Here is a 68,798-nt window from a genome sequence, read left to right on the forward strand (position 1 = left end):
TATATTTTTATCAATTATATTATTATTTTTAATTTATTATTATATCCATCACATCAGTCACTAATTTTCATAAACTTTCTTCATACTTATTTTCAAATCTTGTAATATTTTTCTTAATCCAAACTAAACTTTCACCTCTCTTTCCTTTCAAATCTACTTAAATTCATTCTCTCAAATTCACTTTTATAAACAAATAATATACTCAAAATTTATATATTTAATATTATTGTGACTAATTCAACACACACACACACATAAAGAAATGTCCATCGTTTTTCATATTTTTGAACTCATGGTAATTGAATCATAATTAGATATTTCAGTTAACTTTTTTCGATACAAATAACCATATTATTTGCAAAATATTCATCTTCCATTTTATTAATGTAAATTTGATTCAAAAAGTCTTCACAAGCTTTAATTTCATTGTTATGTGATGAGTAATCATATTATCATGTTTTCATCTTCACTGATAGTTTTCTCTATCAATTTTAAAAAATAAATTTATTATTTTATTTTTCATCAATATACCTATTTAAAAAAGAAGTTTAAGACTAAAAAATAATTTATCATAATCTAATCAAAAGTTAAGAGACATAATTACTAAAAAAATTATAATAATCAAGTTACAATTAAAAATCGATTATGAAAAATTACATAGTACATTGCTTCTTCTTCTATTTTAAAAAAGAAGTTTAAGACTAAAAAATATTTTATCATAATCTAATCAAAAGTTAAGAGAAGTAATTACTAGAAATAATTATGATAATCAAGTTAAATTAAAAATCCACTATGAAAAATTACATACTACATTGTTTCTTCTTTTATATTAATAAAAACTGAATATAAAAAAAGTCATGAGATAAAAAATAGTTCTAAATTTTAAACAAATATTTAACTATTAAGTCAGACAAGAAAAAATTACATTTTTTATTTATTTAAAAATGAAAGAGAAGACATGAAAAATGATGATATAAATGATGAGTTTCTGTCTAACTTTTTTTGAGTAACAAAAAAAAAGTAAACATGAAAAATACATATAAGAAACTTAAAAAACAGTGAGAGAGAAAATAAAAAATATTTTAATAATTTCATTTCTTTATATATTTAATTTTATGTTTTATTATTTATTATTGTACTCTATAAAATAAAAAAATAATTAATTTAGTTTTCATTAATTTTTAATATAATATTACTTAATTTAAAAAAAATAAAAAATTTATCTATAATTATATATAAATCTATAACAATATAGGGAATTCATCTTTTTGTGTCCACATTTCATAATACCCGTTTTACCCTTAATTATTTTAAAAATTAATCCACATTTCATAATACTCGTTTTACCCTTAGTTATTTTAAAAATTAATTATTTTATAAATAATTTACTTTTAATCATTTTTCTACAAATCTCTTTTGAAATCTCTTTTGTCTTAAATCATTATTTAATTTTTCTTTTTACATATCATTTTTTTTAATTTTATATTTAACAACTATTTTAAAAATTATATATTTATTATTGATCTTAAATTTCTTGAAAATTAAAAAATGCGAATTCACATGGGCGACAACGCCTGTGTGTTCGCTAGTTATATATAAAGAGGATTCCTTCTTTTTTATCTACATTTCATAATTCTAACTTTATCCTTTACAATGTAATTATTTGTTAAATTTTTAAAAACTAACTCTTACTTTTACAAGTTTTTATAAAACTATTTACTTATTTTCTTCTTCTTTTTTCTCCTATTCATCAACAATTATTTTCTCATATTTTCTTCATACATTTCACTTTATTTTTGATAAATATAATTTTATTTTGTTTATTACCTTAATAATATTACAATATCATCAACTACTAATATTATATCATACATATTCAAAAAATGCATACACACAGACACAATAATACCTATGTTTAAGCCAGTATAATTTAAAAAAAAAAATTAAATGATGTAAAAAAAATCAATAAAAATTTGAGGAGGGGAGCCGTGATCCCACCTGCCCCTATTAACCTTGGTCATCGCAAACAACTGTATTATAGTAATAGTAAGGTGTTAATTTTATCTTACTTTTTACGATATATTGAATTTTATTAATTATTTTATAAATTATGTCAGCAATAATGCGTTATTAGATAATCGTTTTTTTTGTCTGACATATTTATATTAAAATTAAGCTCAGTATTTAAATAGTTTTGAAAACAATTTTTTTTAATATATATAATCCTAAAGTTTTTTAATTAATTGAAAATTTAATAAATTCATTTATAATAAATAAGAACTAGTTGTTATATGACTCTTTGGTTCGTCAACTTTTTTATTTTTCTGATGTAAAAAAAAACTTTTAGATTTTTATGAAAATTAATTTAAGGGTTCATAAAATATAAACATTGAAAATATTAAATTTGATTAAAAATCTTTATTCCATAAGGATTTTATTTCTGTAAAATAAAATAAGAAAACGAGTCCTAAACATGCAGTATTTAATTTGCAATTAGAAATTATATAACTGGGAATAACTTAAAGATTTAAATGTTACGAACTATATTAAAAATAGCTTCTGCATATATATATATATATATATATATATATATATATATATATATATATATATATATATATAATTTCTAACTATCTATTTTTAATGTATTAAATAATATAACTATTCTTTAAAGTCCTTAAATAGGAGAAAGATTACTTTTAAAATTTTCTACGAGGAGACAAATTTGATGAGATTAAAAATATAAAATAAACAAGAAAAGTTATCATACAAATAAAAATTATTTTAAAATATATATTTTTAGGAATTTTTCCTCATTTTCAAAATCATGTCCATTACACCACGGTGAGTGTAAAACATTTATGAGAGAAGGTGCAAATTATGCGGAATTTCTTCCTCGCAACGACAGTTTGAAGAATGTCTTGTAGTGATGATAGCTGCCGATTAAAATTGGAAATATGGATTTTCCAACGAGAATGATATTTTAATCTATTTTTTAATTTATTTTTAATTCATTACTTCAATTATCATTAGATTATCATATTATTAAAAAGAATAAAAAAAAAAATCTAATAATGATTGAAGCAATAAAGTTAGAAGTAAATAGAAAAAGTGAGTTAAAATATTATTTTTTTTAAAAAAAATAGATTTTTAATAGATCAAATCAGATTAAAATTAGAACAATTTGATGGAATCAGATTTTTTCCCAGCCCTACAATTTGGTAATTTGTTGTTGATGCTAACCACAGATTTCCCAGACAAAAGGTCCTACTCGATGGGATTGCATCAGAGGGATTCGTGCATTCACGTATAAACATTACAATAATTAAATAACCTAATTAAAATTTGACTTGGTTGACCATTGTTACGACATCCTTCAATCGGTTAGATTATAAACGAAACAGTTGATTTAATTTTAGTGGTAGGTAAGTGGAAACTCTGAATCCATATATAGATATTATATTTTGCTAAAATTGCAACATTTGAGAGTAACATTCGTGGCTACGATATATATATTGTTTAGTTTGGACAAAAATATCAAGTTGCAATGCTATTATTGTAGTAATGTGTAGGTCGATTTCCGTATCGCAGGTGTGGAGGCAGATTTTACGAAATTAATCTCCATTTCCGTATCCCATCTGCATCAGTTTTTTCTCTGCTGCAGCAATTGTATTGGGTTTGCCTCATCAAATACTGATAGATAATGGAGAATCCAGAACTAGGCAATAAAACATTCATCAGTTATTGGGATTCGCAAGGGCAGGGGCATGTTTGTGTCCGAAACGATAGAAACGTAGGGTCTTATGGCGTTTTCATTGGGGATTATCCATTCGGGTTTGTGCTTCCAGTGACGTTGTGCCAACTCTTCACCTTCAACATAATCTCTAGAACGCTCTTCTTTCTTCTCAGGCCTCTACGAACACCAAAATTCAGCTGCAACCTTCTGGTAAGCTTCAACGATTTTCCTTCGAAATGAGTATAGTAATGTTTGCATAACTATGATTTTGTTGTGTGATTATGAAATGTGCAGGGTGGGATTATTTTGGGCCCAACATTTCTGGGGCGCAACAAGGCGTATATGAGTGCTCTATTCCCAGAAAGACAAGCATCGGTGCTAATGTTTGCTTGCATATTAGGAGTCACATATTCCCTGTTCTTATTGTCACTGAAAATGGACGTACTCATGACTGTGAGAGCCGCAAAAAGCAATTGGCTACTCGGAGTAATACCCTTCTTCGTTTCATTTTTAGTCCTGGACGCACTCTTAAGCGTCTTCTATGCCCCTAATATATCTCCTTCCTACATAGACAATTCACGCAACGCAATAAGTTTTTCAATGGCCATGAGCAACTTCCCCGTCATCTCCGATGCGTTGATCGAACTCAATCTCATAGCCACAGAGCTCGGCCAGATCGCTCTCTCTTCCTCCATGATCAACGACAACATACAATGCCTATTGCTCCTCCTCCACAGCTTCACCGAACAATCTGATGACCTCAAACATTCAATCAACTTGTTGGGAAGCTGGTCCCTATTCTTGTCTTTCGTCTATTTCGTCCTGCGACCCACCATGAAGCTCATTGTCCGGATAACCCCCGTGGGAAAACCGGTCAAGGAGTCCTACATCGTCTTCATTCTTCTCACGGTTCTGCTCGTCTCCGTTTTGGGAGACGCCCTGGGAGTAACCAGTCTCATAGGGCCGTTGCTTTTTGGCTTGGTCATACCCAGTGGACCACCCTTGGGCACAACACTTGTGGAGAAGTGTGAGGTTCTCATCGCCCAGTTTCTCCTACCCTTCTTCTTCATGTACGTGGGAATGATGACCGATTTGTCTGCACTCGGGGATTGGCGCTTGTTTTTGACTCTGCAGTCTGTCTTCATCATCGGAGACTTGGCCAAGTTGGTAGCATGTATTTTGGTTTCTCTAACCTACAACATTAAGCCTAGATATGGCACATTGCTTGGCCTCACCTTGAACATCAAGGGACTAACTCAACTCATAGGTTTCTTTAGACTCAAGAAATTCAAGGTTGTTTTTCTATTATTTTATTAGTTTACTAAGCAATTTGCTTGACCTAAATTTTCATCTATGTTTTTCTGAGCTTTTGTAGATGTTGGATGAGGCAACATTCAGTCAACTGGTGTTCTGTGTGGTGTTTATCACGGCGATCGTTACACCCTTGATCAGCTTACTGTACAAGCATCGGCCACGAGTCCTACAGACAGCAAGCTTATACGAAGGCCATGTCAGAACCATCCAAAGCATTCCAAGAGACACAGAGTTTCGCATCATTTGTTGCGTACACAACGAAGAGAACGTGCGTTGCGCAACTGCTTTCATCGAAGTGTGCAACCCTATGGTAGAGAGTCCCATATGCCTCTACGCCATACACCTCATCGAGCTTCTAGGAAAAAGCGCACCCATTCTCGTTCCCATAAACTACAGACTAAAATCTCTGTCCGTTAATTATCCCAACACCAACCACATCATGCGAGCCTTCGAAAACTACTCTAACAACTCAAGTGGACCCGTCACGGTTCTCCCCTACGTCAACGTCGCACCCTACAAGAGCATGCACGATGCCATCTGCAACCTCGCGCAGGACAAGTTGGTGCCTTTCATCATCATCCCCTTACCCGAAAACGACAATGTGCATCTCGTGCACCACGTGGCAGCATCCATCCGCAAAATGAACGCCAGCTTTCAAGCGCAAGCTCCATGCACGTTGGGGATTCTGGTGGACAAGCACTCCCGGCTGAGCGCGTGCAGCACCCAGATGTTTTTCCACGTGGGGATATTCTTCATAGGTGGGTCCGACGACAGGGAAGCGTTGGCTTTGGGGATTCGGATGGTGGAACGTGCGTCAACGAGGGTGTCGTTGTTCCGGTTCGTGGTGATGAATCGAGGGTACGGTAATAAAATTGTTTTGACGAGAGAGGAGCGTGAACAGGAAGAGGAGGATCTGATGATGGACGATAGTTTAATTGATGAGTTCAAGAGCTTGAAATATGGTAGCGGTAACGTTTCTTGGTTCGAGATTAAGGTGGAGGATGGGGTTGAGGTTTTGGACGCAGTTCACAGTTTGGAAGGAAACTATGACCTTGTGATTGTGGGAAAAAGACACAACGATGGGTATCTGAATTCAGAGCAAATGGGAACACTCATAGAAAACGCAGCCGTTTTGGGAATATTGGGGGATATGCTGTCGTCGCGGGAGTTTTGCCTTGGGATGATTCCGGTTCTGGTCACACAGTGTGGAGGGGTAAGGCGAAATGCTAAAAAGATCGATAAAGTACATTCAACTAATTTATCTCAAAAAAGTTTTACAACTGCTGAATAATACTATATTTTCGAAATAATTTTAGGTGTTAGAATCAGAAAACTATTTTTCTGGGAAAGTGTAAATATATATTTCGTTTTATTTTTTGTATGGAGTAAGGAATGTTTTAGTACCCCTATGGTTTTCAACCTTTAAAGTAGTACTCGTTTACACATATTCTATTGGAAAATAATTGTGCATGCATTTAGGCATACATCTAAATATATATTTCGACTTAATAGTTAATAAATAAATATATATGTAAATATTCAATTTTTAAATTGAAGAAATTAATTGATATTTTTATTAATACTTCAATCATTAAAAAGTTATATTATTGCATATTGAACCTTGAAAGAGTTTTAATTCTATATTTTTTAAATTGAAAACTTGATTAGATCTTTTATTAAGAGAGGTCATAAATTGAATAAAATAAACAAAAAATATAAAAAAAGATATTAAAAATAATTATTATAATTACCAACTCTACTGTTTTTTTTTCATTGCTTTTCCTAATTGATGTCTTGCATATTCATTTTAGTAATATATCTTGACATAGAAAAGAATTTATGTTTTTGGATAAGACAATTTAAGAAAGTAATTAATTTATATGGATAATTTAAAATTTTTTGAGGAAAAATCACTTGTTTGAATGAGAATGAGAAAATTAAAAAGAAACTGAAATTATGAAATTTTAAGAAAGTATTTTAAATAAAAAATAGTAGAATTTAAAATTTCCTTAAAATTAAAGAAATTAAATTTTGTCAAGTTGTAGAACTACTCATCGGTTAGGAGAAAAAAAAATCATAGGTCTCGATCTTCACTTCGAGTTGAAAATAGAGTCGAGTCTTGTCGGACAAAAAGTCAAGACGAGTGTCTTCAAGTTGAAGGTCTAAACGAGTCAGCCAGATTGAAGTCTAACCAGGTCAGCCCAACTCGAAGTTGGACTAATTATTTTTTGTCAATAAAATTGGTGATTATCAAATATTTTCTTGCAGTGCACTACAACATTTATAAATTAGATATTTTATTGATAAGTATCCTAAAATATCAAACATGAATACATATCACACACATATATGTGATCCAAATTGAAGTATCGATGCAACACATGTTATAACTTAAACAACAACTCTTTCAATGTTCTCTGTGCTATATTATAAAGACTTTTTTGAGTTTCATAATTTTTTTTCCATTTTTTCTTTTAAATAGTAATATTATTCCAATTTTCAACTATACTAGACATAGTAAATTAATAAAATGTTATTTCCTTTTTGTTCACTAAGTATTTAAAAAATAAGAGTAGTTTTATTTTCAATTAATGTTAATTAGATATTTATAAGTCACAAATAAAGAAATATTATATGAATCAAACATTTTATTTTTTGAAATTACAAGACTACTATTTTAATGCTTGTATTTTTAGATTTTAATTTATATTTTGTGGTCAAAATAATTCTCTATTAATAAGTTCAGTAGTACATGTAATCGTTTGTAAAAATCTTTTTGAATACCATGCATTCCTTGCTGGGCTGGGGGAATCCTTTTCCATACCAAAACAGTTTGGGTGACGCACACAAATTAAAATAGGTGATTATATTTTGAAGGTCAGTTTTTATATTGGAATTTTTTGTGTTGCGCTGAAAATTTAAAATATACTATTTTAATACTTTAAAATTTTAAAATTTGTGGTTATTATTGTATTTTGAAAGTACAAGCAATAAACAACATAGAAAAACTTAATAAAAAAATTCAAATTTGATATATTTTGATATTTAATAAATAAAATACTTTACTAGATAACTTAAACATTACCATTGATTACTATTTAAAAATTTTCTTGTATTGTATTGGAATTTTTTATGTTGTGTTGAGTGTTAAAAACTAAACACAAACGAGAAATAATACAGAAAAATTAAGTAAAAAAAATTCAAATTTGATAAATAAAATACTTTACGAGATAACTTAAAATAGTAATATTTTAATTATATTTATTTAAATTTTTAACTTAAATTGTAATACATATTATTATATTATTATAGAGGGGTAAGTGCATTTTTCTATTAAAATTTGTCATTAACTATTAGCTGTTTGCCGTGTGGTTTAGTTTCATATGGATCCTTACAACCGCAATTCGTTACACGAAGTTAGGTTTTGTAATTAATTTTTTTCTTGATTACACCTGCCACTGGAACCATTTGTGCTACACAACCATTTTGTTCTGTGATACCACAACTCTCTGTTCACGCTAAATATTTACATGCTTAAAGTTATTATTGCCACCCATAATGCATCTTTTTGAAAGTATATTTTAACATATATTAATACTTGAAGTTAAAAAAAAAAATATATAATTAAAATATTAAAACAATTGGTTGTGAAATAATTGTCCTGTCATAAATAGGTGTCCACTTATAAAATTTTCGCAGTTGTAACAACTATAACACCATAGTCGCAGCTCATATTTCCCTAATTTTTCCAAGTCATAGTCTAAATATAAATGTTTTATCTGTCAATTTAATTGAAACATTTTAAGAATTTATATATGTTTCTCTCCTCTCTGTTCTGTTCTGTTCTGCCTCTCACGTGTTTGTTTGTGTTTGTGTTTGCAAACACAAACACACACACGAGGGAAAACCTTTGTTCTTGTCAACGAATTGGTTGGTAGAAACATATAATGAAGCAGAATTCCATAACCACTGTATATAATGATACGAGCACTGGTAATTTGGTGGTATGTCTAAACAGTGACAGAACTATAGCCTCTTTAGGCATGTGGATTGGCGATAATCCATTGGATTTTGTGATTCCTATCACATTGTGTCAAGTCATCATACTCGTTTCACTCTCAAAACTGTTGCATTTTCTCCTCAAGGCAATACATACACCTAAATTCGTATGCTCAATCATCGTAAGTTTTCTCTCTCTTTTCCTTTTTCTCATACTTTCGTTTGCTAAATTTTAATTACTGTAATGCATGCATGAAAGTTTGAGTGTCTGGTTGAGAGAGATTGACGAGAAATAAAAGTTTACAGGCGGGAGTTCTGATGGGGCCAACGTGCTTCGGGCACAACGAAGCATTCCTTGGGACTTTGTTTCCGCTAAAACAAGCTTTGATTATGAATACGTTGGCCAAAATAGGAACAATTTACTGTGTGTTCCTAACAAGTCTGAAAATGGATGTATTGACAACATTAAAAGCAGCGAAACGATGTTGGCGATTCGGCGTGTTTCCCTTCTTCGCTTCCTTCTTCGTGACATCGACTATGTTGTATTTGTATTCGCCCCATAGCGCGAACAGAGAAGAAAACAAAGTGTCGATATACAACTTCCCCAACGTCTTCACCCTGAGCAGTTTCGCTGTTATATCAGAAACCCTGATGGAACTCAACATCTTGGCCACGGAACTGGGCCAAATCGCTTTGTCTGCTGCCATGATCAGCGAGATATTGCAATGGTCTACGATGGAGCTCCAGTTCAACTCAAACTTGAGCGCTGAATTTATAGTTGTGTTATTGGCAGGTGTATGCGGGTTCGGTGTGGTGTGTGTGTTTATTGTGAGACCATTGGTGAACATTGTTGTTGAAAAAACACAACCCGGAGAATCAATGAAAGAAGCATACGTTGTGATGCTACTTCTGGGGCCACTTGTTATGGCAGCCATTAGCGACAGCTTGGGGCTATTCTTCATCGTGGGACCTCTTCTCTTTGGTTTTATTCTGCCAAATGGACCCCCAGTGGCTACAACAATTATAGAGAGGGTTGAATTGATAGTCTCTGAGCTTTTTATGCCTTTCTTCTACATGTATGTAGGCAAAAGAACAGATTTGTCTGGAATTCATGACCATTGGGATGTGGCTCTAACAGTACAGGGAATCTTATTTTTGGGATGCGTCGTAAAGGTGCTTACATGTGCACTTATTTCTCCCTCTTATAAAATTAAGCCCAAACATGGCGTTGTGCTAGGGCTCATATTGAACGTCAAGGGTGTAGTGGAACTCATTTTTTACAGTAGAATGAACAAACTCGGGGTAATATACTACTTTCTTTTTCTTTCTGTTCCTCAATTAAGATAACATGTGTTTTTAATATACTACTTTGTAACATGTTATATTATGAGGTTCCTTTTTGCAGGTAATTGATTTAGAAGTATACAGTGTAGCGGTGATGTACGTGGTGTTAATCACAATATTTTGCGTACCTTCGATCAAATTCTTGTACAGGCACTGTCGCGTGTGCATAACACCAACAGTACATGAAGGTCGTGTGAGAACAATCCAAAACTTCAAAGCAGACACAGACTTCAACATCGTTTCGTGCGTGCACACGGATCAACACGTGCATAGCATGATTGCCCTAACAGAGTCATGCAACCCAACCAGAGAAAGCCCCATTTGCCTCTTCGTGATCCATCTCATTGAGCTTTCCGGGAAAAGCACGCCCATTCTTCTTCCCATGAACAAAAACAACAGAAAATCTCTGTCCGTCAACTACCCCAACACCAACCGCATTTTGCGTGCATTCGAGAACTACTCCGAAAACTCAAGTGGTCCTGTAACTGTTCTTTCATACGTCAACGTTGCACCCTACAAAAGCATGTACGAAGCGGTCTGTAACCTCGCGGAAGATAACTCGGTGCATCTCCTCATTATTCCATTTCATCAGAATGATCAGAGTCTAGGAATCCACGTGTGCACCATCTTCCGTGAGCTCAACGCAAATTTTGCTACTTACTCAAAGGGCACGTTGGGGATTCTTGTGGACAGATTGTCGGTGCTGAGTATGAGTAACTACAACTTGTCTTTTCATGTGGGTGTCTTCTTCGTCGGCGGAGAAGACGATAGAGAAGCACTGGCGTTGGGAATTCGAATGTTGGAACGCGCGAACACGCGCGTGACCTTGATCCGGTTTGTTTTGCCTAGGAAAGGAGATTCGGGGTTTGTGATATTTGGAGAGGTGCAAAATGAAGAGGATGCGTTAGAGAGCACGTTGGACGAGAGTTTAATAGATGAGTTTTTGGCGAAGAGGGATTATAGTTTTGATGTTGTTAACGTTGTTTACCATGAGGTTGCGGTGGAAGATTGCATACAAGTGTTGGAAGCTATTAGGGAAATGGAGAATGACTATGACCTAGTGATGGTGGGGAAGCAACATAATATGGGGGATTTTAGGGAAGAAGAAATGTCAAATTTAATGGACAATTCGGACCAGTTGGGAATTTTGGGGGATATGTTGGCATCAAATGAGTTTTGTGAAGGAAAAACTCCTGTGTTGGTGATGAAATGTGGAGTCAAAAGGGTAAAACAAATGCGAAATTCAGGTCGTCACGTCTTTCGTAGTGGTTTGAGTTTTTAGGGTTCTTGTTTATGTCAATGTGCTTTATTAATTGTTTTTTTTTTCACACAATTTTCTTTCTCTTGGTTGAGAGAAAGCATTGATCCATAGGAGGACTTTGGATTTCTACCCTTTCCTTTTTCGTATCTCCGTGAGCCTGTAAATTGGTTCTTTTTGGAGAAAATATTGTTTTTTTGTAATATATGTTACGATTTGGGTAAAATTCTACAAAATTATGGATTTTGATAAAGACCCATTAATTTGATCGATGAATTCCTCGTTTAATTAACATTCTTGTTTTTCTTTTACGTTGAAGTCTTCATTATGACGATAAAATCTCACTTTTTTTTTTACGAAGTTGTCATTCCAATATTTTTTTTTACCTTTTTTTTTAATAAATTAATCATTTATGAATCTAAAGCAACTTATATATTTCTAATTTTAACAGTGACATTTTAAAAAATAATCATTCCAAATTTTTTTAAAATTTTACAACTTATATATTTCAATTTTTTTTTAAATTTTACGACTTATATATTTCTAAGTTTAACAGTGACAGTTAAACAAAATGTTTAGATATTATTTTTAAGATGTACGTAGTTGTTTTCTACGAGATAAATGTTGAATAATTTCTTTAATTAGGATTTAGATTGATTATTTCATAATAGCGAATTTTGTTTATGTAATTTAACGAAGTAATCAAGTTGAAATAAATTATGGTAAGTATGTTAAAATACGTCTAAAATATGGGAAAGGGATAAGTAATATTTTAAATAATTTTAAAAAATTATTAATATGTAAGTTAAAGTTATTTATGTCATTAATTAGGAATTATTGATGTAAATTAAAAGGGAAAAACAAAGTTAAAATAAGTTATAGTACTATCTAAATTTGATCATCTAATATTGAAGGGAAGTAAAGTGTTTATATATAAATACAAATAGTTTTTATAACTTTTTTGTAGATAAGTAATTTTTATTGTAGATAATTATTTTAATTTAAAAAAGTGATTAATTTTAAAAAAATGTTAAATAAAAAAAATTTAAATTAAAAAAAAGAATATTCCGTAAAAAATAAAAATGTATAATAATTGTTTTAGTTTAAAAAGATGATTATTTAGAAAGTAAAAAGAAAAATAAAATAAAATATATATACAAAAAGAAGAACCTCTTATATAACCGTTATTGTTTATTATTATTTATATAGATAATTATTACAACTGACTATTTTATATGTCTTAAAATAATTAAATACCTATTTAAAAAAAATAATACTATTGTAATTTAAAAACATAAATCATAAAATTTTAGTAAATAATATAAGTATTTTTATTTATACATTTACAAATAATTAATTTATTTAAAATACAAATAATCAGTCATTAAAAAGACGGCTTCTTAAAAACGGGGTGGTTGATAATAAGGTCGTTAACCTACAATTACAACTTGCTTAAATTTGTAACTTTTAAACATTTTATTCCAAATCAATAAATTGGTGTTCAAATTGCACTATTTTCATAAAAAAATAAACTAGAAAAAGAATGTATTATAAATGAATATTTTTTAAGGGAGATGACCATGTTTCTTGGTTGCATATTAAAATTTAAATTTATATCATATATAGATTTCTACTCTCTCTTTTTTCCTTTTAACATTTTTTAAGACTTAATAACTCCTTGTTATTAATGTGCACCTGATTGGGTTGTATTGTTTCTGATCTACACTCAACATTATATTTTCCTTTTTGACATCAGAAATATCCATAATACTCCAACCATCATATTAGTCATCAAAATGAAGAATGTTTGGTTACAATCTATAATTCATTGCTGGCTTGTCTCTTGCAACAGTTAGAGAACACAGCTATATATATATATATATATATATTTTTTAACAAAATGGGCTAAAGGCCCAAAACAGAATCAAGCAAGATCAACCGCATGGAGCATTCAGAGGTCACGTAAAAACTAATGAGGGTCTTTCTTCCTGTATTTCCAAAATTTTTTCTACACCTCCAAAATTTATTTAAATTCTCAAAAAATTCTTTGACCATTTAAGGAAATTCGCAGACATCACACCCCCAAAATTATGTCGACTTTCGGAAGTTAAAATATATGGCTTCCGAAAGTTAAAATATATCACCGGAAGTCGACTTCTGGAAGTCAAAATGTATCACCGGAAATCGACTATCGGAAGTCAAAAAACATTATGGAAATCAACTTCCGTAAGTCAAAAAATTAATTTTATTTTAAATATTTTTAATTCTTTTTAAAATTTATGTTTTCTAACTTTTAATTGTTTTTTTAGTTTATTATTTATTATTTTATTTCTTTTTATGTTTTCATATTTCTTATTATATTTTAAAAAAATATTAATATCTATATATAATTTTATTTTTATTTAATATACTGAAAAATAAATATAAATATAAATATAAGTAAAATTAAAATAATATTAAATATATATATATATATATATATATATATATATATATATATATATATATTTCGTTTTTTTAAAATTTTATTATATATATATATATTATTTTAAATATGATTTTTTAATTCTTTTTTATTTTTATTAACGTTTTAATAAATTATATAAAAATAAATTTAAATTTAAAAATATAAAAAGATATATAATTGAAAAAAATTTAAAAATTTGATTAAAATTAAATATTTAAATTTTAAATAAAATTAAAAATTCAAATAAAATATAAAATATTATACAGATGAAATATATAAATAAAATAATTATAATAATATTTTATTAATAAAATTAAAAATAAAAATAAAATAAAAAAATAATTTAAATTAGAATAGTAAAACTTTAACTAATATATATATATATATATATATATATATATATATTCATTTTTTTAAATTTAAAGTTTTATTATTTTTATTTAAATTATTTTTCATTTTCATTTAGCATTTTTTTTACTTATTTTTTATTTTCTAAAATAATTATTTTTAAATTTATATATTTTATAATTTTTAATATTTTTAATACGTGTTTTAAAAAATAAAATAAAATAAAAGGTAAAAAACATAAATTTTAAAAAAATAAAAAATATTTAAAATAAAATTAATTTTTTGATTTCCGGAAATTGACTTCCAGTAATGTTTTTTTTTTCGAAAGTAATTTTGGAAGTGTGATGTCTGTGAGTTTTCTTAAATGGTTAAAGGATTTTTTGAGAATTTAAAGAAATTTTAAAGATACAGAAGAAATGCTTGGAGGTGCAGGAAGAAAGACCTAACTAATGACCATGATTAGGTTCAGAAATATCATAATTTATACTATCATTTAATTAAAAATATAAAATTGTTATTTTATATTAAAATTTGATTTGTATTTAGTTTTATTACTTAAATATAATATTTTATTATCATAAGGGATAGTAAAAAAAAGCGAGAGTCAAATAGTAATTACTCAAAACAATAAGAGACAAATAAAATAAAAAATAACCAAAATTATTATTGAAAGTCCACGTGAAGTAGAGATTTTTAATTCACAAAATATATTAATAACCAAAATATAAAACTGATTTCAGCTTAATATTCACCTTTTTAACGCAAAAGATTTTAATTATATATATATGAAATGCATTCCGTTTTATGCACTATATTGTGTTGGTTAATGCGAAAATTTATATTAGTTTATGATGGCAGAAGGTTTTGAAAGTAATCATTAAAACATGTCAACATTCAATTGGTTTTTCAACTGAGTAGTTTGAATAAAGAGCAAAAGACGAAGACTTGTAACAAAAAAAATCCAGGGCTTATATTATCTTCAAAACTAGCAAATCTGCTTGTAAAATGAGTGGGGCTTATGGCTATTGAGATGGTATATTTGCGTTGAAACCGCATCACCATCCCTCCCTAAGTTTCAAACCCAATTTATCTCTATAGAAAAAGAAGGTACAATTAAAGCAAAGCAAAAGCAATGAAATCAAAACAAAAAACAAAAGCCTCCCAAAATGCAGGGAAACATTAACCAAACTTTGAAACTAACAAAAACTGGTATCACTCCGTTCTTTCTTTAGTGGATGATTATCCTAACAAAGAGGAAGATCCACCGGAGGAGGCTCTATGGACTGCAATTTCCCAACACCGTTCTCCACCAACAACACCGTCGCCAAACCCCACCCTATGTGGACGTCCAAGTGACAATGCATAAGCCATGCACCTACGATTCATAAATACACACATTATTACATCATGCCAAAACAAGTCCAAAATCATTGCTTCTTGCATAAATGAGATTATTAAATGAAGTTAAAAAAATCTTTTTTTTATTGTTAGTGCTAAATGTACTCTTTTGACGTGTTTATATACCTGGATTATCAGCAACAAATCTAATAACTGCCCATCCATTTACAGGGACAGCCACTGTGTTCCTCAAAGGAGGATCAACAAGGTTGAATTTCGCCCTATCTTTCTTGGGGTCGAAGTTCCCGAACCCCTCTGCAACAATGTAGAAATCATAGCCATGGAGATGGATAGGGTGGTTCTCAGGAGTAACAATGCTAGTATCCTGCAACACAATCTCAACCCTCGACCCAAACTTCAACTTGTGAGCCTTAGTCCCGGGAATAGGTTGCCACAATGAACGGCTCACGTTGCCGGTGTAATCGAACTTCACCGGCGGCTTCCCCGGAAAATCGGTCGTGAACACTCCCGGGATTCCGAGGTACTGAGCCTGCAAGATGGAAACGTTGTTGGGTAGCACGAAAGAAACGTTGTTCATGCTCGCAGTGAACCTCGTCCCATTGGGTCCCTGCCATGGGAAGTGGAACAAAAATTAATACGTTTTCCAAACCTGCTAAGAATCTCTGATTCTGATGTTTTACGATAAGTGAATTAGGTTAATAGTGCAATACCTGACACCTATTTGGTTTGAAGTTTTTAGGGCACTTGTTGAGTCCTAAGCCCACGGTGAAGAAAAGGCTTTGATCGATTTCAGTGGGGACCTCAACTCTTCTGGGGCTTCTGAAGCTTCTGCTGAAAGCAGTGACGGTGTTTGTGTCGTTGTAAGCAGGGAGTGGAGGCATTATAGGTCTCGTTTTGCTCTTCACACCTTTAGAACGATGATGCTGAGCATGGTTACCATGGTGAGGTGATTTGTATTCCAATATTGCGGTGGTGGTGGTGTTGTCAAACGCAGCGTTTTGAGCAGATTGGTATGCACGCGCCGCCATGTAGTAGCGAGATGGTGGTTGGTCGGCGGTAATGAGGACATCAGTGGTTTGGCCGGGTCCCAACATGAGGACTTTGGTGGTGAAGGGTTTGAGGTAGGAGGCGTCGGCGCCAACGACCGTAAGTTTGTGGTTTGCGACGGTAAAGAAGAGAGGTTGATTGAGTGCAGCATTGATGACACGTAGAAGGTTTGTTTCTCCAGCATGAATCGGAACAGTGGTAGTATCTGTATTTCCAGTCATATTAAATTCAAACAATAAAACAATGTAATGGACTGTATCTGAGACTGAGTATAAAAATATTTTATCTTTAAAAATTACAATTTTTGAACTATTTTTATTTAAAAATTGTCTTTCTTTTTGGTTTGGGGAGACACTTTGTCTTTAAAGGAGAACAAAAAGTAAAAAAGGTCATCAAGTAGACGCCCTACCGGAAGACAACCCTATTGTTGACTAGTTTTCTTAAATAATTGACATCTTTAATAATTTGATATCACACGTCATTGTCCTAAGAGCTTCTCTTTTTCACGACTACTTTCTGGTTTAATTGTGAAATCTTTTTACAAAGTAAAGTTATTCAAAAAGACATGTGACATGTTGAACGTAATAAAAATCAAGAAGAGAATTCAAACCTTTGGTTGAGCACTTGTAAAGATCACCAGGTTGACCATTGATGGTGTATGCATCAGAGACATTAGGAGCTCCTCCAGTTCGTGTGGCCTGTCTCACCACATCAATAGGGTTTGCGTCCCACCATTCCCCTGATCACCATCATCACTATCACCCTTCAATCTTTGTGCAGAAGCAAGACAACAAAAGACACCACAACACAAACTCTATATATTGTACCTATGCTCCTGTCTTGTTCTTTTCATCAATGTAAATATTTAAAAGGGAGAAGTGATTACGTACCAAGAAGAATGGGTGTGTCGTGGTTTGGCTTGGGGAAAGGGTAGAGCTGTCCTTCCCTGGGACGAATGATTAAAGCACCATAAACGGTGGCTCTAAGCCAGGAGCTATGAGCATGCCACCAAAGTGTTCCTTCTTGTCCCTGTACGGTAAAACGGTAGGTGTAACTTCCTCCAGGACGAATGGGGCACTGAGTCACAAATTCTGGTCCATCTGCCCATCCTGTTCTCATCTGCCTAACACCGTGCCTGAAAGTGAATTAATGTTCATTAAACTCCTTGTTTAATTTTATAGATTTCATGTTCCTGTCACACCACCATGCAAATATTTTGCTTGGTTAATATCGTACCAATGAATGGTCACATTGTAACGAGCTTTGTTTGTGACTTTCACGACCAAAGTGTCTCCGTTGTTGATTTCCAACGTTGGGCCGGGGAATTGGCCGTTCACGGTGATGGCATTGTGTGTTTTGCACAGCCTCTTCACTGGAGTTGCTTCAACCTATTCCACGACAACCAGCAAGGAAGTTATTATCTTACGAGAAAGGAGTAAAAAGGAAGAAGATTTTAGTCCAAAGAAAGAAGAGAAAAAGAGTGAGAGAAGAGAACACATACAACAAACTCATGCGCGTGAATTTTTGCATTTGCTGCAGACAATGCTGAAGTTAAGAGAAGGAAAATGGTGGCTAAGAAGATGGAGGAGTAGTGGTTGTCGAGAATGGTCATCTTTGGGCGAGTAGTGAAGAGCTTGGTGTGAATATGAATGGTGTAAGTTAAGGTTGCAATGGAAGTGTAAGAGTGGGAGAGGGTGGTTTTATAGGGTGGATTAGAGGGGAGAGAAAGAGATAAAGTTGAATGAGGTTGGGTGATTAGGTTAAATTTGTCGAGGTCAGAATCTAGAATGAAACTTAACTTGGTTGAAACAAACAAACTGTAGGAGTTGTTGCACCCGCTAGTTAATTATGCTTACTTCAGAAGTCTTCAGATTTGATTTTTCTGAAACATAATTATGTCCATATCTTTGTTCTCTTAATAAATAATAAGACGTTTTAACCACAACTTTCTCTAACTCCCATTCATTCTCAAAGTAAAATCTATATAACTGTTTTCAAACATGTGTGACTATGATGTAATGGGCTATATTTTTCCAATTCCTTGCACAACTCTTGCTATGAATTAAAACTTGCCTTTGTTGATGTTTATTTGACTTATTACAGAAACAGGAACTTAACGAGGTTAACAAACTCCTTTTAACTGAAAAATTATTACATATGATTAAGTTATGTTACATATTTATAATCTCAATCAATTTGTATATTATAAATAATCAAAAAATTGTAATCTATAAAAAACCTAACCAGACTCACTAACTCGTAAGGATTACTACATAATAATTTCTTCCATTTACCATCCATCCATTCCATTTGTCATAAAAGTATATATAACCTTTCAAAAAGGCCAAAACAAAAAGCATTTTCACTTTTTTTCTTTGCTTTGCTAGTCAATTAAATTCTTGCAAATTACCTGCAGACAACTACATATAATTTAGTGTAGTAAACGGCCTAAAGTGCACTTTCTTTTCATCTAAGGAATGCTCGTGATTTGTGGAGAAGAGTATATTTTATTGCTCAAGAAATAAGTTAAGTAACAAGTACACAATTAAATATTGTGCCACTCTTTATCAGTCCAAATTTACATTATTTTTATCATTATTATTGTTATTGCATAAAGAATCCGGTCATATTTATTACATTTTAAACATTTTTAAATGTACAAAACGAAAATTATTAACTTTTAAATTATTTAAAAACATATTAATAAAATTATATTAGCATTAAACAAATGAACACTATTTGTTTCTTAATATAAATTTAATTTACAATATTTTTAAATAGTACTATTGTATTTATTGATTTACACATTTTATTAAGATCATATTATTATATTTTTATGGAGTATTAATAATTTGATATATTAGGAGACATGCTAAGTTTTTTAAGACTTAGAGTTTTATTTTAGTTAAAAGAAAAAAGGATTTTTACAAATAATAAAATTGTTTATGCGTCTAACTCAATATTTGATATTATAGTATGACATGGAATGTGATTAACAATTATAGGGGAAATTTGGAAATACAGGAATGGGGTAATATTCAAACAAAGTAAAGTAGATCCTATTGAGCTTTTTGCTCTTGCCCAAGTCATGGCCTGGGTTTGGATGAAACACAAAATTCCAAGTGTAAAATTCTCATATAGTGATTGGTGTTTATATCCGTATACTTGTTTAAAATCTCTTTGATATGGTAACTGCTATGTGTTCAAGTGTGCCAGGTGAACAAATACAGGAATTATAGAGGAAGGAACCATTGTATTGCAAAGTTAATAGTACCAGTTGGTTGAAATCCAATTGTGGGATCAAATGAAAGACACATCTATGTCTATGAACTGATGAGGAAGAAGGATGTTTGTATGAGAATATAATAGTTATCTTGACTCACAATTGCACATTCTACACTATGTCAGAAGTTGTTTCCTAAAGATGCAGTGGAATATATAGGGGAAGTGTAGCAAAGAAACAGTTGTAGGAGCTTGGATAACAATAATGAATATGCGCTTCTGGGCTGGTGTAAGGAAACAACTTAGAATTTCATATCATGCATATTTTCGGTATACTTTGAGGATTTCAAGTAGTTTTCCATTGTCATTTTTTGGGTTTCACAGATATGTGTTTAGCTAGTGTTATGATGCCAAACTAGTGCATCATTGTATACAGGATAACTTTTTGTATAAGGGTTAGAGCACCCCTTAAGTGCTCTTTTAATTTTAATTCATTCTTTACTGATAAAAAAAATTGATATTATATAAGTGTTCAATTATATTTTCATTATGACCATTTTCCTATGAATTTAACTTTTGAATTAAATTCCACGTCCATATCACTTTGCAATCTTTCTGCAACTAATAAAAGTGTATGCAATAATCGATTTACAAAACTATATTATTTCTATATATAATTTTTTAATGTCAAGCACTCCTCCTCTTTTCATTTGTTTTTCGAAACAATAGACTGACCCATTAATATTTTTGTTTACAGGTTTTTATCTTTTAAATTTTTTCTAGTAAAATCATATACAACACTAACAATCATTATATATTGACTTTTAATTAAATATATGTATATACATTAGTATCCCCTAAAAATTGTAGCCCTAAACCGTGCACGAAGGCCTTCACTGCTGAACAGAGCGACTTTTTTTTAATATATGCATGACCTATACTTTACAGTTTTATTATTCCTTCTTCAATATTGTTGATTTTTTAGCCTTGTTGAAGTCAAAGGGTGGTGGTCGTGAAGCTCTAACTCATTGTAGGTCACCCTCTTTCTTTTTTTTTTGTCTGGTAAAACTGTCTAGTGTTGTTATTCGCCAATTCTTATACCTTTAGGCTACTAACTTTGATGGAGATATATATTCAAGTGCCGTAGACTAATAATAATCATTGTAGCAAACAAAATAAAAGAACTATAACTAACTAAAGTGATTTGATTGCATCTAACAAGAACTTAGTTAGAGATACTTATGAACAATATATCGGAAGCATAAACTGATAAATTAGGTGACCCGTCACCCAACACGATTTAATTAATTTTCTTTTATGAGTGGATGACATCTGCGAAGAATTACAGGCACACAAGAATGTCATACTCACAAAGATACGTACTTGTGTGTACCAGGTACACATCGTTTTGATTTTTGAGGAACATTAGGTGACCATATAAATGCCACATCTTCAACTAATCTCATACCTCACAGTTATTCAAATGTTTGACAATACCTAGGAGAATTTGGTTTGTTATAGTTAACGACCTGTTTGTTGTTTGACTCCATCAATTGATCCTTCATGCATATGGATAAGACGAATTCACATCATAGATCTCAAACTTTCACACTTACAATACTTTGAAATTCCCTAAACATAAAAAATTAACTTTTTTAGAAAAATTGAAAGGAGAATTCAGATTTGATAACTGTGTGAGGATGTTCAACAGTAAGGAGTGGTGAAAACGGGGACAAAGTTGGAGCGGTGTAGGATATTTAGTGTCCCTATCGGATGATGTAATAGAAAATATAGAAATCTTAGATGAGAAGGAATGATGCAATGGTTTGAGTCTGAGCTAATCTGTGTAAGAGGGTACAGTGTGAATGTTGTGTGTAAATTGGGTTGATTGATGAATGATGGGATGAGGCAAGGCACTAAAAGGTATTAGCTTTGGTTGGTTGTGAGACAAAGCGTTAGAAGGAAAGCGTGTGAAGCAAAAGATGAAGGTGTGATTCGTAGGCTTTTCAATGGAGAAACCAAATTGAGATTTGATAGGTGAACAACAAATCATGACACTGCATTATACAGAGTTGGTAGAGTTTGTTACTGACTCGTCACATTCTTAAGAAAGGCAAAAATAGGAACTACACCACATGTCCTTAGCGATAACGTACCTACGTCCATATTATAAACATATATAATTTCTGGCTTCCTTTTTCATGGTTAGTTATAAATGGGTGCCAAATTTCTTGATTTTGAGAATTTAAAAAAGTTTACAAACTCATCATGTTGCTCTGTTTCAAAGTGGGGCCTTCTGTTTACAAACTCATCATGCTAGCTAGGTTTCAGTGATAGTCTTTACTTACAGTGTCAACATAAGAGGTGGTGTGTCGCTATAATGGCGTAGAAACTTTTGTTGTCCATTTTGGGCTTTCATAGTCATAGTCCTCACAAGTCCATTAGTCTTTGGAAATTGTGGACCGGGAAAAGGTCCAAAGTCACTATAATGCTTTACAAAGTTTTGGTCTGTATAAGCATCATTTCGGGCAATGGGCCCCCAATATTCGTGGTACAAGAGCCAACCAACAGGTTTAGGCAGTTAATTGGTACCACATACAAGTTGTATAGTCAGTTAAAAAATTTCATAACTCATATTAATATGTAAATATAATATTTATTTTAATTAATTCAATTAAATATTTAAAAAATAAGCATACGATTAACTGTGCTTTTAAAGTATAAACATATATAAATAAACAAAATTAAATAATAATAATAATAATAATAATGCGTTGTCCTGCTAACTTGCTAACTTTCGCATCACTATGATGGATCAAGTTAAAAAGGGTGGAATTTCAATACACAAACTGTTAACTGAAATCTAAACATGAATTAAATCTCTTATTTCCACATGACACGGGGAAACAATGAGTGAACAAAGATTGAGTTTGACTGAAGAACCGCTATTTGATTGTGCGAGACATACGAGCAACTAACATGAGAAATGTGGCAATATGAAGCTATTAAATCGCAGCAGATAGTAAAGAGTTCAACACCAAATCGATCAAACATTTGGGTAACGTTCTTTAGCTTGTATATTAATTTGCATGAGGAAATTTCACAATGATGGATCTTCTGATATGAACAGAACCATTCTCTGGTGTTGATGAGTTGTTTTTCTCCATGTTGCAGGATAAAAACATGAATACCTAGCAACAATGCTAGCAATCAACACTGCATTCTCTATGAAGGTTCCGGGGAATACAAGGTTATGCCATCAATAATCTTTGAACACGCCAAATTAGTGATTTTAAACTGATTTCCCTTTTTGTCTTATTTTTATGTTATGATTTAGTGTGTGTTTTTTATTGAGTGAACTTTGAAGTTGGAATTAGAGTGGATGTTTTTTTTTTCTTGCTGCCAATACAGGTTTCACCTTCTTTAACTATCCGATCCTTTTGCTGGGTGTGTTTTTGTTCTAGTTGTTAGAGGTTTTTAATTCAAGATGTGATTCGTATTGTTCACATATGTTGAGTCTTTATTTCTCCCACAATACAGTTACGTTTAATATAATGCATTTATGGGAGAAAATAGAAGCTGAGAGAATCTTGCAGAAGCAACAATGATGCTCCTGAGAGAGCATATATTTCAACTATTACGTGCCGCGGAAGGAAACAGAATTACACACAACTTGGGGCAGAGGTAAGCCACCTTATTGTAGTATGTAGATATGTACAAACTCGAGCATTCAAACGGGCAAAATTAATATAAGAATGAAAGAATTGTAGAACATTTAATATTAAAAGGCAAAAAAATCAATGCAAAATTTGTCCTATATTATAGAATCATCCCCAGGACTGGCTGTGACTGATCTCTCTGGTCTAATCTCTTCCAGCTGGTGCAGCACTTGATGAACTTCTGGTCGTGCTGATGGAGAAGGATCAACACAGTGCAAAGCGAGTTTCAATGTGTTTAGCAACTCATCGCCAACTGTTGAAGAGTCTCTCATTAAGTCAGCATCAAAAACCTCATTTGTCCACTCCTCTTTGACAATGGAGGCAACCCACTGAGGTAAATCTACTCCATTCATAGACACCCCAGGTGACTTCCTCGTTAGGAGTTCTAACAAGATAACACCAAGGCTATAGATATCACTTTTGGAGTTGGCTTTCTTGAGCTTCGAGAGCTCAGGTGCCCGGTATCCCAATGCTCCAGCAGTAGCTATCACGTTGGAATTAGCAGCAGTTGTCATCAGCCTAGAAAGACCAAAATCTGCAATTTTAGCATTTGTATTCTCATCAAGCAATACATTGCTGGATGTGAGGTTTCCATGTATAATGTTCTCCTGGGAATGGAGGTACAACAAGCCACGAGCCATGCCCTGTGCTATTTTCATCCTTGTTTGCCAATCAATGGATGTTTCAGTTCCACTACCTGCATAAAGATGAAAAACAAAATATTGGCTTATAGTAGGCAATATTAATAACACAAATGACTTTGGAGTTATCTGTGTTATTCTACGATCAGAATTAGGTTTCATTTTAGTAATCCGCAATTTTGCTAATAGAAGTTTGAATTAAAAAGGATTATGCAGAATAGCAAGACGAATAATGAATGTTTAAAGAACTACATATTTTTTCCCCTATTTGCAATATCAAACTTACCGTGTAGGAAAGAAGCAACACTTCCTTTGGGCATGTAATCAAAAACCAGAAGCTTCTCCCCTTTGGGTCCCAAGTAATAGGCCCTCAGAGCCAAAACATTGGGGTGTCTAATTTTTCCCAGAACACTGACTTCTGATTCAAATTCTCTCTGACCTCTAGCGATCTTTTCCCTCAATCTCTTTACTGCAACTTGACTTCCATCCTCCAATATAGCCTTATACACAGTTCCATAGGTGCTCTTTCCCATTATCTCAGCTGTTGCACACAAGAGATCATCAGCTGTAAAAGCTATTGGTCCATCAAAATGGACTAGTTTCCCTCCAGCCTCCCCACCTGCTTCAACATCACCAGCAGCAACAGGAGGGATTCCTTTTTCTGCCCTCGTAGTTCCAGTTCTCCCTACACCTCTGCCATTCTCGGTCTTCGAAGCTGATCTCTTTCTGATCAGACAGAAGAGAAGGATGCAACAAAGTATGATTAGGACTATGAGAAGAACTCCTGCTACTATGAGAATAATGTCTTTGGTTCTTAGCTTCCTACGATGTTGGTGTTTTGACATTTCATGAGGTGGGGCAATGACTCCTTCTGATGGAGCTTGTGAAGGACATGGTGTTGAGGGGCTGTATCCACATAGTTGAATATTTCCCACAAATGAGCTTGAGTTGAATTTCCTGGCAAGTTGAGAGGGTACAGAACCTGAGAGGCTATTGTAAGAAACATTGAAGAGATCAAGACTACGTTGACTGTTAAAGGAGACTGGAATTTCTCCACTGAGATTATTCAGTGACAAATCAAGCTGCTTAAGAGTGGAAATGTTTGCAATACTCGAAGGAATATGGCCACTAAATTGGTTTCTGCTCAAAATCAGAACAGAAAGATTGTGCAAACTCCCTAAAGTTCCAGGAATTTGATTTTCAAGGAGGTTATTCTCAACATTGAGCAGTGTAAGCGAGGATAAATTAGAGAGGGTAGCAGGCAAGCTCCCATTCAATGCATTATTAGAAATGTCTAGTGTCCTGAGTCTAGAAAGAGTTCCTATTTCATTCGGTATAGCTCCACTAAACCTATTGTTACTAAGGGAAATTTCATTGAGTTCTCTTAAGCCACCCAAAGAAGAAGGAACGTTTCCAGTGAAAAAGTTATGATCTAGGAGCAAACTTCGAAGCCTAAAGAACTCGTCATTCTTAGAATTCCCACCCCAAGAGTTAGGAAGGGGACCGGATAGATTATTATGTTGAAGAGAAAGGAATGTGAGGGAAAGTGAGTGAGTTAAGCTAGCCGGTAAAGGACCAGAGAAGGAGTTAAAACTCAAGTTAAGCCAATAAAGTTTGGTGGAATTGGCAAGACTATAAGGGATTGCTTCTGTGAGCAAGTTGTTGCTGAGGTCAAGAGACTGAAGCAAAGGACAGTAACCTAAAGAAGAAGGGATGGAACCTGTGAGCCTATTGTTGAATAACTGAACCCCTCTAAGGTTAGGAAGAAGTCCAAAAGTGGAAGGGATTGAACCACCAATTTGATTATCATGAAGACTGAGCTTCCTAAGACCTTGAAGCTGCCCAATTTTATCAGTGATACGCCCTCTCAATCCCTTCCACGGAAGCTGGATTACAATAACCTCTCCCTTGGCACACTTGATACCAACCCAACCTCCGGAACAAGCTCCATAGCCACTATCATTCCAGCTCCGCAAGAAGCCTTCGGGATCAACCAACTCTTGCTTGAACGCTTGAAGTGCTAAGAAGTTTGACGCCGTCACGACCACTCCATCCCAACCCTCATCTTCGCACAAAACCGAATTCAAACATGTGGAGAGAACAAGAGTCCACACCCAGAGGAGAAACAAAAAATAACATGGGTTGTTGTGCGCCGTGGACGGAGTCTTCTTCCATCTTTCTTTCTTCTTGTCAGAGACTTGGTCTGCATTACCTACTTGTTGTGAAAACTGACAAGAGTTAAGGTTGGCTTTCTCCGCTACCATAACTAAAAGAGATGTTTTTGAATGAATGGAACAGAAAGAGGGAGTGTGTGTGTTGGAAGTGATGTGGAGATAGACAAGAACATTTGAAGGATGGTTTTTGTAGTGAGGAGAGAGAGAGAGAACGAGAAGGATCACGTGACGACATAAAGAAGTGTAGGTGCGCGCCCCGGTTGAGAGCGTTACAAAGAGAGAGAATGAATGCAGAGTTCAGAGGTTGTCTTTGTTTGCGAGAAACAGTGAGTAACGGCTAGTTTTCCTTGTAAGTTGAAACCATTGACGAGCATTAGTGTTAGTAAAGTGGTGCGAGAGTTTGTTGGAAGGGTTAAGTTAAAATGATGGCGCGCTATTCTTTTATTGCAGAAGCCGCGCCCCTCCACCCCCAACGGCTCCATCCTCATCCTCTTCTCCTTCTACTTCCTCACACATAAAATATTGGGTAATTCAGAACAAAATCTGCTCTTAATTCTGACCTACTTATATTTACATTTTTTTATTAATGCTCAAAGTTTTTTAAAATTCATGTTCTTTGATACATTTTTTCTTTGTCACGGAAACGACAAGTTTTAGACAATGGTAAAGACAACATTAAAAAATGTTAAAAAATCATTAACCCTTATTATTACATATAAAAATTAAGATAGTTTCAGACCAATTACTAGATGAAAAGGACAAGAACACGTTTTAACTAATTAACTTTTAGAGCCTTGGCTGACATGAGCCTGGTGGTGACATCTCCAAGTTTGACTGAAGTGTGTCACGTGGTGAAGAGGGAGGAAGTAACTGGGGAAGAGAAAATATCAGAAAAAAAGGAAACATAAAGAGTGAATGATTGTGGATATATAAGAAAGAGGTCCCCAAACTCAGAAGTGTGGTCTTGATCATCATGTTCATGGTACTTATAGGTCCACAATGTTAATTCCAATGAGGTTAATATCCATCTCTTTTAGCTTTTGACACTTTCTTCACGTCGTTTTTCGTAACAAAGAACTATTATATTCTCTTTTAAGGTGTCAGAAGTGTAAGGCTCAGACCGTTATTAAAAGTCATGTTCTCACGTTTTTTTTTTTTTTTTAATTATTTGAACACATATAATGCCTCTATATTATAATCATTCTAGTATGGGGATACCATATAATAGCAACTGATATTCTATATATGTTCTAATTTTGAATAGTAATAATATGTGTATGTCTTATTTTATATATTGTGATTATACATTAGTAAGTATAACTCAAGTTAAAAACACAAATTCTAGCAAAAGTTAATAACAAATTTCTCCTCCATCAACTCAAGATTTGATCTAAGAAGATCAGTCAAAATTCGAAAATTGTTGTTAAATTCGGAAAACTTCAATTGGCTTAAAGATTTAAACATGGAATAAAAGAATAACATTATGAAATAGAATAAGAGTTTTTTCTGACTTGAAAATTAAAATGTGGCAAATTTCGTTTTATGGATTATGCAGGCCAGTTGGCCATTGTCGTGGGCTCGTACAGGCGGTGCATTAAGCAGGTCAGTGGAGAGAGTTTCTTTCTGCACCCCCAATGTTTTCTTGTTGCACTCTCATAGTTTTTAAATATTTCAATTACATCCATGTTGTAGTTATATTTTGGGATTATATGATCCATAGATATTTTAGATTATATAATTTGAAATGAAAATTTATATTTTAGATTGTACAATTCATAATATAAATTTAAAAATTAATTCAAAATGCAAATTATATTTTATATTGTATAATCTCTAATAAAAATTTGAAAGACAATATGTAATACAAATTACATTTTAAAATGTGTTATGAAATAAAGTGAATAATAAAGAGAATAATAGATAATAGAGAAGAAACAATAGAGAATAGAGAATGAGAGAATAGGAAGCAACTCATCTGTGTATTATTATTCATAGGAAGAGTCCTATTTATAGATACAATATGTAATCCATAAAGGAAACAAATCAACTTAGTTAATACAAATATTTACCATAGAGAGTAATGAATCATATGAGTAAATGTATCAAATCAATGGACAATCATTAATTCATAACACTCCCCCTTGAGTGTCCATTGATAAAGAATGTGCCTCGTTAAAACCTTACTAGGAAAAACCCTTTGGGATAAAAAAAAAACCTAGTGAAGGAAAAAGAGTACAACATTCTGTATTCTTTAATACAATATTGTTCATCACATATTCTATTTCTCCCCCTCATGTAAACTTACATCATTAAGGTGACAGAGTCCGAATTTGTGAGTCATTTGCTCAAAAGTTTTTCTTGGAAAAAACTTTACAAATAGACTTGTCATATTTTCAGATGAACGAATTTTTGGATATCTATATCATCCTTTCAATTGAACAATACACTATTGTCTTTATATATGGTTGTTGATTCCATCTTTCTCGGGAATAGTCACAAGTTTCTTGCACATGTTGAATTATAAACCTTAACCAAACATATTCACAACTTTCCTCGTAATTTGTATGATTAGACGATGTTGCTACTATGGTTTGTTTCATATACCTTCATGAAACCATTGTGCTACCACATGTGAACAAACATCTTGTTTGTGATCAACCATTGTGACATTGTAAGAATATGTAAAATAACATGCATATCCATAACCCATTGGTCTGAATCTGAATCATTTGGATGGAATAAGCTCATATTCGTAGTACCCTTAAAGTAACAAAGTATATGTTTTACTCCAAACCATTTTCTTCTTGTAGTTGAAGAATTATATCTTGCTTAACAAATTTATAGCAAATGCAATATTAGATCGAGTATAATTCGCAAGATACATTAGTGTTTCTATGACACTAAGATATGGTGCTTCTAGACCAAGAAGATCTTCATCATTTTCTTGAGGTCTAAGAATAGTCTTTATCAACATCTAACGACCTCACAACTATTGGAGTGCATAATGGACATGACTTGTCCATTTAGAACATTTTAAGCACCTTAATCATATAAGCCTCGTGATGTATAAAAATACTTTTATTTAAATACTCAATTTCTAATTTCAAACAAGACTTTGCCCTTCAAAGATCATTCATCTCAAATTCTTTCAATTGCCTTGTGAGCTCATTAGTAGTTTCAACAATGTTTATGTCATCTACATAAACAATAATTATGAAAAATTGATTTTCTAATATTTTCATATAGATACAAGGACAAAAAGGATCATTTCCATATCCTTATTTTAATAAGAACTCAATAAGATGGTTATACCACACACATCCTTGCTTTAATCAATAAAAGAGCATGTTCAATTTTATTGAATAACCCTCTTTAGAATTTGTCTTGTTGGGCAAATAAAATCCTTCAGGGATTTTCATATAAATATGATTCTCAAAAGAACCGTACGAATAGGTTGTAACATCATCCATTAGATGTAAATGCAAACCTTGTTGTGCAACTAGGATAATCGAATATTGCAATGTTGTTGCATCAAATACTAGTGAACATGTTTTTTCACTAATCAATACAAGGTTTTGTGAATAACCTTGAACAACCAATTATGCTTTGTATCTAACAATTTCATCATTTTTAATTTGATTTTTGCGCAAAAATCCATATGTACCCAACAAGTTTCACAACTTCAGGTGTGCGAACTATACGTCCAAAAACCTTTCGTTCAGTAAGCAAATACAATTTGCTTCTTTGCATTTTTCATTTTGGCCAATATTTTCTTCGTCGACAATCTTCAATGATCATTGCTTATTGATCCTCATTGTCATTCATAACATTCATCGCTATGTTATAAGTAAAATTTTCGCCAATGTTAACTTTATTTTGGTTCCATATTCTATGATTCATGACATAATTTATTGAGATCTCATCATTTCAACAATTTCAAGTACTTGAGGTTCTTCTGGAACCGAACCATTAATTATGTCAAATGAATCTTTTGGGATTTTAACCTTTTCGATTAGGTCATTTTGCATTTTAGCTCCCTTTCTCATTCAAGAGTTTTTATATTTGGAACCAATAGGTCTATCACGCTTCAAACATGTCCACATGAGTTTTTCAACCCTTTTTTTTTCGCATCATAATAACTGATCATGTCAAACAAGACAATCATTTTGATTTGTAAACTTCTGGTTTACTATGACATACATTTTAATTGTACTAATAAACTTGTAGTACAAACTATAAGAGAATGTTGATAATTTCTCCAACACACTTTCTTTTTCAACTCAATCATAGAGATATAAAGATATTTCATAGCTTTTTCATTGTTTGTCTCAATATAATATCCATTTAGACAAATGTCATTGAAACTTAATAAGTTTCTATTCAACTTCTTGGTAGAAGTATAATAGCTCTTCTAGAGTCTTCAAATATATTTGTAGTACTATAAATAATACTAACATTGATGTCTCGCATTATCAAACAAGAGAAAAATTTATTACTCTTGAGAATTGTATAAGTTGTTGCACTATCAATAAGACACATATCTTTTTGGTACTAGTGCAAACATTCGTTTTTCATATAAACGTAAATATCAATATGAGATTTATTTTTTTCAACACTCTCATAATCAATTAGGTGATCAATGCTTTCATTTGCTTTAGCAAAGAAAATAACAATATTATGAGTAGCATCCATATGGCCATAATCAAAATCACCATCTTCATAAGCAAAGTGTGTTTCTATGTTCTTCTCATTATTTGTAAGATGCTCTGGTGTACAATAAGTACAACTCAAATGGTCTTTACCACCGTAATGATAATATATACTTTCATCTTTTTGTCAATATTTTCACATTTTCCTTTTTTTTCACATTATTGTGCCACTTCTGGTAACAAAATGTGTCTTTGAAATTTTCTTTATAATCATGTCCATAATCAAGATCACGATCACGATCATGAAAATATAAACAAAATGTTGTTGCATTCACTTCTGGGAATGAAGTAGAACCAGTTTAGACATGTTTCATGATTTTCTTGAGGTCAAAAGCTCATTGCTTTGTTCAGCCATACAAAGACATGAAATAAATTCATAATATTTATTGCTGCATTCACTTCTGGGAATGGAGCAGATTAGGCGGATCTCATAATTTTTCATCAAAAGCTTTATTGCTTTGTCCAGCCAGCCATACATAGGCATGAAATAAATTCATAATATTTGTGAAATCTCTTTTCACAATATTTTTGTCGCATGAGCAAATTAATTGCTTAGATGCTTTATTTCTTTATTCAATGGTATCCCAATATCAATTGCATATAAATGTATTTCAACATTTAAAATTCCAATATAAGGAATTCTTCCTTGTAATATCCAGAGTCACAAATCCAAATTTTGCAACTTTTCGCGTGTTTAGAACTAGCATATAACATAATAATATTAATAATAATAATAATAATAATCACCGTCATAATAAAAATAAAAATAATAAGACGAAGATGAAAATTGATAAAGTTAAATAATTCTTATCACAAGAGGAAGAATATAAGGTAAAATTATAATTTGAGAAAGGATTAGAAAGAGCCTGGATTGAGACACGCATAACACTGTCGTTATAGAGAAAAAGCTTCCACTAGTCCTCAATTGGTTGGAGCATCGTGCTGATAACGTGTTATGAAATAAAGTGAATAATAAAGAGAATAATAGATAATAGTGAAGAAACAATAGAGAATAGAGAATGAGAGAATAGGGAGCAACTCATCTGTGTATTATTATTCATAGGAAGAGTCCTATTTATAGATACAATATGTAATCCATAAAGGAAACAAATCAACTTAGTTAATACAAATATTTACCATAAAGAGTAATGAATCATATGAGTAAATGTATCAAATCAATGGACAATCATTAATTCATAACAAAATGTATAATTTATACTACAAAATTATATTTTAGATTGTATAATTTATAACATAAAATTGAATAATTATCTCTAATACAAATTACATATTGAATTATCCAATCCGTAATTCAAACTATATTTCAGATTAATTTGTAATGCAAATTATTTTCTAAATTGTACGATCCATACGTTTAAAACTAATTTATTTTATGAAATGAATTTCCATTTTTCAAATGATTATAGTGTATTAATATTTCAAAATATAAAAAGAAAATAGAAAAATTTATCTGTTGAAAAATAATGGTGATGCAAATCCAACACCTCTTCTTTCCTAATTGAGTATTCTCTTTTCCTCAAAGATAAGTCTCAAAAAGTTGGTGACTCCATAGACCATGGTTATCTACTATCGTTGAAGTTTATATATCACAGTTGAATGTTGCTTGTATACTTTCACACAATTTCTTTTGTTTCGACTTTTGTTATCTCCCAAAATAACTATGTTTATTGTGTGCCAGGTCAAGGATGGTAGGTGTGAGTTATGGTCAGAAGGTTAATGAAACAGACACAGTTATGAGCTGAGAAGGACAAGGATCCATGATGGTGAAATGGGTTAAGGTTGTCATGGGAGAAGGTTGAGGTGTATACACTACAAATACCCCAAATGTGGAGACTAATAATTGGGTACGGAATGATTATCACACTACAACAAAGGTCAAATTTCATTTGTTAGAAATGAATGGTCTTCACTTTACCTTTCTAAAACCCAAACACATAAGAAAAATACAATGGCAGCATCTATCTACTTACTTATATGGCCACGGCTTCCCCAAATGAGGAAAGAAAACTAACATAGAAGGGTGAGGAAAATGCCTTCAAGATATATAACACCACAATAGCATGGCCAAAAGAAAGTTAATTAAATGAGGAACTCTGGTTTTTATGCCAAGGTTTATGTAGACGTAACTAAGTTGATAGTTTATCCGGAAATGAGTGCGTAAATCAGATTAACCGTTAATTGGAAACATTTGTTTTCAAATGACAACAAACTTTAACTGGAAACATTTTTTGGTCAACTCTTCTACATAGGACTAGCTTCGTACCTTGAAACAATTCCTAAAGAGGTTTCCTACATGCAGTTTAATATCTTCAAAACATTATCTAATTTTCTTATCAAGATCCCAAATCCTTCTTACAAACAAAATTTGAGACCGGGAATATGGACGGAAATTTCTTTGAAAGAGACTACCACAAACGTTAATAACTAAATATTCGGTGGCGTAAACATTAGACTAACTCGCTATGCGACTCATTGGTTATAATTCAAAATTGTATCTTTCAATGCTAACAAATAACTTTTTTTTTTCAAAATAAGCTTTCTTTTCCTTTGGACTCCTGGACATTTTTCTCCTTTTTCTTTTTAATCAGTATCTTATTCTCCATAAGAGAAGGGTTTACGTACAAAGAGACGTGATTGGGGTAATATTACTGATATTTTAAAAGAGTACAAGATCTACACTTTTTTTTAACGATAATTAACGAAACGAGATAAGACTTAAATTGTTAAAATTAATCAAATGTCTGGCTATCACAATTTTAGTAATTTCAGAAATTTCTCTTTACGTGCATGTAATTATCTTTTCCTAATCAATGACAATCTGAATTGACATTCTTCTTAATCATAATTGCCTGTGTAAAGAGGGTTTTCTCAATTTGTTATCACTATCCTTATCTATCTATCTCTCTGTCCTCGGTAGGTCGTCATTCTCAAAGCCATCAAACATGTGAAAATAAGGTAAAATATGACCCAATGATGAAGTTACAGCAAGCTCTAACAATAACAAACATTTTACGATGCTCATCTGTAACAGACTATATATCTTATTCATGAAGCATTACCCTACTACCATTTTCGTATGCATTTAGATATTGTATATATGTGTTCATCAATAATCAGTGGCCTTACAAATAAAAAGATGATGATGACAAATACCAATGAAGCAACGGGTGCTGTAGCGATGACTATTTGCTAAATTGAAGTGAAATTACTCGAGCCAGATACAAATTAAACTATTAACTTAATAATCAACTATGGAGTAATCCGGCCTATATATGTGTTGAGTTCTTTTGAAAAAGATCACACGATAAATTCAACACCAATGAGAAATAGTCTAATTCATACATAAGAGATTAATATTACTCTTAACTCAAAACCTTAAACCAATAAATTTATGGGTCTGGTGTTCAACTTTCTCATTTTTACTCAATGTGAGACTTAGACTTACACTTGGATTCCCAATAATCTTCCTATCAACTGTGAATCCCTTCATATTAGTGTTTTCCTCTGGAGCGAAAACATTTTAAGGATGAAGACTCATAAACTTGTTGTCTAAAGATGTTGGATTAGAGGTGGTATTAATCTTTTATGTGTGAATTGGACTTATGTCTTATTGGTGTTGTATCTCCTCAATGATCATCTCTCGAGTCACGTTATGTGAACGGTGGTACAAGTACCAATGCGAAGGGATTCAACTTCAGGGGATCTAAGTTGTATGTTGAGTAAAGTTAAGCACCATATAAGGATGATGAAGACCCATAAATTCATTTTCTTAAGATTTTTGGTATGATTAGACTCATCTCTTATTGGTGTTGTATTTTTTTAATGATACTTTCTCGAAAACCCAACAATATGTATATAAACCCCAATTTTTTTAATTGAGTATATTTATATAAACTCAAATTGATTATATATATATATATGGAGAGAGATTGTAGACACTTATTTAATACGTGTTTAATTAAGCATATTTCCAAAAGGGTCTTGAAGTATTTTTTTTAATTTTATATATATATATATATATATATATATATGTATGTATGTATAAGTTATTTTCATAATTGAAGAGAAAATAAATTTAAATGAATTATTTTCATATATAAGTTGTTAATTATTTTTGTAAGTTATTCTAGAAAGTATTAAAATAAATTGAAAATAAGTTATGATAGATCGCAAATTATTTTTATAAGTTCTCATAGTACAAGCTTTCATCGTTAAAAGTATATATTTAATAATAATAACATTATTTATATGTAAGTATTTTATATTCTAGACGATATTGAATTAGCACATGACAAATGACGTTATTGTAATGCTATTTTAAAAATGATTAAACAGATAATAATTATTATTCATTTTCTATACATATTTACGTATATACATATATATTACGTATAGTTACAAATATATATATATATATATATATATATATTTCTTTTTTTTTCAGATAAAGAAAAAGTATAAAAATTATGTAGGGGTGATGTACCAGTACAATATTATCTATAACGTACAGAATGTTTGCCATTTTATGAGGTCTAAACTATTTTCTAGCTTGCACAATTACCCATGTAGTTAATCTTACTTTTTTCCAAGGAGCTAATCATTGATGATGGTAGTAATCAGGATTCTTTCTTTTTCATACTGTTCCTCCTTCACTACAGTATTGTCCACAATCATGCCAAAGTCTACAAATACGTGAAGCCTTCACCTGCATGCATCCGAATTAGAGAGAGAGAGGTACAAGTTGCTTCATCCATGGCGTGCAGTTTTCCTGATGTGTTTCGCTGGATTCAGAAGCTTCCACCAATCTCAGAATGGGAAACAAATTCAATTTCACTAAACATATGTTCTTCAAGCTCTTGCCAACCATGTCTCAGTCTTACCGTAACCAAAAACCATCATTCCTCAAAACTCTTCTTTGTCATTATAGCAGACTGCAACACTCCTATTCATCTTTGGACCTCAAAACCTTTCAAGCACGCAAGCTTCAAAACTGCAAAGTTAATAGTTGAAGAAACCATTTCCAGTCTCTTTGTCAATATCAACCAGGCCATTCTTCTCTATGGCTCCAACAAGAACACTTCCTTCCTCAGGTTTCCAAAACTTGACTCCACTCCCAACCTTTCAGACGTTTTCAATCTTTCTTTCTTCACTCTCTTGTTCCTAGTTTGTATATACGAAGCTCCTGCTGCAGATTTTCGTTCTGGGTGTATCAGTAACCTGAAAGATCACTTGACAAGTTTTCAGTCAAGAAAAGCATCAATCATGCTGATGAAACTCTTGGGGTCTAACGTGGAAGAGTTGTGGATGCGTTCTGTGAACCTTGCAGTTACTAACTGGGTCGGGGAACAAGAAGCACATCACAACCCCTTCAGAACACCTTGTCCTTTGTTTTCTAATGCCCTTTCAGCAACTGGGTTGTGGAAAGTGCAGTTGTATTGTCCCCTCATAGTCATGGATGTTGAGAACTCAAAAAGTAATCCAGCAAGTGAGAGACTTCAATTCTCCCTCAAATATCACCATGTGGAAGCTGTTTTTCAATTCAATCACAAAGTCTAAAAAAAAAGGAGTGGGTTGAAATCATGGTGGACATTGACAACATAAGGTATGCTCAACTCATCAAGAGATAATACACTTCAAGCAAACAATTTTAAAGGTGAGTCTTTTATTAGAACTTTAAACACATGGTACTTTTTTTTAATACATTCCTTGTGGGCAGGTGTGATATTATAAAATTGGTGAATGAATCTCTTATGAGGGAACGAGGGGCTGATGCAGCTGAGAAACATTTTCCTTCCAGAATATCCTTACAACTTACACCTATTGTCCAAGATCAAGTGTTGAGCTTATCGGTTGGTAAATCCTCGGAGAACCCACAAAAAGAAATCGAAGTTGACAAAAGTATAGAAGCTTCTTTCGAGCCATCGGCTCCTGTGGGACTTAAGATGTCAGCTGGAGAGTCCACAACAGTGAGTTTGAAGCCTTGGAAATTTGAAGAATCTGTTTATGGGTACAGTGCAAATTTGAATTGGTTTCTTCATGATAGTATGGACGGCAAAGAAGTTTTCTCATCAAGGCCTTCAAAGTTTGCTTTGATTAATCCCAAGTCATGGTTCAAAAATCGATACTCAAGTGCTCTGCGACCTTTCACCAGGCAAGGAGGAATTGTTTTCGCAGGCGATGAATATGGGGAAAAAGTGTGGTGGAAAGTGGACAAAGGAGCCGTTGGAAAAACAATAGAATGGGAGATAAGGGGTTGGATATGGTTAACTTATTGGCCTAACAAACGCATAACCTTGTACAACGAAACTAGGAGGTTGGAGTTTCGAGAGATAGTAAATGTTGATGTTGCGTAGCCTCATGTCTCAAGAGCAAACTATTCTTTACCAGGTAAAAGTCAACCTTTGTACTACTTTAGTGTGATGACGATGTGGAGAAACCGACGGACTGACTTGTAAAAAAGTCCGGGACAAACTAAGTATTTTAGTTTGGTAACCGATTTAAGTCTTTTCTGCATAACCAATACTTTGAGCGGACCAATGATGGGTGGAGTGGACTGACCGTATAGCTCATATCGAAAGAATTTGTCATTAATTAAATTTAGTGTGTTTCGTTAGTTCTCGCTTTTATTTGACAATTTTAGTTATTTGAAATTTAGTTATTTAGATTTTTTGTATTAATTTAGTGTTATACATGTGTTATGAAATTTCTAATAAGCTTGTACTTACAGATTAGAAAAAATTATAAATTATAAAATTTTATATAGTATAACTAGATGAGAAAAATTTAAAACAAATGTTTTCTTGTTGCCGGTTTGGAGGCTCGCAGGCCGAATGTGCATGACATGTGAAAGAAATTAATTCACTTATAGGGAAAGGTTTTACCCTATGGAGGCCAAATGCAACACGGACCAAAATTGGGCAGCTCGGCCCAAATTACATCCTTATTTAGGAGGGACAATGTAGGTTTAGTTCGACATATTGTTGCGCATGTCTACGAAAAAAATGCAAAGTAAGTTCAAATATTAAGTCTGTTAACTCGTAAAAGTCCAACTTGTAGCTTGTGTGAAGTTGGTTCATAATCTGCAAAAAAAAGCAAAATAAATTTATGTATATTAGTTATTTTTTTTCTAAACTTTATATAAAAATTCTAAATTTTTGTATGAGTGAAAAATACAAATATTATGTATTATATTTTTGAATTGTTAAATTTAAAGAATACATTATAATACATTATGTACGTTAAAATATGAATATAAATATAATAAAAATATTAAACTATTAATTTATCATCTAACTCTTCAAAATCCTTACATAATTTTATATGGGACGAATCAAATTTTTTAACCCCATTTTTAATACGAAACGAACGGATCAGATTCACATTTTGCGAATCAAATGCTGGATGGGCTTATACCGGCTCGAAGCAGTACCACCCCTGTCCCTAATAGTTTTGTTTCATAACTTTTTAAAACTATTTTAAAAATACATTTCTTTTATCATTGATTTGATTTAATTAATTCCACGTATGCCGTACCTTTCTTTAACCTTTGAATAAAAAAGAAATCTAAGATATTAAATATAGTTAATGTCTACAGATAACTACAGAAAGATATAAAGTTTGACTATAAAATGAGGACATTAGACTTCTGATAAATTGTGTAATAAAATAAAATGTAAAAATTTGAAACAAACGAGAATAATTAAATATTTGTGAGGAATTTTGTTATGAAAACATTATTTATAAACATTTCATAAGATAAGTCATCGTAAAAATATTTAGTGATAAATATTTGTAACGTGAGAAGTCCGTCGTTTATTAAATTATACTCTAATAATTCGTGAAAAAACGAGTACAATAAAATTAATGATCACAACTAAAATATCTAAAAAAATTATCGAAAAAACAATTATTTGTCATTTAAGAATGGCAATTCTCTACTCATCTAATTTTAATCAAATTTTATGTATTTTTACTCATCAATCATTTTAATCATTTTGAAGATTTTGGAACAGACATATAAAAAAATTTAAAAGAATATAAGAATTGAGTCCTTAATTCCCTATTTAATTAAAGTATTCGTGTGAATAAGTGTGATGTGAAAAGGAGTTCCTTGTGGGAACGATAGGCTAACTTAGTTTTCTTTGGAAACATCTGTGTAAAGGTCCAAGAGCGAGTGTAAATGTTTTATAAAAGTATATTTTATTAAATGGATTTATTTAAGGTCATACAAAAATCAGGTTAGATAAGCCTAATAAATTTTGTAAAAAGTGTTAAAATTTTAAATTATATTTAATATAACATTCTGCTTTTTTTTAAATATTTAATTAGGTCATTTAATTAAAAATGTAATTAAGCTATCAAATTGTAATATTTTTACAAGTAGATTCCTGAATTATTTCATATAAACTTAAAATCCTCCGGAATTTTTTTTTAAAATATAAAAAATAAAGACCCAATTATGTAGTTATGAATTTAAAAGACTTGATTAGAAAGGCTTAAACAAGGTATAGAATTTGTGTTTAAACCATTGAAAGGAGCTTGTCCAAGACACCAACTACCATGCCACGATGGGAGAGTAGGCACAAGTCACACCCCGGTGCACATTAGCGAGGACACTTTCCTAGATTGGAACGGAGAGGGTGATTAGAGGGGCGGAAATCTCAAAGAGAGACAGAGTGCAACTAATTTATCCACCTCTTTCCTTGTTGGCTTAACTTCACTCAACCTCGCTATTCTCTATAAGTTTCTCTCCGCCATCAATTTTCCCTCCCATTATTCCTTTTTCCTGCTCTTCCATCCCTCTCGAGCTCTCTCTACTATGGAATCCTCCGCTGTCATTCGATCTTTTAACTGTATCTTTCTCTCTCTCTCTCTCTCTCTCTCTCTCTCTCTCTCTCTAAATCTGCACCTGCATTTTTGCTATGAATGTGCCTTTCCGAATGCGATCTCTGCTTTTGTGTTTACGATTTTCTGCTTTATTTACTTTAATTTATGCGACGTGGATGGAAAGGGAAACGATTCACATACGCAGTTTGATTTTGAAAAACGAATTCTATACATCTGGATTAGGTTTATGATTTTCTAGCTAGAAAGAAAAGTAACTGCGAAGGAGCTCGCTAGATTTGTCATTGTGTTGTAAACATTGAACGGTTGCGTTTTGGCACTTTTCGCATTTCTTGTTTGCTTTAAATATCCTTAGTTATGTGAAATGTTATTTTCGTTTTGAAATAAATGCTGAACATAGGATGGAGTTTTTGCTACTGTGGTTTATTTATTCATTTTTATTGCTAAGAAATCAAAACAAGGTTATGCCTAGATACTTTGCTTTTAAGATTGCACGAACCTTTGAAACGTTTCATCCTGAAGTAACTAGTTGTATTCGCTTGCGCCACTTGTTCCTTGTTGCTGTGATATGTGAAGCTTAATTTAACCTTAGAATGAACTTAACAATTTCGTAGCAGTGATAAAGTTGTTTTATGCTATTGATTAGTATCGTTTGTTTACAAGAATCACGACACGATCATGGCATTTTTCATTGAGTTAGATGAATGCCGTTGATTAGGCGATTAGTATTATTTTTTGCTATTGATTAGTATAATTTTCCATGTTTCTACAAATAACCAAAGGATGGTCTACAGTCACTTTATAAGCCTGTAATTGACCATCTATTGGTTCCTATAGGAGAACACAAGATGAGTTGTGACTGTGTGCTTTTTTGTTATAACTTTAGTGGCGCCCATATGTTGCATCCTATTTACTCAAATCTTCGTGTTTTGTTGCTTATTTTATTCTGTTCTTGATCTATTTCTGTTAAATAGAATAGGGAGTTCCGTTTTTCCCATGTCTCTTTGAAATAGCCTTATTACTTTTGGAAAGGGTCTCAATGCCTTCTTAAATGGTCGAATTTCAATATACAATACTATTTAAGCACTTCAATGTTTTTAATATGATTTTACTACAGCCAGACGCTTAATCATGACTCTTGGATTTCAGATCCCATGGGCACTATGTCCCATATGCGACCTTCCCGCGATAAACAAGTTGTAGTTCCCATCCACAATGTCGGATGGAACTCTAAAAGTAGACTTTTCACCCAGCATTTGTCATATGATCGGAAGCACATTAATTCCCACATGAAGGGGAGCACCACACTGGTTTCATGTGCAAAAACAGCTGAACCTATCAACACATCCAAGTCTGGTGATGGTGGGTTATATTGATTGTGAAATGAATTGTGTCCTTATTCTTTGTTTTTGTTGACTTTTGTTTGAATGAGAAAAGTACGATACTCTTATTTGGTCTTAGTGTAATTATCTCCTTAGTTATATATTTTAAGTGGTTTTTATTTTTTTAAAACTCCACATCGATTAGAGATATGACAAAATCATAATATATAGCTGATTCCAAATATCAACTTACTAAATCGGTTTTGTGAGGTTTAGTTAGACTTAAATTTCACTTTTCAAAAATGGTATCAAAGTTATTCAAGAGCCTTTCCTAATCAAGTTTGTTGGGTCTATTGTGTCACCCACTTTTGGCTTTCCCCTAGTCTCACTTGAGGTGTTTAGTCCTTGTTGTGAGGGGGTGTGTTAGAGATCCTACTTCGATTGGAGATATAACGAAGTTATATTGCATAGGTGGGTGCAAATCTTGTCTTATAAGTCAATTTTGTAGAACTAAGTTAGACTTGTGTTTACTTTCTTAAGACTATTATTAAGATTTTGAGATACAATAATCAATTGCAAAATTTTTCGGCTGCAATTCATATGTTAGTGTCATCTAAGATAATCCTACGGAACTCTTCTATACTTAAAGGATAGAGAGAAGATAGAAAAGAAAACTCTTAAAAGTTACAAACAAAAGATATGATTCTTATTTCTTTATTTTTAAGGTAAAATTGCAATGTTATTTACACAATAATTGTAGGAAATGTTCTACTTCTGTTGCTCAGCATTATTGTGGTCTTTGAGAAAGTCTGTTTGAGGGTTACTATATATATATATATATATATATATATATATAACTGTGTTGTAGTTGGCTATTAGAATAGCTTCCCTTTTACTATTTTTTTTATTTATATTCAAGTTCCTTGACCTTGCAATTATTGAAGATGTTGCAGCTTCTTCAGATAGTACTCCACAAGGCTCGTTGGAGAAAAAGCCTTTGCAAGCTACTACTTTTCCTAATGGATTTGAGGTCTATAGCTATTCTGTCCTTATTTACCAGCCAAGCATATTTTCATTAGTGAAAAATGATAATTTTGGTGGGAATTAGCGCTAGTATATTGGCTTTTATCCAAGACTGCATAATTGCACTATTTATTTTCCTGTTTGAATGTGAATCTGATAAAATCACTTGCTATGTCTTGTTTGCTTATGATCAGGCTTTGGTATTAGAGGTGTGTGATGAGACTGAAATTGCTGAACTGAAAGTAAAGGTGATCTTCTTCCGTCTTGTTTATCCTTTTGTAAAATTGGAAGTGCGATATTATAAATTAATAGTAAGGTTGAAAAAGAAAACTTCCGTGAATGTTATATGGTTTGTTTATTTGCAATTATTCACACACTGAAATCAGTGGCTGGATGGGTATGTCTATAGCTCTGTCATATACTGTGTGTTGAAACTTCTGTCTAAGGATGCTCTTAATTTACTCAAGATATCACGCTTATAGAAAATGAGGTAATGATATTAATGTTTTTTTTTTCTACCAAAATTTGTAGCATGTTGTAATTGCAACTTGAGATTGTGGTGCCTTTGTGCCTAATGTCCTATCTCGTTACAATTATTTTTTTGCAGTTCAAATTTGATTAAAAATTTGTATCATGTCAGCTTTATTTTTATACAACGCTGTCTGTTATATCTGTGTGGTTCATCAAAAGAAGCATGCTTTTAGCTGGATGACCTTGTACACGACCTTAGTTGACTAGTATTGTTATAGGTTGGAGATTTTGAAATGCATATTAAGCGAAACATTGGAGCAACAACGGTTCCTTTGTCTAACATTTCACCAACGACTCCTCCGCCTATTCCATCTAAACCTATGGATGAATCAGCACCTGGTACCCTGCCACCATCACCTCCAAAATCATCTCCAGAAAAGAAAAATCCATTTATAGATTCTTTCAGAGAGAAATCACCAAGATTGGCAGCATTGGAGGCTTCTGGTACCACCACTTATGTCTTAGTACCATCTCCCACGGTATGTCATTCATCAATAATTTATGTTTTAACTTCTGCCTTCACTAGTTATATTTGGCTTGAGCTATGTAGAGTTTGCTATCACTGATCTTTGTTTCTCCTTAGGTTGGCTTCTTCCGAAGAGGTAGAACAGTGAAAGGCAAGAGACAACCTCCTATCTGTAAAGAGGTGCGTCTGACGTGCTTGTCAATATTCATCAATTTGTTATGAGCTAGATCACATGATACTGCGTCGAGCTTTCTCATCGTAAACTCCACCATTGAATTTTGGCACATGTGTTTGTTGGTCAATAAGATTTGCAGGGGTGAAACTGGTTGTTTCTGCTTTAGGGGCCCAGCTGCTGTGAGCTGCCCCACGTAATACTGCAGACATAATAGTTGGAGACTATGTATCAGCTTAGTCTCCCTATGTGACCTTGTTAACATGCATATGTTTGCTTTCGGAATAAGTGTAAAGTCTTTTACTAAAAGAACTTAAAACGAAAAAAAAAAAACTGATTATAATCAACAGTGATAGTCTCAGAGACAAATAAATATTCTTTGGTACTCACTCATTGTTATTGGTATACTTTGTATGGTACAGTTACTTCATAAAGTTGCTTGAGAACCTCACTTTTATTGGCCTGACTATAATGATTTTCAATTTATTTATTTCCTAATTGAATTTTAGGGAGATTTAGTCACAGAAGGGCAAATCATCGGTTATTTGGACCAGTTTGGCACTGGACTTCCGGTTAAGGTGATCTCTCAGTTTTTGTAATTGTGGTTTCTTAATATTTACTATTTCTAACTAGTCTTATTTTTGAAATCTTGCAGACTGATGTGGCTGGAGTAGTGTTGAAGCTAGTTGTTGATGATGGAGGTATAAAGATGTCTATGACCCTATTTTAAAAAAAATGCATAGATTTATTGACATGTCACTAATGGAAGTTAACCAATTTGGACAGTTAGGGTATGTTTAGATAAACTTCTCCATGAATACTTATGGAAGAGAAAAATAGGAAGGAAAGTTGAAATTAGCTTTTGGATAAATTAAAATTAGTTGATGCATAAGTTAATTCTTTTTTTATTAATTTTGTGCATAAGTTAGTTTTAGCTTATGGAGAAGATTATTTCATTTTCTATTGTTTTTGTAGAAGTGTTTATGGAGAAGTTTGTCCAAACAAGTATTTAGTACTAACCATTTTCTAACCCATATGTAGGGATGAAGATAACCATTTTCTAACCCATATGTAGGGATGAAGATAGGCTAGGCAACCTGTCAGGGGCCTTTGACATGGTTGCCTGGCCTAAGCTTTTAGGCTTCAAAAGAAACCTACCAAGCTGGCCTGTTTGCATAATAATTTTATATATAATACATATTATTAAATATATAATTATTAATATTAATAACAGGTTCAAAAAAAGAAGTTTTTTGGTTTTAAAAATCATTGGTTCATATCTACACCTACTTTTAAATAATAAATAATTTACTAATTTATTCAATATAAATATTATAGTTACTAGCGGAAACATAACATAAATCTAATAGTGCATTTGTGTTTGCATTTTTTTAATTGGTTAAAAATTATTAGTTATATTAATTTTAATTTTATATATTGTTTTATATCTTGTGTAATCAATAATTTTAATGTAAACAAGGTTGAAGATACTCTTATTTAATTATCACACCAAACTGTGGAAATCTCGAATCTTGTATAATTTTTCTATCCGTCCCAGGGATGTTCCTGATAGGTTACTTTAATTCATTGTCATTTACAGTGTGTAGCTAGTTGTGCTGTTAGTTTTCTTCATATGTTATCTAGTTAGTGTTGACTACTGACCGAATGGAAAAACGTTGTTTAGCTCTTGACGGTCTTGATTTCTGCTATGTATAGTTTTTTGTGATTTATTGATGGCCTAGTCTGTTGTTTCGCAATATCTAGAGATAGCTGTCAATGCACAGCCAAATTATCCATATTTAAACTTATTTTTGCTACTTACACTCTCATCCATATCTGTGATGAATTTCTTACTGTTTTTATTTGTGATTTACAGAGCCTGTTGGTTACGGAGACCCCCTTATTGCTGTCTTGCCATCTTTTCATGACATCAAGTGAGCTAGCCTTTTCCTGTTGTTCCGATCAATCATGAGGCATTTTTTTTTTTAATTAGGGAGCTATTCGCATATTGGAAAAAGTTTTTAATAGGTTACGAATAATTGAAAATCATACTTTGTATATCAATTGCTTAAATTGTACTGGAATGAATGTATTCTGAGACGACCTTCTTTATGTATCTTAGTTGCTGGAGTTTGATCGCTAGCTACTTATTGTTTAGTTTCTCCCGAAATAATTGCGCAGAACTTTTTTTGAGATTCTGGACCAGAAATAGAAATACCGTAGTGCGATAAATAGAAATGTAGCATCCACAGCAAAATTCTGACCAAACAGTAACCGAAACTCGTTTTCTACGAGATTGGTTATGTTGAGATTATTGATCAAGGTAATGGTTAGCATCCAAGACCTACCAATAACATTCTTCCTATGTATGGTTAAAGTTAGAACGAAGAAGGAAGGAGAGGCTGTGGATTCAATTCTCCACATTAATACTCGGGAGTTATATTAATACTTGAAAATTATAAAGTTGGCTTAAAGAGTTTAGAAAATTTAGAAAATGTGAGAAAGGTTGAGTTCAATTTCTTCCAATAACAAAATGTGACAATTAATATTTATCTACAAGAAAAAATACCACTCAATGTTTATTAGTAGAGTATTTGTGTACTGGACTTGATTGATTTAAAGGGAGGAATAATCTTATTTTATATTATATTTTCTTTAATTAAATTTAATCTATAGATTTTCTGATTGGTTCAGCTCTTACCAGATGTGGTAATAAATCATGAAATAAAGAAGTAGGTTACATATTAACTCGTGGGTGGAAAATGTATTTTGAAGAGATTATAATTATGTTAAAAAATATCTTTGGATATATAATTGCCAAGAAGTTCTTTATGGTACTGGAATAATTATTCTAAAAGATATTAGAAATGAAAATGAGCAATACCAAAATTTTGGGCGACAAAATTAAAATTAAAACAACATACAAACCTTAATCATATATGCTAGCATATACGGTCTGGACCCTTAGGGTTTATTTGGAGAGAGGACTCCGACAATCAAGTCAGCAAAAAAGTCTCTCAAAATCAAATCTTGGGTTAAAAAATTAATAAAAAAGTACCTCTTAATTGTTGGAGTCCACGTGTATTTATAGGATTATTAATTATGTCTGTCATCCTTATGGACTGGGCCAGTGTTTGGATTCTAGATGGGTCTGGGCTTAGTCCAGGCCTTGGGTTAATGTATGTTGGTATTAGGGACCTTATTTGTGATATTCTAAGTTAAACGTTACCTATTTATTACACACAATTCTTTACGGTGGGCGGCTTGGACCATTATATTCTACTTGAATGGTTATCAATTTATTGATTTTATTCGTGGGACCATGTCTAGGCGGTCTTGGCTATGTACTTACCTTTGCTTAGTCTACTTAGGTATAATTCACCAACTATATTTATGAGTGTTGAAAGTTGAAGAGGTTGATAATAAATTTTAGACAATAAAAGATAACCTATCGTTTAAATTTATCGAATCCTAATTGGTATTGGATTCTAAACATTGATTTAAATAATCCATTTCACATTTTCATCTCTAATTTTACAGTTTAACCTTGTTTTATAAAATGAAACAGAATTCACCGACAACGACGTTTACTATTACACTTTTTATTTTTTTAAAATAGATTATAATACTGATAATTATGTGTATTTATCTTTATATATTTTAATTTTCTTTTGAAATTTCAGTCGAATTTAAAAATGTTGATGACATAGACGAAACATTGAGGAATGTGATTAAGTGATTACTTAATTATAATAAATAAGATATTACTTACATTTAGAAATATAGTAATTCATATATGAAGGAGTGAGTCTGTTCTAACTTGTAGACGTTGTAATTGTATACTTGAACTAGAATTTGTCAGTTTTTATTTTGATTTCTGCCCCTTATTGTTTGTCAATATTCAATACAAATCCATACAATGACACGTCACCTGGGTTTCAACTTTGAAGTATTGTTTTCAGCCACCATTTCAGAATTGTGCTGATACACATCTGACTCTGATCGATTTTATCTTCAAACAAAATTCCAAAACAGTGGAAGATTGGTATTGGGGAACGGATAACTCCAATTTTCACGTGTGGACACCGGTGCTTCACGTAGACATTCAAATCTGAGGCTTTCCATTTATAGTTCACGTCATAATCTCAATTATAAAATCAAACAATATAACTCTCAATTTTTTACCACCACCAAAATTACGAACTCAATATTAGACATATAAAAAGTATATTCCAATGTTTTCTAAGATTTTAATAGTTTCACTAATTTTCATTTTTCAAACCTAGAATTTTTAATGAGGGGAAACAAATATAGTTTTTAGCGTACTCTTTTAATATATATATATATATATATTATATTTTATTAAAATCTATAAAGTTAGATGTAAAATTGATTAAATAAAGAGTAAAATTTGCAAACTTATATTTAAACAAAATTAAGTAAATAATAATTAATATCTTGCGGAATGTATGTTTAACTTTTCTGTAAAAAAAGGCTAGCAGATCAAAATCAAAATTTCTATTGTCAAAATATGTGTCAGTTAGAATTATACACACACACACACACACACATATATATATATATATATATATATATATATATATATTAAGAAAAAAGTTTTTCGAAAATAAATACAATACTAATGATTATGCAATATTGAAAGGCTGAAAATAAACGAATCCTTTTGTTGTAATGCATGGTGTGGCGTTGTTGTGGTGGCAGAATGAAAAAGTGAAGTGACAAAGTTTAAACCTTGCGGTTGGTGAGAAGGCCCCAACTGAAAGCAAATGAAGCCACACACTCAGGCTTCTTCTTTCGCTACTCCACTCCCGCACGTGCCTTTCTTTCGCGCCACCGCTTCCTCACGTGCCGCCCCGGCGGAATCTCTCCATGCCGCCGCCGCCGCCGCCGCCAATGAATTCCGTCGCATCTGGACTGCGAAACTCCGCCGCGTCCACCTGTCCGTTCGCCACTCCACACGCGTCGCTGCGGCTTCTAATCCGAGCGGCTCCGGTGGCGATTATAGTCAACCTCGGAGCAGCCGGCGCGGCGTGCTGATGGTACCGTTCCTGGCTGCCGGCGCGTCGGTTCTGTTATCGGCGGCAGCGAGGGCGGAGGAGAAGGCGGCGGAATTGGCTCCGACAGCGCCGAAGCTGGAGGAGGCGAAAAAGAAGGAGGAGGAGGAAGTGATAACGTCGAGGATTTACGACGCGGCGGTGATAGGGGAACCGTTGGCGATAGGGAAAGAGAAAGGGAAGGTGTGGGAGAAGTTGATGAATGCGCGAGTGGTGTATTTGGGGGAAGCGGAACAGGTTCCGGTTCGAGACGATAGGGAGTTGGAGCTTGAGATTGTGAAAAATTTGCATAGGCGCTGTTCGGAGAAGGAAAAAAAACTGTCTCTTGCGCTGGAAGCTTTTCCCTCTAATCTTCAGGAACCGCTCAACCAGTATATGGAGAAGAAGTAATAATGCCTTTGAATTTGTGATTAATGTTTAGATTCTTGCGTGAGTCCTGTGTGGATTAACTTTTCAGTGAGTAGTTATAGGATCAGAAAATAAGAAGGCAAAATGAATTAATTTGTCCTCTGAGCTAAAATCTACTCGTGAATTCCATTCTTTTGGAAGAAGTTAAATAAACGAGATATTGAGTGGAGCAAACAGCATGGAGTTGATTACGAACATGTAAATTGGGGGTGCTTTGTTGTTATTATTACAATTGTTGACTTGAGGAAGAATCTTCTAGTTATGTGAATCTGAATGTTTTCCTGTTAAAGTGAATATTAATCCATGGAATTAGAGGTATGGTATGCTCCAATGACATGTCGACTTTAAAATTGTTTCATTAGTGATGTTTGCTATGCTCTTATTTGTTTTTCAGAATGTCTTGTTACCTGAATTAAGAAGTTTTCCATTGTTGTTAATGATTGAAAAGTACTTTTTTGTTGGTTAAAGATTTCTGTCTGCCTCTCTCTTTCCTGGCTCACTATATTTCTGTTGATCTCTGCTTCTTTTGTCAGACTGCTTTCCGTGATTCTGCATTGTTTGTACTAAAATTCAACTTTCATGGCAGGATAGATGGAGACACCTTGAAGTCTTATACGTTGCATTGGCCACTTCAAAGATGGCAGGAGTATGAACCTATTCTGAACTACTGTCGTGAAAATGGAATCCGTCTAGTCGCTTGTGGTACTCCGCTGAAGGTACGTCAATTTTGTTTCCCAAACTCATGATAATCTTTCAAATATTTATTTTGTCTCTGAAAATTATGGTTGTGGCTAATTAGGAGAAATTGGCAAATGTTAGATAATCAACGTGCATGTCAAATTGATTTACAACAAGTTGAAAAGGTAGGAGCAGATATTTAGTAAAATGGAAGCTGTAACGATTTTACTTGCATTAGGACTATAAATATTTAATGTATAAAAGACAAGCCCTGAAAAGCTCCTAATCTTCAAGTTCCCATATTAAACAAAAGGTCAAATGAACACTTTATTTTAAAAAAATGACGATTATGGAAAGTTTCCTTAGATAGTTTGGTCATTAAGGGAAGATAATCTGTTGATAGGGGACGACCTGAGAAAACTTTAGGAGCATTAAATCGATTTTTCATTAGATGTTTTACTTAAAATTTGGTTTTTGATAGAGCTGAAAGGTTTCAATTGATTCATCTAACCAACTCTACCCTGTAGGATTAGGCTCATTTCTTGTATTGCTAGGTCTAGACTCAAGACTTATAAAGATGATAATTATGGTTTGATCATTTTTGTCATTAACAGATCTTAAGAACTGTCCAAGCAGAAGGAATTCGTGGGCTTACAAAGGCTGAACGTAAACTTTATGCTCCTCCAGCTGGTTCGGGCTTTGTATCGGGCTTTACTTCTATCTCACGTAGACCTTCAGTCGATAGTACTCAAAATCTGTCTATTCCTTTTGGTCCGAGCTCATACCTTTCGGCACAGGCTAAAGTAGTTGATGAGTATTGTATGTCCCAGGTTATCTTACAAAATGTGCTTGATGGAGGGTCCACTGGTATGTTAATTGTTGTGACTGGTGCAAGCCATGTTACGTATGGATCTAGAGGAACCGGGGTGCCAGCTAGAATTTCAGGAAAAATACAAAAGAAAAACCAAGTAGTTATATTACTTGACCCTGAAAGACAATTCATTCGCAGAGAAGGAGAAGTTCCTGTGGCTGATTTTTTGTGGTATTCTGCTGCCAGACCCTGTAGTAGAAATTGCTTTGATCGTGCTGAGATTGCTCGCGTAATGAATGCTGCTGGGCGGAGGCGAGATGCCCTACCACAGGTTAGCTAGCATTTACAGTCACTAGTTTGCTTGATTATTACTTTTCTTGCTCTGTAGATCCTCTCCTTCCTAGTTTTGGCCCTTTATTATTTCCTCTCATTGTCCATTTAGGTGATACAAACAAGAGATTTTGCTTTTACTAGGAGTCTTGTGTCTATACCTATTAAATTTTATTTTATTTTTTGTATGTAATATAACTTTGGTATTTGATGAGCATTTTAGAGCCTGTTTGTTTCAAATTTTTCCATGAAAATCACTTCTAAACATATCTATTGATTTTTAGAAGCTACTTTGAGTAGGAGCTGAAAAAAAGTCAAAATTATAAGCACTTTTTATAATTGTTGCCAAATAAAATAGTTTCAACTTCATATGAAATATGCAAAAAGGGTCCCTAGTCCCTTTAATTGATATCTCTGTTTTGCATTGTTTCAATTTACACCAACTATGCAGCTCAACCAACTGTGCGGGGGATTTCAATTTAACGTTTATCATTTTGTAGCTCTTTCTCTGTGCTATCTTACTCTTCCATTAAATTCATATTCCTTTTGAGGTTAGATTCTTTGCGCAACAATATACGATGATTTAAGGACTTCAAAACTTTTCCAATGGGTTAATTGTGATAATGAAGTCGTTATTTCTGTTTTCTTACCCTTAAAATAAAGTAACCCTGGTGTATATCTTGGCATACATGGGTTCCAAGGTTTTTGGAGAATAATTGAACAGTCACTGATGATACTAAATTTGCATTAGTTGCATACTTGCGTTTGATTCTTTGATTGTTGGTGTGCTACTACATGCAGTTATTTTTTCTATGCATCTGTTTACTTTTCTTTGATTTAACATTAAATAGGGTATGCGAATATTGGTTGTCATTGTGAAGGGTTGTATTTTCGTTTTGATTTTAGGATCTTCAAAAGGGAATTGATCTTGGTTTAGTATCTCCAGAGGTTTTGCAGAACTTCTTTGATCTAGAGCAGTATCCTCTGATTTCAGAACTCACTCACCGTTTCCAGGTAAATTTTTTATTCGAAAAATACTCTGCTTTTAATCATGAGAAAATTTCATCACTTTGTTACCTTCATATTCCTACCCCTTCATCCGGTTCTTCTTTATATAGGGTTTCAGGGAAAGATTGTTGGCAGATCCCAAATTCTTGCACAGATTAGCCATAGAAGAAGCCATATCAATAACAACTACATTGTTGGCGCAATATGAAAAGCGAAAAGATAATTTTTTCCAAGAGCTTGACTACGTTATTACAGACACTGTCAGAGGATCAGTAGTTGATTTTTTTACAGTGTGGCTTCCTGCACCAACTTTGTCATTCCTTTCATATGCTGATGAGATGAAAGCACCTGACAACATTGGTTCTCTAATGGGACTTCTAGGTTCCATCCCGGACAATGCATTTCAAAAGAATCTGGCAGGGACAAACTGGAACCTCAATCATAGAATTGCATCAGTTGTATTTGGTGGGCTAAAACTTGCTAGTGTTGGATTTATTTCAAGCATTGGAGCCGTGGCTTCATCAAATTCTCTATACGGAATCCGTAAATTCCTTAATCCAGCCGTTGTCACTGAACAACAGATTATAAGGTCACCAGTACTCAAAACAGCTGTAATATATGCTTGCTTTCTTGGAATTTCTGCAAATCTCCGTTATCAGGTATGTAGTGGACTTGTCGCTGTATAAAATTTTGGTTATTATTGATATGTGACAAATGCAAGATTGAACCCATTTTCTGTAGAAAATGAAGGATAGTTACTCCAATTAGTGTAAAACTTTCTCCTCTCTCCAAATTCTCCGAATGTAAATTAGGGATTTTTCCTCCCCTTTATTCTCTTCTCTATTCATCCAAATCTTCAAACCAAAAAAAGAAAGTATTATAAAATCTTTGCCTTCCTTCCCCTCCTTTATTTTCCAACCAAATACTATATTACTAAATACCCATATATATATAATATGATTTTGTAATTTTCTCTAATTCATCTGAGGCTACATCCTTGGTTATATTATATATTCTATATATACCTATCCATTTAAAATCTAATCTGTTCTGCATTAGTACGGAAATTATAATATTTTTTTGGCAGGTAATTGCTGGGTTAGTGGAGCATCGGATTTCTGAACAGTTTGCTTCCCAGACATTCTTTGTAAATATGCTTTCTTTTGTAGCACGGACTGTCAATTCCTATTGGGGAACCCAGGTCTGTCTGTTTTCCTATCTTTAATCTGCTTTTGTTCACTTTCAAATGCTTAATGTTCCCAACCTCGTCTGTTAGCGGATTTCATTTATTTATGATTGAAAACTAGACTTCCTAAATTCAAGTATTATTTATAAAGTCATTTAATATTCTTAATTTCGCGGAAATATAAGTCGTTTGTTTTTCTGAAGTTAGTGAATGACCAATATTGCTCTTTGACTATAGTTAGTGAAATACCAAAATACAGAAAAAAAATAAACAATGACATCTTTGGTTTTCTAAAGTGCCATAATTTGAACTGGCTTAGCTTCGAAACCACTGGAGTATAATTCATTTTTATGTGAAATATTCATCTGTACATTAATGTCTAAATCTGTACTGGAGTTTTCAAATTTGATGTTTTCATGAATTGCTGCAGCAATGGATTGACCTAGCGCGCTTTACTGGCCTGCAAGTTAGAAAGACAGAGTCGCCAACCTCAGATTCTCCGAATAGTGCTGCAATTTTATGCAACGAAGCAGAAGAAGCCACCATTGATGAGATAGAAAAATAAATGAGGTGACGATACGTTGCGACATTTTTTTTCTTGGTAATTTGTATTATTCTTGAAAAGCTGGTAATGTAGGCACAGAGGAATAGGTTATTGTTTTCATCATAATCTCTTGCTGTCTCTTGTTAATTAGCTTCTGTACAATTCCTTGGACAGCTCACTTGTATACGTTTTGATATTTCCCATTTCACAGATTGGTGAATATAATATTTTTCTTTATAAATGTAACAAGTGGAATAGATAAAAGTGACGCAAATCGAAACCAATACAAGTTGTTACCTACTCTTTGCTAAAGGTATTTATGTCTTGGTAAGTCTTGTTAATATGGTATAAAAAATCAGGAGCACTTGTTTTGAACTTTCTCATAGAGTTTGACGTTTGTACACCTTTACGCTATCAATTTATAACGGGGCAGTGAACTTTTCTATATCTTTGCAGTAACCTTTGGCTTAGATTATTTCTGTACAATCCAACAGGGAATACACACTTTGCGGATAGATTGATTAGGATACCAGAAAGCTCATGTCAAGACCCCAGAGAATGTTCTGATTGGTTTATTTGGAAAGGAAGTGGTAGTTAAGATCTGGCTTAAAATTAAGGGAGTTGAAGTTGATTAAATGAAACAAACTTGAGTTAAATGGTGACATTGAGGACTAAATATCTGTTTTTTAGCTTCATGAAATCACAGTATATGCTGGGAACAAGATCGTCCAACATTTTTATAGCAAGATCGAACATATGCAAGTGTATTTGGTTTATTAGTTGACTTCATTTTGGTAACTGTAAAACTGAAATGGGAATAATTTATGACTGGAACAAGAGGAAATTTGATTGTTCGAGAATATATCTCTATCATATAAAATTATAAATAAAATCATATCTTTTCTTGACCCTGCTCCTCTTTCTTCTTTTCAACCAGCGTTTCTTTGACTTTTTGCAAGGCACGTTCAAGGTTTTCCAGCTGCATAATTTTCGCAATCCGTGAGTCTATCTTGAAGTGATTGGTTAGTAGTTAATAAAGATTTAAAAATAAATCCTGATATATGTTTAAGCATCTGGCTGGCAGTTCCATACCTCTTGTCTGGCAAATCTGTTATACACGTATAATCCACTGAACAAATCAAAACTATTTCCTACCATCGTCTCCTTCTGCAAGTAATTTCAATTTGTTAAATAACAGCACATATTACACTGTGGCTAGTAGTGTAAAAAAAAACGAAGGAAAGCTTTTAGAGAAATTAGGGGAAATGATATAACAAGCATACCAATTTAACAAGTTCCTGAAAGCCCTTGGTGTCAATAGGTGTGGATTGAATATCCATTTCTGCCAATGTTCTGATGAAGAAGCCACAAAAGAGTTTCATCCAGTGAGAATTTATGTGTTTGTCGAAGGTTTATTAAGATTGGTGAAAGGCTACATACCTGCCAATTGTGTGTGTAATAAATTGGCTCTTCGCAGCTGCTTTGTCATGTTCCTCACAAGTCATTTGTACCATCTTGCAACCCTGGCGTAATAAAAAAAAAAAGGAAATGGATCACTAAACAATAAATGCAAGGATTCAGAACTGATTTTTTTGACTTCATTTGTAAACCACCCAACGATGATCCAAACTTATATCGACTCTGTTCATACTAGCTACTGGGGAGAATTGAAGATTGAGTTGTTTACTCATTAATTTTTCAATAATGACCATGACCATGTTTATGAGAATTGATACTTTATTCCATGATGGGGACATATAACCTTGCTTGTAGGAGTATAGTTAGATATATCTTATATCTTGATTTATCAGATGCAGAGTCACCGTCTAAAGTTACTTAGCTTCCACACTCTGTTTTTTTCTTTCTTCTTTGGTCATTGATGTGTATTGTTGATGCTATTAACCTACCTCACTGGAAAAAATTTGGATGAAACTAGAGCAGATATCTTCATTTCTTATCCGAACTTTGTCATACATGAAAGTGAGACCTTTCCATCCATTCTTGCCGGTGACAGGTCCAAACATAGGGTGAGTACAGAGAATGTCTGAGTGCAGTGGCAACTCTCGTAGCAGAAGTTCTCTCGGGTGTTCTTTCACTGAAAGAACATCAACAAACAGTGTTGGGCGCTTCAGGGAAGCGAGTGGCATTGACCCCACAACCTCGGATAGCGATAATATCGATGTGCACAACAATATCACATCTATGTCAGCAGCAAGGAAATCGCTGACATCCCTGCAACAACAACAATAATACTAATGTTTAACATACAAATGCGACATAAAAATGGTTTTTGTGTATCCAAATGCCGCACTGGGAAAGGTGAGGTAAATGGGTGTAGTGGTACAAACTAGACCACATGCATGGTATGCACATATTGATGTAATCTGAATGAAATTGAACTTGGTTTCTCCGAGAAAGGTTTTAATTTGGGTTTTGTGGATAAAACATATGTGGTTGAAAATAGAAATCTTAAGTAGTGAGTGAGGTTTTTGGAAGAAAACATAAAAAAAAATGTGTATTGAGTTACCTGTAAAAGTGAATGCCCATTTGGAGACAGATGTCGGAGTAATCGGATCGAGAAGTTGCAGAGAGAGAGTGGCCTTGTTTTATCATTGTCTTGGCCAGAAATTGGCCAAAGGTGCCGAATCCAACTATGCCAATTCTGAGGGTTTGGGAAGAGGATGAAGAAGATGATGTTAACATGGTTGAGTTGAGAATGAGATGAGAAACAAAGGAGAATGAATGAGATAACCTGAGGAAAACAACAGTATCAGAGGATTTGCTCTGTTCAATTAGGGCGAGGGTAGCATCGAATTTAATGCTCCTCTATCACTTGCCATACACGTTTACGCCAATTTCAAGCGTAACGCTATTATTTATTATTTTATTATGTGTAAGCTTTTTGCTCTTTCTCGCCAACTTTTTAAGCTACCATCTTAAGATTCCTTACACTTTTCTTTTGAAAAAAGAAAACACACCATATTTAATGTTTTCGTGAACAGAAACTGAATTAACTTGTTATTAGTTTTTTTTCACTACAGGAAGACAACAAAGGCAACTATTAAAACTAAAAAATAGGTATTTCATATAATTTATTTTCGATTAAAAGTACTAACTTTTTGTTTCTTAACAATAATTGGACAAACCCAAGTAACATAACACCCAAATTGCACTACTCAAAAAGGGTACTTTTTGTTTTTTAAGATTGTGAACTCGGTTATCGTGTCCCCAATGAACACCTTTTAGAGTCATAAGAAAAAACATTTTTGAAGTGTGATTTATTTTAGCCACACGTTTGAGACACGACAAGTCTACATCGACCATTGCTTCACCACTTTCTCGGCATTCCCAACTTCCTTTCGCAACAATAAAAATGTACGAACATTAAAAATATGCTTTGCTACGGTTATTCATGTCTAGAATTGCGCGTGAGAACTTTTTGTTCTTTCCTTAAACATAAGCATAAATAAGATGAAAGCCGACTGAAAATAATTATATTATAATTTTGCCCTTTGTTTTCTTTGCTTATACGCTATAATCAATTATAATTAACATGATAATCAGTTATGTTATATAAACATAATCAATTATATTATTATGTATTATAATATAATAAAATAGTAATAATAATAACAAAAATATTAAATAAAAAATAACAAAAAGTATTATTATTAACTAGTTGATATTTTGACACCCTGCTATTTTAAAAGCTAACCAGTTTCCACTTGATTTTAATAATATGATAACATGCATCCAACAGTCAAACAAATTTATAAGTAAAATAATATAATAATTTATATATATATATATATAACTAAATATAAAAAGATATATTTTATAATTTCAATTTTATCTTTTACAGTATAATAATTTATTAAAACTTTAAAAATTAACTGTTATTCTAACATGTCTTTTATAAACGGTCTATTTTTTCTTCTTTTTTTTTTCTATCCAACAATAATTATTTTTTTTTATTTTCTTTCATTTGTTTTACTTTAATTTTAATAAATATAAATTTATTTTGTATATTAATTTAATAATATTAAAACATCATCACCTTCATATGTTAATATAATATCATATATATATATATATAAATTTGAGAACAGTTTATCTAACTTCACTTTTCAATATATTATTATTGTTTCACATTAATGAGTAATAATTTTTAAATAAGAATCCAAAAGTTAGGAGATCTATGTCCAAATTTGTGACTAAGTTAATTGTTAGATAATTATCACATAACTTAAGTATTTGTTTGCTTCGTCATCTTCTTAGAAGGTTGCCCTCCATAAAGCATTAACATATAGTTGAATTCTTTTAATTTTAAAAATATAATTACATCTATACAAAGATTTATCAGGACAATACACAATTCATTATTCATAATTAAAAAAAAAATCTTTAGAAAAAACATGGAACATTCGGATTTTATGTTTATTTTCTTTTTCTTTCTTCATATTTATTTTAATATAAGTTAAGGGAGTTTTCTTATTATATGCGCCTCTGAGATTGATTAGTATGCAAAAGTGGATAGAAAAAATAATAAATGTTCATAACTATTTGTTAGGAATAGCAATATAGTTCATGAGCTACAAAGATTTGATTTCTTTCGTTGGTTGATATTTGTTTTTTCTCGAATTCTGGAAAAGTTACATTTTTAAGGCAAAAACAAACAAAGGAGGAGACGATCCAATCACGTGATCTATAAAGAAAAGCTTACCACCTGCAACAATATTTTCATTTCCATCACCACATCCCATTCCAATAATTCTCATCTTTCTCACTCCCAATTGTTCGGAGAGCGAAAATAGTTCAAATTTCGTAAAGAACAAAATAGAAAATAGAGAATTAAACTTAAAATTTTAAAATAAAAAAGGCAGAAACTTGATTGGGGAAGAAGAAGAAGGTACCCTCTGTAGAACATTGTAGAAGGTTGAGAAAAAGATATTGAAATGAAGCTAACAACAACATGGTTTGAGGAGATAATAGGTATTCCATTGAAGTTGCTTTTATTGCTCTGTAAGTGACCCAGACAAAGAAAGCTGCTAAAACTAAATACATAATTCAATTTTTTTAAAATTTTCTTGTTCAAATAAAATACTTTATTTATCAAGAAATGCAAAAATTTATTTAAATATTAATATATTATTAATAATTTCAAAATGTTAATATTAGTAATTTTTTAGTTAGTTAGTCTTGACTAATACTATTTTTTTTTCAAAGTTCATACAAAAATTTTCAATTGACATTAACAAAAAAAATTCTTCAGTATCGTCGATTAAAATTACTTTTTTTTAATATCAACCACAATTATTTATACTAATATTAATTATATTTAATTTTATGATATTATTAATTGAATTTTTTCAGTAGTTTTTTCATCGACAACGATTGAGAAGGATTTTTTTGCGGTAAATATTTGAAAAAAAAAAACTCCAACAAAAATAAAATTGACGAGTGAATATTAAGAACAGAGGAAAAAAATAGGATAGTAACAACTTTAAAGTCTTACTTTTTTTTAGATGAAATTTTAGATATTTTAATTTTAAGTAATCTAATACATATTCTTATTAAGATTTTAAATTTCTTATCCAAAAATATTTTCATAAAAAATTTCAATAATTTTATAAAAATGAATTATTTTTTATCCACTTCCAAACCCATTATTTATTTCCAAAACAGTTCTCTATCCAAACACTATTTAAGACATTGGTGGTATAATAACAAAAAAATCTGATTCGATCTATTTAAAATCTATTTTATTAAAAATCCAATCCATTTAAAATTCATTTAATGGATATGGATTTCAATCTAATTTATATTTTATATATTTTATGGATTAGATATACATTCTATAAATTAAGATTTTTAAATATAGATAATCCAAAAAATTCAATTCAAATTTTACGTTTAAATTCTTAGTTGGGTTAGACTAAAGGTTGAGATGCATTATGCTAAATTCAGACTCGGACAGGCCTTACTCGACGACCTCTACGGACCGGACAGGACCGACGACCCTGAAGGGTCAGGTGAGCCCGACGACCATAAGAGGTTGGACGGGCTTAAATATATGAATGGGCTAGGTGGGCCCGACAAACCAGACGAGTCGATCGGGTCCAACAACCTGAAAATTTGGGTGAGTTCGATGACCCGAACGAGCCAAGTGGGTGCAAAGACCTGAACGGGTCAGGCGGACCCGCAGACTCAAACGGGTCAGACAAGCCCGAAGACCCAAATGAGCCAGGCGGGCCCGAGGACCCGAACGGGCCAGGCGGGCCCGAAGATCCGAATGGGTCAAGCAATTCCAAAGATCCAAACGGGTCAGGTGAGCCCGAAGACCAGAACGGGTCAGGCGGACCTGAAGACCCAAACGGGCCAGGCGAGCCCGATGACCCAAATGAGCCAGGCGGGCCCGAGGACCCGAACGGGCCAGGCGGGCCCGAAGACCCGAATGGGTCAAGCAATTCCAAAGATCCAAACGGGTCAGGTGAGCCCGAAGACCAGAACGGGTCAGGCAGACCTGAAGACCCAAACGGGCCAGGCGAGCCCGATGACCAAAAAAGGTTAGGCGGGCCCAAAGACTCGAACGGGTCAAGCAGACCTGAAGACCCAAACGTGCCTAAAGAATTAAAAGGGTCAGGCGGGCTCGAAGAACCGAACGGGCTAGGCAAAGCCGATGGCCAAAATGGGCCCGACGGACCCAAAGACTCAGATGAACTAGGATGGGTCGGCTTGACGACTCAGACGAGTCGTGCCCGACGACCTGTACAAACTAAGTCATATTGACCTTAAGGACACAAATTTTAAAAAATTCAATTTAAATTTCTTTTATAAAAAAAAAAGATTATGGATTTTGAACTTGATCCAAATATTTAGACTGGATTTAAATCTTGATCCAAATATTTGGATCTGGATTTAAAAAAAAAATCAAACTAGTTTTACTAAAAAAATGGATTTGAGTTGAAAATCTAATCCAATTATTTGAATCCAAGTGTCTGATCCATGTCCACCCCCTATATTTTGTTACGTGACCATAGTGTTTTAGCATTAAGTATAACCTCACGATGAATTTTAATTTTTCATTCCTTTTTGTTTGAAGTAATTAACTTGATTTCCATAATGAATAGGAATGTATTTACATTTTATCATGCTTGTCCACCAAAATAGTACATGAAGGACTTAATGTGTTGTTATTAGTTGGAACATTATGCATGGGTTGATCCTTTGGCACCTGATTCAAATTCACACCAGGTTTAATAACTCTCCCTCTTATTCTTTGTTGTTGTATCACCAACACTGAAGCCTTGGTCACAAAATTTGGTGATGCGAGCATGTCCCCAATAACCCCTAACTCTTCACACTCACTCCAACTATCATGTCCTTGAAGCATAGCATTATGTGCATGTCTTCTTCCCACCATCACAAGGTCAAAATAATCCACTAATCTTCTTATGCATATAGACATATCTATCCCATCTTTCACAACTTCATCCAAAATCTCAAACCTGTTATTTCCAGCATTGTGGTATCTATATTCATCTATAAGATCACTGTCACGTTTTCTGTCCTTAGAATTTTCCTCACCAAATAGAAGAAACCTAACCACAGTTACACACACACACTCATGCCTAGCCATTCTAGCGCCATAAGCCAGTGTCTCCACGTCATCTGCACCACCAATGAAAAACACGACAACATAGTACGGTTCTCTTGCCCCCAAGAGTGAAGGAGAGGCTCCCAAGATGCCCCTGTCGACTAGAATTCCCACAGAACATGGTGCCTTTTGGAGGACTTTAATGTTCATGGCTCGGATGGACCTATGTGCAACCTCAACAGTGCCATCAATTTCCCACCTCTTATGGAACGGCATGATCAAAATGTTGGCCCCGCTTTCTAGTGATATTCTACAAACATCATCATGCATCGTTTCAAACAAGGAGATTGAAGTGTAAGATTTAATGGAGACATGTTCTTCATTTTGTTGTGCGTATTGCCTCAACGCGTTGTCGATTTGATTTGACTCGTATACGACTCCATGTGTACTCTCATGGGATTGGTTAGACACAAGAATAGGTCTTGCTCTTCCTTGAAGCTCAACTAGGACTAGCGTTGTAACCTCAATCATGCTATCTCTACCAGCATAGGAGGCTTCTAACAGGTTGAGGATTGTAGGGAGGTTTTCCTTGTTGTCAATGCACACCATAATTCGGAGCTCAGAATCTCCTCTAGTATGCTGAATTGTGCATCTTCTTACATTATCATACGGTTTTGAAGGGTCGTATATGAATTTTACGACTGTTACTAAGATAACGTTTACTAATATAACAGAGATCACCATGATAGAGAACTGGTCTTCATTTATTACCTGGCATACAAAGAACAAAAGGCTAATAAAAGGTTTTTAAGGAAGTTTGAAAAGAAGGTGAAATACATACCTCACTTCCCAACCACATATTGAAGAAGACAAGCTCACATATACCCTTTCCATTTAGAAGGAGACCAATGATCCAACATTTTTTCATGGATAGATTCAAATAGTATCCCGGCAACATGATAGCACCAATCTTTACAAAAAAACCGACAACTAGAATGATGCAGATACTCCACAGAGAATCCATGTCTATGTTGAATATATCAACCAGCAATCCGTTAACAGCTAGACTGATTGGATTAAGGAAAGCCATACACATTGTCTCCAGTTTTTTCATCATAGATGTTCCTATGGGTGGCCCTTCTGGAAGAGACAGCCCTAAAAGTATTGGTCCCATGGAAAAATGTTGTCCGATTACTTCACTCATAAATCCAGAAAGGATAACGCAGATAAAGATACAAACAACGCAAATTTCATTAGTTGAACCTTTTCCCGGGTTCTTTACCATCCAAAGTATGGTTGGCCTCATGACACATATAATAAGAAGCACGTATAAAGCTGAGGATAGAATAGAATATATTATTGTCAAAATATCACCCTCCGTACACCGCGTTATTGAAAAAGTAACTGCTGACATAAAGAAGCCAGTCATATCAGTAAGAATAGCTACTGATATGGTTAATCGTCCTATGTCAGTATTCAGGATTTTCAGATCCGTCAAGAGCACTGCTATGCTAATGAATATAGTATAGGTTTGTGAGATACCAATATATGGAAGTGCCTCTGCAACTTGTTTTTCCATTGCAACATAGTTCTTCAACAGGAATGAGAGTCCCGTAGGGATAACCAATGAAAATATGGATACAGATATAGCAAGAACCAAAGCTACCCTTTCTGTCTTCAACACAGTGAAAAGGTCTAATCTAACACTCCATAAGAAGTAGTAGAACATGAGCCCAAAATATGAAACTGTTTCAAGCACAACAGAACCCTTTACCGGGAACAACAAATGGTGTATAACCTTTATGTGCCCTAAAGCTGAAGGGCCAAACAACATTCCTCCCTGTTACCACCATGCACAGTTTGTTACCATTTCTATTTACTTAATAAAAATGAATAAAGAACATTTTTTTTTTTCATTTATCAAGTTTAAAGAAAGCTTACAATAATTTGGGACACTAGAGAGGATTGGCCTAATGGTTTAAGACATATGTCCGTTAATTGTGTTACTAGGGTCATCAGAGAGACCTGCATAAATAAAAGACAAGTGGGGGATTCTAACGGATTGCCTCCTTGCCAAACATTCTCGTGCCCAAAGCTGTAGGGATTTTGGCATACCAATGTCTTGTTTTGAACATCAGATATAACATCCATAACATATGTGTGTGCATGAATGAATTAATAAAACCTGTTTCTTATTATGTCTGTGTTAAAACTAGTTTTTCCTTGAGAGAACATGGAAGACGATGGATGAGAAAAGAGTAAGGGTTACAATGTTCACAACCCACACAAAAACTATACTAGAGGTTCACCTTCTATTTTGCATTTCACATATTTAACGGTTTTCCTTCCAGTATATATATCTATATTTATAAAAACTTTGTTTGGGAGATATAAATGTTAACAGAGAATTTTTAGTAAATTTGCAAAAACTATGAATATGGAAACTGGGGCCTCATTAATTATTATTAGTATAACGTTAATTGTATAATCTTACAAGAAAAACAATTAACATATGTTGATGTAAATGTGAACTTGTTTTCAACAATAACTTGATCATAAAATGAACATGAGAGGATTCATCATTTTCCAATTCAACATTTATATAACATTTAGAGAGTACTATACTTTAAAATGTCAATTTTCATGTGATCACTTTTTACTACCTTCATTTTTATTCTTGTTTCTATGCCTAATGCAAATATGTTATTAAATCAAGTTTAACAATTTAAAAGTACGGTAATGATAGCTTTTGAAATAATTAATTATTGTTGCAATAAGTTTTGTTTATACTAAGACTAGTAGTAAACTCTAACACTAAATATGACTAAAAATTAAGGATATACTAATATCTGACATTTTTTTAATTGGTGTCCATATTGCGTGGCATACACGAAATTTTGCCAACTCAAAATATTCCAACAAAAATTTAAAATATTGAGTAAGAGAATACATACAATAAAGTGATTATTCAATGAAAACATACTTTCATTTAGGACTCTCAAAACGAACAAGTTTGTCTTATTTTGACTTGTTTCGCGTTTAACTCGAAAAAAATGGGTCTAACCTGCTATATATACAATTATTTTTAAAAATTGTGTAAATATACATAAATATATATTAAAAACATATTTAATCATATAAAATGGTTTTCTAACTTCGTTTTTATACTATAAAGATATCGTCTACTTACAAAAACAAGAACGATGCAAATATTGCTTCTCTTTTGTAGAATGTACAAGCAATATCATACTACACTTATGAAAACTTCTTCCCTCGCAAGAAATTATTGAACTTCTTGATCTTAACAATATATATATATATATATATATATATATATATATATATATATATATATATATATATATATATATATATAATCAGAAAGTTGTTTATTTTATCATTTTCAAATTTAACATTCATAGAGTATAGTGTCATTCGTATTCACTTTGTTTTCATTCTATTTCTGAAAGACAAAATTATAATTTTTAAAAACAATATAATCATTAAAAGAAGACTTAGACTTTTATAAGAAAGAAAAAGTTTCTTGAAAAAAAAAAGAAAAAATAGTAAATATCAAATGGTGTTGTATTGTAAAGTTATCATTATCCTTTATTTATATCCTCTTTGCATACCTAAACCAAGTATACCATTTAATAAAGTTTAATTATATTATAACTAAACCAAATATACCATTAAATAAAGTTTAATCATAGTATGACTTTTATAAAGTTATTGTTCCAGGATTATCGCTATTGATGCTAATACTCGGAGTAAAGTTCAATATGAAGTATGACTAAATTTCACCATATATCAACAATATATGACAAAACTAACATTCACCACGTCTCCAATTTCATGTTGTGTATCTTGTAAATATTTTTTTATGTATATATTGACAGAAATGAGAATTAAATCTAAGATATCCATACACACATAAAAAATATGAAGTGTTGCAATTGAAATTTAATAATATAATTAAACAGTTCACAATCTATAAATTATTAAATTCCACCTTACATAGTATGAAAAATGATACCCTAAACTACTCAGTTATCGCTTTGATCATCTTCCCAGGCAATTGCATTCTTGCCAATCTTTTGAAGGACTCTGATCACTTTTTCTGTTGTCACGTTGCCAGTAACGATCACCTTGTTCAGTTTTGTGTCCACGTTATACGTTTCAATATCTGCAAAGGACTCAAGTTTTAAACAAAGTAAAAGGATCGCAGAGAAAGAAAAAAAAAAAGTGGATGTTTTATTATATTGGTGCTGGGAAAAACAAGAACCTTCTATCTTCTTTATTGCTTTGAGGATTTTCTTGATACAATCGTCACAGTGCAAACCAACTTTCACTTCCACGACCTGACCACAGGCAACAAAAACAATCCTTCTCAGTTGCAATTTGCAAACCAAAAATGAGATTAATAAAAATCTTACATTTGCCATTAGAGAAAGCAGAGAAAGAGGAGTGAGTAAAACTCCAAGTCTAGGTCCTGGAGAGAGATAAGAAGTGGAGGAAGAGAGAAATCAAAGAAAAAAGAGAAATGGGGTTGTAATGGTTCATGGAACTGCGTGAAATAATGGAGCAACACACAGGAAGGGAATGGATTCTTGACGTGAATTAAGGAAGCTTTTACTTTCTTCAAGAAAAGTTTGAGAAAAAAGTGAAACTTTATTCTTATTTTAAGATTTCGAACTATCTGGATTCCACTTAGTAGCATGTTTGGTCGGCAAGCATTATATTTATCCTCAAAACAACATATGAATATATGCACAAAAACAGACAAACAAATAAATAAATGTGTTTTTATCTTAATTTATCGTAAAATATCTATTCAATTAATCAGTACTTTGTAATTAGGGGAATATTTCATTAGTTCTCTTTTCTTGAGAGTAGATTAGTTTGTCTTGTATACTATCTGATTTAGTTATTAGTTCAATTTTACATCACAGATTATAGATTTTATCTCTAACTAAATTACTTATCATCATTAAGTGAATTTTACAAATCATTTCAACCAGTATGTAACTCATTTACTAAACTACTTTCGTTTTAGGTGTTCTGCGTTTATCAAATATTTGAGTGTCCTACACTCATTCACCGAAATTATTCAGGTCCACTGTTGATTACTCACATTCGTGATATTACTGATTCTCTAATAAAATGTCAAAGAACATATTAGTCTGCGTAATTAAGTTAATCCAATTAATTATCCAGATTTCCAACACAGCCCGAAATGCACATCTTACCCTTAAAAATAATATTTCTACTCAATCTCCATTTTCTTAATTAAAAATATAAATATAAAATAGGACATAATAATACATCTTAAAAGTGAAGGGAGTACCAATTACATATTTGGTTTCTGTTGAAAAAGGTTCAGAGTATTTTTACTCCCATTTATAACACTGAATACACCCAATTATCCATTGTTCTCCAACTTATTACATGATATACCATGTTAGTGTATTGAAAGAGAAGATATGAAATCAGAGTTATCATTGATATGTGCGGAAAGAATACACCACTTATTTACACCAGAGGAGCTTGAATATATCATTCAAGCTTACTGTTTTTACAGGTAAAACTAACTGTAACAGAAACAACTAAAAAACATAATACAACCTGAAACAGAGAAGATATAGGGTATATCTCTATCAGGTTAATAGGTTAATTAAGCATCTAACAGTTGAGTTTAACATACTTCTATATAAATTGATAGTGGTTCCTGTACTCACTCAAAAACTTATAACACAAGTACTCATGTCATAAGATAAGCCTAAAAAAATTGTGCACAAAGGTCTTCTAATGCACACCCTGGGTACTAACTGCTTTTGATACAACACCCAAAACAGATCCCCGTGCCCAGATGCTAGGTCTTTCTTTTAAGACTTTATACTAATGGCAACACATGATTACTGATAATATTGCTAGATAGTGCATGTTTAATATTGATTGTTTTGTGTGAAATAGTTGCTTTATTATACTCGGTGCAAGAGTTCCTCTCAAACTCCCAGATGCAGTTAGTCAACTAGGAGCCTTATAAGTTGGGCATCAATTTGAAGTTTAGGAGAAAAGAAAGAGGAAAGAACACAATACTACCCTAGGAATGATAAATAAGCCTTATTGAAAATGAACAACACAGCAACCAACTCTAACGAAGAGGGACCATTGTAGAACAATTATCAGTTAACAGATTTGACTTATGTTTCGGATGTTACAACAAATAACCAGTAGCATCGGTGATATTAAGTTAACATATACTATACCACAGAATTTAAAGAAATTAAATCCCTTTAGCAGGAAAAAAGTTGTACTCGCAAATTAAGGACATGTTTTATCTCTGTTCTCTTGATCACATGAATCTGAATCACTTGCTCTGTAACCTGAAGTAAACAACGTAGAGATCGATCAGGATACATACACCCAAAATTCACCAATCTAACAGATGTTAGAGCTTACCTGGCCGTTTACCACACACTTTCCATACTGAATTTCGATTTCTTGACGCTTTACTAATCCAAACATGTCCCTGTAAAAACAAAACTCATTATAGTCTAGTAGTCAGTAACATGAAATTGAGGAGCAGAAAAGAGTATAGCAATTACTCAATTCAAATTAAGTGTAGTCACGTAGCTCTTACGGCCACTAACCAATATTCAAGATGTGTTTGAGTAAACTTCTTTGTGGGAAGAAAGAAAGTAAAAGAAAAAGGTGATAAGTTTATTCCATGAATCAACATTTCTTTTATTGCTTTCTTAACCCCGTGAGTGCGTATAACAAAACTTGTCCAAACAAACATAAGAAAAAACAGCATCACAAATAAAAATTCAAAAACAGACAATTGAGTTCGTGCATCTTTTCTAAACAAATAACAACAATCTGATTAAAATTGTGATACAAGAAAAGGGATTTCGGGTAAAAAGGCCAGTACCAAATTTCCAATGGGAATGACATAGAATGATAGAAATAGAAGAAGAAAGAAAAGACCTTTTGGGGATCCCTTGGAACACCATAGCCAGAGTTATACATTTGACCCACCAAAACCTGCATGCCAGTGTCCCCAGCCTTGGCCTCCTTGAGGGTGTCCTGGAACCACCGCTTGGCGCAATCGGCGACAACCTTGGCGAGGGGTGTCCGACATTCTTCCAAAGGTTCCATCTTTTTCGCAAGCTCGACCTTAACACCAATTGGGGTCGCACTTCGAGGCGTGGCCACACGGCCGGGCGATCTGGGTAGCGTCCCCTTCGGCCTGATATTGGGCTTCGCAGATGACACAATCCGCGATAGCTCCTCCAGCCTCGCCGCAGATTCAAGATATTTTCCCATCAAATCAAATCTCACACAACAACAAAATATGTGTTGCTTTTAAGATCAGATATTTCAGGGTTTCTTTAAAGTTTGTTTAAGTGGAGGTTAATGTTGGAAAAGACAAAGATCGGAGA

At 32.9% G+C, this 68,798-nt stretch overlaps 10 protein-coding genes, 1 long non-coding RNA gene and 1 pseudogene across 12 annotated transcripts in view; 6 read left to right on the top strand and 6 right to left on the bottom strand.

Moving 5' to 3' along the window:
- The first annotated feature begins 3,494 nt into the window (after positions 1-3,494).
- LOC114181424 (cation/H(+) antiporter 15-like) lies at positions 3,495-6,455 on the top strand. The gene is made up of 3 exons (XM_085665444.1): positions 3,495-3,946; positions 4,031-5,029; positions 5,112-6,455. Exons 1-3 carry the CDS (start codon positions 3,704-3,706, stop codon positions 6,339-6,341), a joined length of 2,472 nt encoding a protein of 823 aa, XP_085521570.1. The 5' UTR covers positions 3,495-3,703; the 3' UTR covers positions 6,342-6,455.
- A 2,542-nt stretch (positions 6,456-8,997) lies between these two features.
- On the top strand, positions 8,998-11,772 carry LOC114176193 (cation/H(+) antiporter 15-like). Its single transcript, XM_028061152.2, has 3 exons — positions 8,998-9,231; positions 9,356-10,222; positions 10,455-11,772. The coding sequence occupies exons 1-3, from the start codon at positions 8,998-9,000 to the stop codon at positions 11,673-11,675; spliced, it is 2,322 nt and encodes a 773-aa protein (XP_027916953.1). The 3' UTR covers positions 11,676-11,772.
- A 3,639-nt stretch (positions 11,773-15,411) lies between these two features.
- Positions 15,412-18,551, bottom strand: LOC114177496 (laccase-12-like). The gene is made up of 7 exons (XM_028062872.2): positions 18,374-18,551; positions 18,109-18,260; positions 17,763-18,007; positions 17,483-17,611; positions 16,536-17,077; positions 15,991-16,432; positions 15,412-15,841 (listed from the first exon to the last, which is right to left on the bottom strand). The coding sequence occupies exons 1-7, from the start codon at positions 18,482-18,484 to the stop codon at positions 15,711-15,713; spliced, it is 1,752 nt and encodes a 583-aa protein (XP_027918673.1). The 5' UTR covers positions 18,485-18,551; the 3' UTR covers positions 15,412-15,710.
- Positions 18,552-22,939: 4,388 nt separating this feature from the next.
- LOC114175705 (uncharacterized) lies at positions 22,940-33,327 on the top strand. The gene is made up of 6 exons (XR_003602895.2): positions 22,940-23,152; positions 23,269-23,344; positions 23,635-23,778; positions 23,972-24,147; positions 28,184-28,230; positions 33,037-33,327. It is a non-coding gene; the product is annotated as an uncharacterized LOC114175705 (long non-coding RNA).
- On the bottom strand, positions 23,685-26,903 carry LOC114175699 (putative leucine-rich repeat receptor-like protein kinase IMK3). The gene is made up of 2 exons (XM_028060487.2): positions 24,741-26,903; positions 23,685-24,510 (listed from the first exon to the last, which is right to left on the bottom strand). The coding sequence occupies exons 1-2, from the start codon at positions 26,716-26,718 to the stop codon at positions 23,909-23,911; spliced, it is 2,580 nt and encodes an 859-aa protein (XP_027916288.1). The 5' UTR covers positions 26,719-26,903; the 3' UTR covers positions 23,685-23,908.
- Positions 33,328-36,107: 2,780 nt separating the features above from the next.
- Positions 36,108-37,918, top strand: LOC146889023 (uncharacterized; annotated as a pseudogene).
- Positions 37,919-39,859: 1,941 nt separating this feature from the next.
- On the top strand, positions 39,860-45,858 carry LOC114163092 (biotin/lipoyl attachment domain-containing protein). 2 transcript variants are annotated; one of them, XM_028047183.2, is made up of 9 exons: positions 39,860-40,210; positions 41,352-41,564; positions 42,478-42,554; positions 42,742-42,795; positions 43,297-43,557; positions 43,662-43,724; positions 44,226-44,294; positions 44,372-44,417; positions 45,593-45,858. In XM_028047183.2, exons 1-9 carry the CDS (start codon positions 40,177-40,179, stop codon positions 45,652-45,654), a joined length of 879 nt encoding a protein of 292 aa, XP_027902984.1. In that variant the 5' UTR covers positions 39,860-40,176; the 3' UTR covers positions 45,655-45,858. The 2 variants fall into 2 exon arrangements, with proteins under 2 accessions (XP_027902984.1, XP_027902974.1); XM_028047173.2 differs by having other exon boundaries at positions 39,931-40,210; positions 42,469-42,554.
- A 2,540-nt stretch (positions 45,859-48,398) lies between these two features.
- Positions 48,399-53,997, top strand: LOC114179209 (protein RETICULATA-RELATED 5, chloroplastic-like). Its single transcript, XM_028065462.2, has 7 exons — positions 48,399-49,177; positions 49,786-49,915; positions 50,492-51,019; positions 51,925-52,032; positions 52,137-52,685; positions 53,114-53,227; positions 53,643-53,997. Exons 1-7 carry the CDS (start codon positions 48,504-48,506, stop codon positions 53,775-53,777), a joined length of 2,238 nt encoding a protein of 745 aa, XP_027921263.2. The 5' UTR covers positions 48,399-48,503; the 3' UTR covers positions 53,778-53,997.
- A 467-nt stretch (positions 53,998-54,464) lies between these two features.
- LOC114179214 (arogenate dehydrogenase 1, chloroplastic-like) lies at positions 54,465-56,605 on the bottom strand. Its single transcript, XM_028065476.2, has 6 exons — positions 56,284-56,605; positions 55,664-55,988; positions 55,197-55,279; positions 55,040-55,109; positions 54,849-54,923; positions 54,465-54,735 (listed from the first exon to the last, which is right to left on the bottom strand). Exons 1-6 carry the CDS (start codon positions 56,457-56,459, stop codon positions 54,649-54,651), a joined length of 816 nt encoding a protein of 271 aa, XP_027921277.2. The 5' UTR covers positions 56,460-56,605; the 3' UTR covers positions 54,465-54,648.
- Positions 56,606-60,878: 4,273 nt separating this feature from the next.
- LOC114191248 (cation/H(+) antiporter 15-like) lies at positions 60,879-63,640 on the bottom strand. Its single transcript, XM_085669587.1, has 3 exons — positions 63,295-63,640; positions 62,195-63,193; positions 60,879-62,124 (listed from the first exon to the last, which is right to left on the bottom strand). The coding sequence occupies exons 1-3, from the start codon at positions 63,502-63,504 to the stop codon at positions 60,895-60,897; spliced, it is 2,439 nt and encodes an 812-aa protein (XP_085525713.1). The 5' UTR covers positions 63,505-63,640; the 3' UTR covers positions 60,879-60,894.
- Positions 63,641-65,287: 1,647 nt separating this feature from the next.
- LOC114193649 (Heavy metal transport/detoxification superfamily protein) lies at positions 65,288-66,037 on the bottom strand. The gene is made up of 3 exons (XM_028083568.2): positions 65,790-66,037; positions 65,639-65,714; positions 65,288-65,539 (listed from the first exon to the last, which is right to left on the bottom strand). Exons 1-3 carry the CDS (start codon positions 65,796-65,798, stop codon positions 65,400-65,402), a joined length of 225 nt encoding a protein of 74 aa, XP_027939369.1. The 5' UTR covers positions 65,799-66,037; the 3' UTR covers positions 65,288-65,399.
- Positions 66,038-67,524: 1,487 nt separating this feature from the next.
- The window catches only part of LOC114193563 (uncharacterized), a 1,351-nt gene continuing 77 nt past the window's right edge, over positions 67,525-68,798 (bottom strand). Inside the window, exons 1-3 of the mRNA XM_028083456.2 lie at positions 68,344-68,798; positions 67,816-67,885; positions 67,525-67,739 (exon numbers count right to left, since the gene is read on the bottom strand). The exon at positions 68,344-68,798 is cut by the window's right edge and continues 77 nt beyond it. Coding sequence (XP_027939257.2) covers positions 67,678-67,739; positions 67,816-67,885; positions 68,344-68,682 — 471 coding nt within the window. The 5' untranslated portion in view covers positions 68,683-68,798 and the 3' untranslated portion in view covers positions 67,525-67,677. The remainder of the gene's footprint in view (positions 67,740-67,815; positions 67,886-68,343) is intronic.

This window comes from Vigna unguiculata, chromosome 1 (assembly GCF_037176805.1).
Source record: "Vigna unguiculata cultivar grain cowpea cultivar isolate G323 ecotype 2 chromosome 1, ASM3717680v1, whole genome shotgun sequence".
NCBI lineage: Eukaryota > Viridiplantae > Streptophyta > Magnoliopsida > Fabales > Fabaceae > Vigna > Vigna unguiculata.

What these genes read in the sequence shown, in the direction of transcription:
- LOC114193649 (XM_028083568.2), bottom strand. An exon ending in AGCAATAAAGAAGATAGAAG is followed by an intron (nt 65,540 to 65,638) that starts GTTCTTGTTTTT and finishes AGTCCTTTGCAG; the next exon opens with ATATTGAAACGTATAACGTG.
- LOC114163092 (XM_028047173.2), top strand. Translation starts at nt 40,177, where the DNA reads ATGGAATCCTCCGCTGTCATTCGATCTTTTAACT. An exon ending in AACCTCCTATCTGTAAAGAG is followed by an intron (nt 43,725 to 44,225) that starts GTGCGTCTGACG and finishes ATTGAATTTTAG; the next exon opens with GGAGATTTAGTCACAGAAGG. An exon ending in GCTAGTTGTTGATGATGGAG is followed by an intron (nt 44,418 to 45,592) that starts GTATAAAGATGT and finishes TGTGATTTACAG; the next exon opens with AGCCTGTTGGTTACGGAGAC.
- LOC114191248 (XM_085669587.1), bottom strand. Translation starts at nt 63,504, where the DNA reads ATGGATGTTATATCTGATGTTCAAAACAAGACATTGGTATGCCAAAAT. An exon ending in CTCTAGTGTCCCAAATTATT is followed by an intron (nt 63,194 to 63,294) that starts GTAAGCTTTCTT and finishes TGGTGGTAACAG; the next exon opens with GGAGGAATGTTGTTTGGCCC. An exon ending in ATATGTGGTTGGGAAGTGAG is followed by an intron (nt 62,125 to 62,194) that starts GTATGTATTTCA and finishes TTTGTATGCCAG; the next exon opens with GTAATAAATGAAGACCAGTT.
- LOC114177496 (XM_028062872.2), bottom strand. Translation starts at nt 18,484, where the DNA reads ATGACCATTCTCGACAACCACTACTCCTCCATCTTCTTAGCCACCATT. An exon ending in CGACACACCCATTCTTCTTG is followed by an intron (nt 17,612 to 17,762) that starts GTACGTAATCAC and finishes GATGGTGATCAG; the next exon opens with GGGAATGGTGGGACGCAAAC. An exon ending in TTACAAGTGCTCAACCAAAG is followed by an intron (nt 17,078 to 17,482) that starts GTTTGAATTCTC and finishes CTGGAAATACAG; the next exon opens with ATACTACCACTGTTCCGATT.
- LOC114179209 (XM_028065462.2), top strand. Translation starts at nt 48,504, where the DNA reads ATGAAGCCACACACTCAGGCTTCTTCTTTCGCTACTCCACTCCCGCAC. An exon ending in AACCAGTATATGGAGAAGAA is followed by an intron (nt 49,178 to 49,785) that starts GTAATAATGCCT and finishes CTTTCATGGCAG; the next exon opens with GATAGATGGAGACACCTTGA. An exon ending in CTTGTGGTACTCCGCTGAAG is followed by an intron (nt 49,916 to 50,491) that starts GTACGTCAATTT and finishes TGTCATTAACAG; the next exon opens with ATCTTAAGAACTGTCCAAGC.
- LOC114176193 (XM_028061152.2), top strand. Translation starts at nt 8,998, where the DNA reads ATGAAGCAGAATTCCATAACCACTGTATATAATGATACGAGCACTGGT. An exon ending in AATTCGTATGCTCAATCATC is followed by an intron (nt 9,232 to 9,355) that starts GTAAGTTTTCTC and finishes AAAAGTTTACAG; the next exon opens with GCGGGAGTTCTGATGGGGCC. An exon ending in TTTTGGGATGCGTCGTAAAG is followed by an intron (nt 10,223 to 10,454) that starts GTGCTTACATGT and finishes TCCTTTTTGCAG; the next exon opens with GTAATTGATTTAGAAGTATA.
- LOC114181424 (XM_085665444.1), top strand. Translation starts at nt 3,704, where the DNA reads ATGGAGAATCCAGAACTAGGCAATAAAACATTCATCAGTTATTGGGAT. An exon ending in AATTCAGCTGCAACCTTCTG is followed by an intron (nt 3,947 to 4,030) that starts GTAAGCTTCAAC and finishes TGAAATGTGCAG; the next exon opens with GGTGGGATTATTTTGGGCCC. An exon ending in TTAGACTCAAGAAATTCAAG is followed by an intron (nt 5,030 to 5,111) that starts GTTGTTTTTCTA and finishes GAGCTTTTGTAG; the next exon opens with ATGTTGGATGAGGCAACATT.
- LOC114175699 (XM_028060487.2), bottom strand. Translation starts at nt 26,718, where the DNA reads ATGGTAGCGGAGAAAGCCAACCTTAACTCTTGTCAGTTTTCACAACAA. An exon ending in TGTTGCTTCTTTCCTACACG is followed by an intron (nt 24,511 to 24,740) that starts GTAAGTTTGATA and finishes ATCTTTATGCAG; the next exon opens with GTAGTGGAACTGAAACATCC.
- LOC114179214 (XM_028065476.2), bottom strand. Translation starts at nt 56,459, where the DNA reads ATGTTAACATCATCTTCTTCATCCTCTTCCCAAACCCTCAGAATTGGC. An exon ending in ATGGGCATTCACTTTTACAG is followed by an intron (nt 55,989 to 56,283) that starts GTAACTCAATAC and finishes TTGTTGTTGCAG; the next exon opens with GGATGTCAGCGATTTCCTTG. An exon ending in TCCAAATTTTTTCCAGTGAG is followed by an intron (nt 55,280 to 55,663) that starts GTAGGTTAATAG and finishes TTATTACGCCAG; the next exon opens with GGTTGCAAGATGGTACAAAT.